The following is a 72,089-nucleotide window of genomic DNA, read 5'->3' as shown; positions in this document are numbered from 1 at the left end:
CTGTCTTCAAGGACCAGTCAGTAAGTACATTGCTCCATAATTCCTTCCTACAGGACAGAAGTATGTCCTATTCCCATCATTTGTTCACACTGGGAATGGGAAGATCACTGTCGGGTCACTTCACTACTTCTGTGTGCCCAACTCTGGTGCCCATGTTTTTCTTTTAATGATGGTCCTTAAGCTACAGAGCCATTTTTTCCCCAAAATAAAAAGATCAGAGAGGCACAAGGAGATGTCTGAGTGGTTGGAATTTTCCACATTACTATTCTCCTTCTCACATACACTCCCTGAAATGGAGCAAGCTAAGAGGCATAACTAAGCTTGAAAGCTCCCTTCTGGACTGCAGTGGGGCTGAAACTGGGACTTTGTCAAAATTACTTGACCTCTTGGGAGCATTTCCTTAATCAATTGCATGCATGTGAATATAAATATGTTCTATTTCAGAGAAACCAGACATTGGCATTTTTCTATATCCTCTATAAAGTTTGGGAGACTACTAAAGATGAGGCAAAATATTTATTCAGCAATTCTTTGCAACACATTCATCCCTAAAAGGTGAACTCCAGCTATAAAAAACAATTCAATTCACCTTTCGCAATAAAGTAAATATATCTAGATCTAGTTTACACTTCTGTACCTGCTGCTGCTGCTGTCGCATCAGTCGTGTCTGACTCTGTGCAACCCCACAGACGGCAGCCCACCAGGCTCCTCCGTCCCTGGGATTTTCCAGGCAAGAGTGATGGAGTGCAGTGCCATTGCCTTCTCCGACTTCTATACCTATAAGCATCTTATCTACAAGGTGGGAAGTTTTGTTATTTTTCTTTTCAATTCAGAGATGATTATCACATGACCTTGAGGTGGGTAAGCCCAAAAGACCTTGGTCTGGGACCCTCCTCCTGGTGCTAGTAGCAGAAAGTTAGATTTTATGAATGAAAAGTTTTATAGAATGGTTTCACTGACCACATTTTAAAAAAATCACTTTTTGTCTAAATTTTTATTGTTCTTATTTTTCTAGAAAAATAACTTATTCAGGAGATAGCCAGATAAAATGATTTTTTTTAATCTCTAAAGTTTTATACCTTGTAATATTCTAGAATAGTTTAAGTGTGATTCTGATTAACTTTGTCCCCATCTCTCCAAATTGTAGGTTCAATCCCTGGGCCAGTAAGATAGTCTGTAGAAGGAAATGACAACCCACTCCAGTATTCTAACCTGGGAAATTCCATGGACAGAGGAGCCTGGCAAAGTGCAGTCCATGGGGTCACAAAGAGTCAGACACTACTTAACTATAGACTTTAACTTTTTATCAAGTATCAGTTCAGTTCAGTTCAGTCGCTCAGTCGTGTCCGACTCTTTGCGACCTCATGAATCGCAGCATGCCAGGCCTCCCTGTCCATCACCATGTCCCGGAGTTCACTCAGACTCACGTCCATCGAGTTTGTGATGCCATCCAGCCATCTCATCCTGGGTCATCCCCTTCTCCTCTTGCCCCCAATCTCTCCCAGCATCAGAGTCTTTTCCAATGAGTCAATTCTTCTCATGAGGTATCCAAAGTACTGGAGCTTCAGCTTTAGCATCATTCCTTCCAAAGAACACCCAGGGCTGATCTTCTTCAGAATGGACTGGTTGGATCTCCTTGCAGTCCAAGGGACCCTCAAGAGTCTTCAACACCACAGTTCAAACACATCAATTCTTCGGCGCTCAGCCTTCTTCACAGTCCAACTCTCACATCCATACATGACCATATTGCTTATAAACAAACCATATTGCTTATAAACAAACAAATGAAACAAAGGTGGGGTCTTCTGAAATAAATGGATAAATTGTATGAGTTTCTTTTAAAGTTGTATAAAAGCATAAGATAGTGTTTCATTCTATATGATCAATATACAACATTTTGAGAGTTTCTTTTTTATTGAAGTTGATTTACAATAATGTGTTACTTTCAAGTGTACAATGAAGTAGACAGAGGAGCTTGATGGGCCATAGTCCACGGAATTTGCAAAGACCTGGACATGCTTGAGCACGCATGCGTGCATGCATCATGTACAGTAAAGTGTAGAGTAAAGTGAATTATATACTTTTTCAGACTATTTTCCAATGCAGATTATTAGAAGATACTGAATATAGTTCTCTATGATATACAGTGAATCATTGTGGCTTATTGCTGTATATACAGTAGTTTGTATCTATGAATCCTATACTTCTAATATCTCTCTCCAGCCTCCAGCACTTTCCCATTTGGCAATTATAAGGTTGTTTTCTACATCTGTGAGTCTGTTTTGTATAGATTCATTTGCATTAATTTTTAGATTCTACATATATATGATACAATATGAATTTGTCTTTCTCTGACTGACATTATTTAGTATGATATTCTATGGGTTCATCCATGCTCCTACAATATGTAATTCTGTTAAATGAAATGGCAAAATCTCATTCTTTTCTATGGTTTAATATTCCATTATGTATATGACTTCTTAGGCCAATCATCTGTTGATAGGCACTTGGGTTTTTTCCATGTCTTGGCTATAATAAGCAGTACTGCAATAAATATTGGGGTTCACATATCGTTTCAAATTAGAGTTTTCTTCTTTTCTAGACATTCAGGTGAATCTAATGGTAAAGAACCTGCCTGTCAATGGAGGAGACATAAGAGACACGGGTTTGATTTCTGGGTCAGGAAAATCCCCTGGAGGAGGGGATGGTGACCCACTCCAGTAATCTTGCCTAGAGAATCCCATGGGCAGAGGAATATGCGGGCTACAGTTCATGGAGCTGCAGAATCAGGCAAGACTGGAGCAACTTAGCATGCACACACGCATCTCTTGCCATATAAATTTTGTGTTATTTAATATAGCTGTTCCAACATGTTTCATCTAGTACACTATATGTTTAAGTTGATATAAATAATCAATTTACTTTTCTACATGAAATTTCTGTGCCACTTTTATGTATTAAGTTATAGTTTGATCAGTAATTTCTTGAGAATATAAAAGCTATGAGCACACAGAACCTTAAAAATGCAACTGGTTATTTCACTTCTTGAATAATTGTATAGTAAAGAAGTTTTGCTTTTATTTCATTTATTTTACAATTGTAATCTCATCACTAAAGACCAGAATTTGTATGTAAATACGGCGATTATTCACTGAAATTAGTACAAAAAACAGAAAAACAAAAATAATTCCTCTCCATATCTTCCAGAGAAACAGCTACTGTTGCTGCTGCTGCTGCTGCTGCTAAGTCACTTCAGTCGTGTCCAACTCTTCGTGACCCCATGGACGGCAGCCCACCAGGCTCCTCCATCCATGGGATTTTCCAGGCAAGAGTACTGGAGTGGGGTGCCATTGCCTTCTCTGTCCAAAGAAACTACCAAATTTCATATAGGACACTGTACCTTAACATTTATGTAATCTTCATTAAGAAATATTTTAAGTGAAAACAGAGACTCCATTTTCTTTTTTCATTTATCTTATAATTCATCTCATAGGGATAAAAAGGGGGAATGGAAGATAAAACAGTTTAGCATATTCTAAAATGTTTTCTAGCTTAATATGTTGAATTTTAGAGTAAAAATTAGATACTAGTCTACAGATTTCACAAATAGATTTGTGGGAAAGAAAAATAGATTAAAATCTTTAAACCTGTGTTTGGCAGGTCACACAAATCCTAGTTAAAACTGATAGAGTCACAGAAAATGGATGTATATTATATGTAAACTTACATGACAAATAGGAAACTCAACCATAAAACCCATAGCAGGGATTGCCAGCACCCATCAATAATGGTTCTTAGAGCTAATCTTGGTGCTTAGCTGGAAAGTAGTGCATCTCTAACTTTCTAGATGTAGCTATGTGACTCAATTTTTGTCAATTGTCAATAGAATATATGAGTAAATTTAATGGCATTCCTTTCAGAACCACCTCATACACACTTTCCTTCCATTTTTGGCTCTCTTTCTCTATTGGCTGACTAAATACAGAGGACACTAAACACACCTAGAGGGGTGGAGATACAAGATGGGAAAAAAAAAAAAAAAAAAAAAACTTGCCCATACATAGAGCAGAGGCTGGCCCCTGAATACTTCTTTCTACTTACAATCAGTTCAGATCAGTTCAGTCGCTCAGTCGTGTCCGACTCTTTGCAACCCCATGAACTGCAGCACGCCAGGCTTCCCTGTCCATCACCAACTCCCGGAGTTCACTCAGACTCGCGTCCATCGAGTCAGTGGTGCCATACTTACATTAGGTTGTGTATTAAATTAGAAGTACATCTTCATGGCAATAAGCCAGGGAAATACCAGAATATTTGTTACTGCAAATAACTCTGTTAAAAGTTACCACCAATCCCTGACAAAAATGCTCTTAGATTTCCGCCTGGTAGAATGTACATGTGGGTAATATAAATTCATGAAAATGAGCCTAAAGTCCCAAATTCCAACCTCTTATCACTCCAAATAGGCTCCTTTAATCCATCTTCCACAGATGGTCTACAGAGAGATTCAACAAGATGGGTATCAGCAAAATCATGACCATACAAATTCTTTTCCACCCTTCCTTTTTAAATAAGACAAAGGCAATGGAAGACAAATATGAAGAAAAGTATGCTCAAATGACCTTTTGCTCGGAGGTACTAAGTGGAGAATATCCCATGTAATCACACAGGCAAGTCAAAAGATAAATCTTTTTAAATTTGGATTTTTAAATTTGGGTTTCAACAGTACAGATGCCCTGAACAATTATGCCTTAAACATAAAGATGTTTAAGGTTTGAGATATTGTTCCCTATAAGGATGTATTTGGTCTCTATAAGGTTTTTCGAATAAGCTGAGCAGGAAGTGTTTGCTATCATAGAAGGCTACCTTGGCTCATAAAACCTTTTTAGGCATCTGGGTTTAGTAGGTTTAAATCATTGAATGATAGCTATAGTCTAGCTGGCAACAACATTGCAGATTTGCCAAACTTGAAAGGAGAAGTATTAACATATAGAAGAAATCATACCATAAAATATAAAATCCCTGAGGAACCATAAGATGCTTACCTTAAGCTTTCGGAGAAAGAAAGGACAGTGAATTCAAGAGAATTAACTCAGGTTTAACTCAACCTAAATTAACTCAAACTTTAAAACTAGGAAATCTTTTGAAAAAGAGTTTGGTATCAGATTCTGTACCAACTGGCAGAAATTAAGTTTTTAAAGATATCATCACTAAATTCTAATTTTAAAAATGAAATATAATGAGTTTTCAAAATAGAAACATTTATTTGATGTCGCCTGATGTAAATGTGTCAGAAACTAAGTGTATATTTTTACAAGGTTTATATTTTAAAATGCCATCTTTTTATGATCAGAGCTTATAAAACCCATGTACCCTAAATTCAGAAAATCAAATTGAATTAGATGAGCCAAGATACAAAGACCTAAAGGTTGCAAGTAAAATTGGTGTTCAAGAAGTAAATATATTTAACATTTTGTTTGTAAAATAATAATTTTACTAATGTTATCTAACCAGATAAAATTAAAGCTAAAATTTGAATTCACAAAATAATGTATGGTAGCATGGAAAAACTGGATATTTTTCAGCACTTGGTATCCAGTAAAATATATGCTACAACAAAAAAGATGTAAAGATCTGAAAAGAAGATAAAAGAAGAAAGATATATGAGGGTAATTTTAAATAGGAAAAATGTCATAGTTCCAAGGCAATCACTCTTTATTCAATTGTAAAAACTGACCACGACCATGATCATTTATCATGTAAACTTTAATATCATTCACTGTCTTTATGCTACATAATTATATTTTCTACCAAGGAGAGAAATTGGTTAAACATATTGTTGCAAAGATATTTAATAGTATTACTCTTTTAAAATGAGGCTTTTAGTGTTCCATAAGTAGCAATGATAAAAACTATTACACATTTTCTATGCCACATTATTTTGGAAAAGGCAATGGCAACCTGCTCCAGTATTTTTGCCTGGAAAATTCCATGGACAGAAGTGCCTGGTGAGCTACAGCCCATGGAGTTGCAAAGAGTTGGATAGAATTCAGTGACTGAGAACATGCCACGTTATTTATCAAATGAAGAAATTATAATAAGCTATTTTTTTAATGTCTTGCTACTTTGCAATTTTACTTTTGCAAGATTTATAATGAAAAAATTATTGCAAAAAAGTTGCATTCCATTATGGTAATATGATTTGGTAGTGATTGGTTTATTCAATCTGATTATAATAAAAGATCTATGCATTGGGCCCAAATGAAGAAAGTCTGCTAATACACACACACACATATATATATATTGCTTTCTTATTACCTGTAAGCCAGCTACATTTTTCTTTTTAAAGGTCAATCAATGACAGCATGAACTTTTTCTTTTCCAATACTGAAAAGCAGCAATAAATTGCTTTTACTATCCATAGTGGAACTGTATACTCTTGGATAAGTTTTAATTCCAAAAATCACAGCAAGTGACCTTCTTTATAATATCACTATTGTTTGTCTAGTTTCAACGATAGTCTTGTGACAATATCCTCAAGTTTTCACAATTCTGGTATTTCTTGTCAAATTGTCAGTCACAACGTGAGTTTACATTAAAGCAGATTTTTCTTCAAAAACTTTGAGTTAAAAGTTCAAATACAATCTAATATGACAGAACTCTATAAAATGCAAGATGTGTCACACAGATTTTTTTTTTAATTTAGATAGGTAAACACTTGAAGAAATTGAATAGAACAAATACATACTTAATCCATTTGAACTTTTCTAAATAGACTTTGGAATATTCTATTTCCAATGTGCAGACTCATTCTTCTTCTTCCTTGGTCACATCACATAGCCTGTCAAATAGCATGTATGCTGAATGCAATTTGTAAGACTGATACTGTCCAATCAGTATGAACTATCTGAAAACACTCTGCAAAGGAAATTGCCTACTACCTAGGTCAGAGTTGATAAAGAGTTTACAAAGATAATTTAGCTTATTTATTTATTGGCCAATGCATTGTCCTTAAAAGAAAAAGATGTGAGCGAGAATTCCAACTAATCTTATCTAAGTTACTTTCACCTAAGGTGAAATTGCTTTAGGATGATTTTGATCAGACCCTTTAAAAATGTAGCCCAGTGATTGTTAGATATGACATTTATCGGAATTGCTTACAAAACTTTTGGTTATAAAATGGATACCTGAGCTTCCAAACTGAATTTAATGAATTTAAAACAATAAGGTTGGGGGGTGGGGAGTGACATAAGGGTTAAAAGAAATCCTCACAGTTTATTCTTTTTTTTTTTTTTTAATCTAAGGGCTAACATTGCTGATTTAAAATGACAATATAGTCAGATGACAATATAGTCTGCACATAAGCCATTTATTCAACTCTGGAAACAATTTGTTTAGTGAAAGTCATTCAGTCCTGTCTGACTCTTTGAGACCCCATGGACTATACCCACGGAATTCTCCAGGACAGAATACTGGAGTGGGCAGCCTTTCCCTTTTCCAGGGGATATTCTCAACCCAGAGATAGAATCCAGATCTCCCACCTTGCAGGCAGATTCTTTACCAGCTGAACCATCAGGAAAGCCCAAGAATACTGGAGTGGGCAGCTTATCCTTTCTACAGTGGATCTTCCTGAACCAGGAAGCCAACTGGGGTCTCCTGCATTGCAGGTGGATTTTTTATTAACTGAGCTATCAGGGAAAAAAGTTAAGTTTCTAATAATTTTTTCCTGAGTCAGTACTATAATCATACTTTTCAACTTATTAAGAAATTAGACTCTGTGCTTGTCTGCAAATTAAATCTGATCCTAGTTATGAGGAGTTTATAGCCAGAAAAGTAGAGAAAATATCATGAGCTTTTGAAACAGATGGACTTGGCATTTAAATTTTGATTCCTGTATATTAATGTTAAGCTATAGGAAATCTGAAGTGTTATCCAACTTCTCTGAGACTCAGTTGCCTCAAAGTAATGTTTATCCATGGCTTCCCTTATGGCTCAGTTGGTAAAGAATCCACCTGCAAAGTGGGAGATGTGGGTTTGATCCCCGGGTTGGGAAGAACCTCTGAAGAAGGGAAAGGCTACCCGTTCCAGTACTCTGGTCTGGAAAATTCCATGGATTCACAGAGTCTGGACATGACTGAGTGACTTTCACTAAACTAATGTTTACCCAGTAGAGCTGCAATAGTAATTAAAGGAGATAATACATACAAACAAATTATCATAATAACTGAATAACAGTCATTTGAAGGATGGTAATTTCTGCTAATATATTATTCTTTACCTGTCTTAGGAAGTAAAGCTAACCAAGCATTCTAGGCTTAATATAAAATATATAATCACAAAAGTTATTTAATTTTTCCCTTCCAAATATCCATTTAACTTGCTACCTCACTTTTTACTGGAATTTATTAAAATACTAACCTTTTAGTAAGAACTTCCTTAGTCATCCTATCTGAAATTATACTTCACCACCTCCCTCTCCTTTTCTCTAAACTATTTTACTCCATGTTTTTATCATTGCCTAGCATTCTAAATGGGCTCCCCAATTGGTTCTAGTGGTAAAGAACCATTTGCCAGTGTAGGAGACGTGAGGATCCTTAGGTCAGGAAGATCCCTTGGAAGAGGTAATGGCAGCCCACTCCAGTATTCCTGCCTAGAGAATCACATGGTCAGAGAAGCGTGACAGGCTACAGTGCATAGCAAAGAGCTGGAAATGACTGAGTGACTAACAATTTCACTTTTCTTTCTTGAGGTCCTAGAAGTTATAGTTTACATTGATATACCAAGAATAACATAAACATGTGGTTTCTCAACTTTATGTGCTCATGAATTATTGGGATATCTTTTTAAAAGTGAAGACTCTTATCCAATGAGTTTCATGTAGCAGTTAAGATTCTGCATGTCTGTGAAATCTAATCAATGCCACTATTACTGGCCCTTAGATCTCAGTCCAAGTAGCATGATTACAAAATATTGCAGATTGGTTAGAAGAAAGGTATGTGAAGGGTACCTTTTGAACAGCCATTAATTTTTAAGTTAGAAAAATTATCCAGTAATAATTAAGTCTAATCTTTTTATTTTTTCCTTCGTTTTGATTTCCTTCAGTATTGATGTGTTTTACCTAATAAAGTAAGTCGTTTGAGCTGTTATTAGGTCAATAGGGTAAGTCCATAGCTAACCTTTAAAGATCAAGGTTAGCTATGGACTTTGTATATCTACAACCCTCCTAGTATTTTAAGTAGAAGGCTTTTAATTCAACAAGGCTGAGAAGACAAGGATATATAGGCAATGCTAAAAGTTAATATGCTTAAATTTCCAGTGGAGTACTATAGCAAAAGGAAGTTGGAAATTATATCACAGCTGCAGGATAATGTGGAAGTAGAAATAAGAAAATGTATCTGTTCCTGGTAAACTATTACAAAACAAGCACATATTAAATTGTCTATTTTTGTTTTAAAGAAATATGGTATGGTGCCCAATTTCTCTGAGATTCTTTAGAGCAAACAGATAAGATGTTCTATGCCACATCCCTAATAAAATGAATCTATATGTATCTGTGCATTTGTGCTAAGACACTTCAGTTGTGTCAGACTCTGTGACATAACTATGAACTGTAGCCCATCTGGCTGCTCTGTCCATGGAACTCTTTAGGCAAGGATACTGGCGTGTGTTGTCATGCTCTCCTCCAGGGGATTTTCCTTACCCAGGGATCAAACCCACCTTTCTTAACTCTCCTGCACTGGCAATCAGGTTCTTTACTATTAGGGCTTCTTATCTCGGTTTGTAACAGGATGGTTCCAGAGGGAACAGGATATTTCCCTTGCTCCTACCTTTGTATTCCCACCTTCCAGCAGATGACTAAGATTACGTAGTCCAGAGTTATGTGGCAATGACTTTATTGTCTCTTTACCACTATGAAGTTTTCTTTGCTTTATTCTCCAAACTCTAAGTAAAATTGATGTTATTGTTGTTCAGATGGTAACTCGTGTCCGACTGTTTGTGACCCCAAGGACTGTGGCCTACCAAGCTCCTCTGTCTTCCACAATCTCCCAGAGTTTGCTCAAATTCATGTTCATTGAGTCAGTGATGCTATCTAACCATCTCAACCTCTCTTGCCCTCTTCTCCTTCTCAATCTTTCTCAGTATCAGGGTCTTTTCCAATGATGCATTTTTCCTTTTTCGCAGCCAATTTTACAGTTCTTTTTCCTTCTGAATCTTAACTTTCCAAGTGCTATTTCTATAAGTAGTAATTAGGAGAGATGAGTTATGATTCTCAAACTCAAGCATATAGCCTATCTTCAGATTCCATGCTTCCTTTTTGATTTTCTGGAAGAATCCTTGATCCCTTTCTGTTATCTTCTATGGCTATGATTGTGCCACAGTTCTGTGATCGTAGTGCCAAAACCTAGATGGGTAGAGGTCATGAAAGCACTAGTTCCTCCCTGGGGCTCACTTTCTACACAGACTGCTTTTGGTACCTTTTATGTCCATTCCACATAGCACTTAAAAGTTCATTTATTTTTATTTTTATTAAAAAATATTTTTCACCTGTTCTCAGTTTTTACTCTAGCTTCCTTAAATACCCTGAATTTCAAGTATACTTCATAATGGAACTTGGTACAGCACCAGGTTTTAAGTTGATAATACAAATTTTTAAAACTTTAAATGTGTAGAAATAGTCCTCTTTAATTATTAAATATATATTTTATGTAAATTTTATTAAAGAAATATAATGACATTTGGATGTTGAATAAAATACATCACCAATATAAGTATCTCTACTTAATTTCAAATCCTTAATTATTTAACATTAAATATGAACAACCATCTTTTTGAAAGCAATATAATTAATTTTGCATGCTAATATGACATAAAATTATATTTCTTTTGAATTAGAAGGTAAAAGAACAATAAAAATTGGCAATTATTTCTTTGGGATTTATAAAATAAAACTAATTAAGTAGTTGGACTTAACTGTGTACAATATATTAAAACAATTGATTCAAAATGTCTGCATCACAGACATTCATATAAATAGAAATCTGGTTTTTGACAAGCAGCTTAACAATGGCAAAGGAAATCAAATTTCTAACAATTATAGTGTCTTATATTGTAGTATTAGACGTTTGAGTACATCCATTGATTTTCTTTTAAGGCACTGACAGTCACAGAAGAGCAAAGAAATTGCAGGTGAAATCTAGCTCCTTAAAATTGTTCAAGGTCATCTCTGAAAATGGAGAAGCTGAGTAGTAAGTTCAGAGGGCTGAAGCAAATTTTTAGAATGGTCTGGCCATTTTGTCTTTTGAATAGGATAGCCAGAATAAGATATTAAAAATTATCTTCTCTTCATATTTTATTTGCATATTTAGTTTATTTATTATTACTTTATCCTTAGTTTAATTTTGCTAGAAACAATTTACCTAATGCCATCAGGTTATTTGCTCTTGGATTTATCTGATGCAGAGTTTAAAATGTCTGTGAATAAACATATGTTAAGTTCTTAGTGCAGTATCTGGTATTTAATAAATAACTATTATGCCAAATAAAATAAAATAAAATAAAATGTCTGTGAAATAGGGTGAGAGATGGGTTTAAGACACATTCTTATTCTGAAGGATCTGAGTCTAGTGTATATCATTTATTATTCCCCATCCTGTTGTGGTTGTGGTGATACACTTGCAACATTTATAAGGCTCAAATCAGCAATGGAATAGATATGAGAGAATGGCTTTCTGACCCCTTCATTTGCCTCCTTGATTCTTCCCAATTTCATAGGAGCAAAAAAGATTTCCTCCTCCTCCCCACTTCCCTCTTGTTCTGGGTAAGTTAGTAGGAATTAAACATAGACTGAATATCAATGCTAATTTTGTTAACATGGGAATTAAATTTAAAATTAACCTTCTGTTTTATTCTTGTATAAAATGTCCCAACAATAATCCTTTGTTCCCAGGGGCAGTTGAGTTCCTTCAAGAACAGGAAAATGTTTTCATGAGGACAAGGATTTTGTCTTGGTCATTGATTTAAATGCTTTCTTGGTCACCCAAGTAGGGTAGAGACCCCTATTGCTCACATATATCCTTTTCTCCTCCTGGGCATATCAGTAGCCCCTGATCCCAACCCATGACCACATTCAAACCAGTTGGTGTAGGCAAAAGTGATATGTGTCCTTTCTAGGAGAAAAATACGTACTGGTTTATAAGATCAGTGCTTTTTACCTTGCATTGGCAATCTTGGAGAGAGGTTTTGCTGAGATGATGAAGTTACAAGATTAACAATGCATCATTACACACTGGAGTTGCTGCATCGTTGCACAATCTACAGTTGCCTTAGAGATTTGCATAAGTAAAAACAAACTGTTGCAGTGTTAAATCACAATAGTTGGAGTTTTGCTGTTGTTTTTCTTGTTTTCTTTTTTTTTTTTTTTTTCCCCATAAGATAAGATAGCATATTCTGACTCTCATTCAGTTCAATTCAGTCTTTCAGTTATGTCTAACTCCTTGTGACCCCATGGACTATTACACGCCAGGCCTTCCTGTCCTTCATCAACTCCTGGAGTTTACTCAAACTCATGTCCATTGAGTCATTGATGTCATCCAACTATCTCATCCTCTGACATCCCCTTCTTCTCCTGCCTTCAATTTTTACCAGCATCAGGGTCTTTTCAAATGAATCAGTTCTTCATATCAGGTGGCCAAAGTATTGGAGTTTCAGCTTCATCATCAGGCCTTCCAATGAATATTCAGGACTGATTTTCTTTAGGATGGGCTAGTTGGATCTACTTTCAGTTTAAGGGACTCTTGAGAGTCTTCTCCAACACCACAGTTCAAAAGCATCAATTCTCTGGCACTCAGCTTTCTTTATAGTCAAACTCTCACATCCATAAATGACTACTGGGAAAACCATACCTTTGACTAGAGGGACCTTTGTTGACAAAGTAATGTCTCTGCTTTTGAATATGCTATCTAGGTTGATCATAACTTTTCTTCCAAGGAGTATGCATCTTTTAATTTCATGGCTGCAGTCACCATCTTCAGTGATTTTTGGAGCCCCCCAAAATAAAGTCTGTCACTGTTTTCACGGTTTACCCATCTATTTGCCATGAGGTGATGGGACCAGATGCCATGATCTTCGTTTTCTGAGTGTTGAGTTTTAACCCAATTTTGTCACTCTCCTCTTTCACTTTCATCAAGAGGCTATTTAGTTCTTCTTTGCTTTCTGCCATAAGGGTGGTGTCATCTATATATCTGAGGTTATTGATATTTTTCTTGGCAATATTGATTCCAGCCTGTGCTTCATCCAGCCCAGCATTTCTCATGATGCATTCTGCATATAAGTTGAATAAGCAGGGTGACAATATACAGCCTTGACATACTCCTTTCCGGATTTGGGACCAGTCTCTTGTTCCAAACAAATGGCTTTGTTTTTATTTCTAAGTATTTATTTAAATGCTATGAGCCTAATGTCACTTGCATACAGATTTCCTCACTCTTGAATAACAAATAATCTTGTGGTCACTGTATGTCACGAAAGTGAGTGAAGTCGCTCAGTTCTAACTGTTGCTTTCTGACCTGCATACAGATTTCTCAGGAGGCAAGTCAGGTGGTATTGTATTCCTTCTCTTAAAGAATTTTCCAGTTTGTTGTGATCCACACAGTCAAAGGCTTTGGCACAGTCAATAAAGCAGAAGTAGATGATTTTTCTAGAACTCTCTCTCTTTTTCAATGATCCAGCTCTGCCTTTTCTAAATCCAGCTTGAACATGTCTGAGTTCATGATTCACATACTGTTGACTCTTAATTTCAAGAATCTAAAATAGTGCTTGACGCAAGTAAGTATGTGCTAGTTTACTATATCTACATAACAAATTGCCACAAATTTGATGACTTGGAGCAACGTTCACTTATTAGCTCACAGTCTATAGGTCAGTAGTTCAGACTGCCATTAGTAGGTTCTCTGCTCAGAATATTATCAGACTGAAATCAAGATGTTGACCAGGCAGAGTTTTCATCTGGACGTTCTGGGTAAAATTCAATTAGAAGCACGTTCTTGTGGGAGTAATTCAGTTTCTTGTAACATGAAAGTGCCTGTTTCTTTGCTGCTAATCAGGATCACTCTTAGATCGCAGAAGTTACTGCATTCTTATCCATGTGTCCCCTCCCCTCTTCAAATCAGGAATGATGTATCAGGTATTTCTTGTACTTTGCATATCTGAATTCCCTTTTCTTTAGTCTTTAGGTGCATATTTAAATGGCCCATGTAATTAGGTCATATCAGCCTGGATAATCTCCTTTCAATTAGCTCAAGGTCTACAGATTAGTAAACTTCATTACAATCTTTTTTGCCATGTAATGTAATATAACCATAGTAGTTGCTGCTGCTGCTGTAATTCACTAAGCTGTGTCTGACTGTTTGTGACCCCATGGGCTGTAGCTCACCAGGCTGCTCTGTCCATGGGATTTTGTTGGTAAGAATACTAGAGTGGGTTACCATTTCCCTCTGCAGGGTATCTTCCTGACACAGGGATTAAATCCTCTTCTCCTGCTTAACAGGCAGATTCTTTACCACTGAGCCACCTGGGAAGCCCATGACCACAGTAGTTATAACGTATTCAATTCAGTTTCCAACACACTCAAGGGAATAATGACAATATATTAAAGAGAGAGTCTTTAGGGGTCATCTTAGAATATTTCCTACTGCAAAGTACATGGAGATTGTTTTCCTGAAAGAATAAATGAAATGAAAGAATAATGATAGAATAAGTGTATGGCCAAAAAATCAAACAGGGAAAAAATACCTGCAAATGCATATACACACACATGCACACACACATACATGTATACACACACATATAAAATGCCATTAGGATTACTAAAAAAACAATTCTGTGCTAAGAAATACTGCATAGAAACCCCCTACCTATGAATATTTTACTATTAATTTGAAGATTTAAAACATAAATTTTTAATAAAAATTTTCTCTGAAAATCAGAGAATTTCTAAAATAATTTTTAGGAAATCGTCTCTAAAAATTAGCCCTGAATGACCCAGAGAGATGTTGTGGGGAGGGAGGTGGGAGGGGGGTTCATGTTTGGGAACGCATGTAAGAATTAAAGATTTTAAAATTTAAAAAAAATAAAAAATTAAAATAAATAAATAAATAAATAAATAAAATAAAAAATAAATAAAAATTAGCCCTGAAAATCATTTACAAGACTGAATACAAGTTCCAAGGTGATCTTTCCTATTAATAATTCAGATCTTATATAAAAGTCACTTCCACGAGTCCTTCTGAAACCCCCAAAACTCAGATGTTATGAATTTATACCATAGCATTCTGTACAACTAGACTTATAACTAACCCATCAGACTTTGGACATGATTTCTTAATCATCTGCTCACCACTGTATTCCTGAATGCTAGCACATTGTATTTATTGGATACATCATGTTGTGGTTTTCATAAAGCCTTGATTTTTTGCCCTTTTTCTTAACTTCCACAATGTTAGTTCTTAAGTTCTTATTATTAAAGTTTCATATGACACTGCAATTACTTTAAGAGTGCTATTTTTATTCTCTCACATAGATTATATGTTCTTCAAAGACAGATATTATTTCTTTTTTTCTCCCTTCTAGTCTCCACAGCATCCAACATCATCATTAGCAGATATGTTCTGTAAGGATTTGTTGTTTGGTTGATCAATGAACACGAAAGCATTTAACAAAGCAAATTTTATGTGTCAAAATAATTTACAAAATTAGATGTTATATTAGTTGTTAATTATGGAATAGAATGGAAAGTTAGTAAAGAAAGTAGAAAATCTGTATAAGCTTTTAAGGAAAGATATTTTATAAATTTTTATAGCATAAATATCTATAAATCAAACAGATGAACATTCTTTAAAAGTCCTCTACTTAAAGAAAACCTGGTGCCCAAAGCTAGAAAACTTAAAAGATTGAAATAATTAATGTAATATTGGATTCTAACTCAAAGCCTAAGTCAAATATATACGTGCCCATGTTGATATAGGTAAATTATTGATAAAATAAATATATGAGGAGAGGGAAATTTTTTCTTTCAGAGGATATCTAAATAATACTCATAGGTATCTTGCCCCTTCCAGTAAGTGACACCGAATTTCCTCCTTGATTGTGAGCTGGACTTCAGGACTAGTTTCCAGAGAGTATACTATGCATCAAGCATTGTAACAAGCATTTTATGTAAGTACATAGTAACTTCGTAATGAGGAAATCTGGAAGACACTGCCGTAACCAAATAATCACCAGTAGTAAGTCCTATAGATGACATCAGAGTGTGTTGGAAGGGAACTTTAGCTCTGATTTCTGCCCCCAAACATAGAACAGTAGCCTACTTATGAGAAAATAAATGACATTCTGCAAAGTAAATTATCAATATTCTTCAAAATTCTCCAGGTCAGGTCAGGAAAAATGGAAAGACTCCTAAACTGTTTTAGACAGGAGGAGAACATGGAAACATGAAAATGGAATGGAATGTAGTATCCTAATCTAGATGGTGGAACAGTAAAAAGATATTATTGGGAAAATCGCTAACATCTGTTTTAAAATCTGAATAAAATCTGGTGTTTAATTAATACTAATGAAATAGTATTTTTTCCTAGTATTGAAATATGTAGAAGGTTATGTACGATGTTATGTAACAGAGGAAATTTGTCAATGGGCATATAGAACTTTCTCTACTATGCAAATCTTCATAAATCTAAAATTATTACAAAGCAAAGTCAAAAAGTTTACTAAAATTATATATCTATCTCTAGCCATATGTATGTATTATTTTATATATCAGTTCAGTTCAGTCACTCAGTCATGTCTGACTCTTTGCAACCCCATGGACTGCAGCATGCCAGGCTTCCCTGTCCATCACCAACTTCTGGAGCTTGCTCAAATTCATGTCCATTGAGCCGGTGATGCCATCCAACCATCTCATCCTCTGTCTGTCCCTTTTTCCTCCTGCTTTCAACCTTGCCCAGCATAAGGGTCTTTTCTAATGAGTCAGTTCTTTGCATTAGGTGGCCAAAGTAATGGAGTTTCAACTTGAGGATTAGTCCTTCCAGTGAATATTCAGGAATGATTTCCTTGAGGATTGACTGGTTTGATCCTTTAGGATTGACTTCTTTGTCTTGATAATACATATCAAATATCCATAAATATATATTTTATGTAAAATACATTTTAAACATGAATATATATATATATGTATCTATACATATCTAATTTAACTCAGGAAATGTTCATCTTAAACTCAAATTATGGAAGGTGTTTTGTTAGCATTCTTAATCTTTCTCAGGTACTAGAGAACTGTGACTTTAAACATAGATGGAAGCAGACACTCCATAAATGATTTGTGATAATTGTATAGTTTTTTATAGCCTTTTGTTGAAAAAGACTCACTAAAAAGAGCCTTGTAGCAAAAGTACATGACCACACATGTACACACTTGCACATACCTACAGAATTAAATCAATAAAACCTAGGAGACTTACTGAACTAGAATCCCCATTTCTCATAGCAGCAAAGTGCTCATTAAGAAGGTCTTTCTTTAAGCCTCAGGCTCATTATCTTTAAATGGGGACAGGAATATTTCCTACGTCACAATATTACTCTAAGATATAAATGGGATCATACAAGGTGGAGTGTTTAGAATTTTATACATAGGAAGCACTTGTTCAAAGGTTAGATATTAATATAATTATTTTTGGCATCTAATCTGGGTCTACCATGTAATTTTTTTTTCCATTTCATCATAGAATAAGACTGGTAATTAATATGCTCTGAGAAACAACTAAATACCACATATTATGCCAAATAGATTCTTATTTAATTCTCTTCACAAACAAATAAATTGGTATAGCTCCATTACATGCATGAAGAAACAGTGACTTAGAGAATTTAAGTAATGTGCTCAGATTTGGAACAGTAGTAGGGAAAGGAGATGGATGCTTAACTTGGCCTGCTTAACTCCAAAATCCACGTGTACTACAGCAACTTTATTTTACTGATAATATTTCGTTATTTATGGATTCAAGGTAATTAGGCTAAATGAAAACTAAATAGCTAAAACTATGACTGGCATATAGAATACCCTTAATAAAAGTTTGTTATTTTTTTAAATTTATAACAGTTAATATAGCCTAAGTAGAATCAGATTATGTTCATATAAAATGATATTCCCATCTGATAAAATGGTTTTTCAGCTCCATATATTTGTGTCAGAAAGTTTTAGTATTTCTAATTGCCTTCACAGTCTTATTTTGTTGTATGAAAAAATAGCTTTTGGAGCTTGCATTCTTATCATTTACTTAATTTTTCTCCTTTAAAAAATCTAATTATATTATCCATAAAAAATAAATAATATGCAGCAGAAAGCATAAAGACATTTAAATTAAAGGTTGATAAAAACTTTATAACTCTTGAAAAGTAATTTTTTCCTGAAAAATACTTTATCTTAAAGAAAATAGATAAATATGCCATATAATGGATAGTTTGTATAGTATATATCACAACTAGAAAGATTGTTCAGGAAAAAAAAAATGAAGCTTATTTTAAGAATAACACTGGTTTGTTTTAAGAATTCATGCATGCTCTAGAAGTTTTGGCAGAAGTAGCATATAAAACATTAGGGGAGAGGGATCTCTGGATGCCCTTTCCAGCTCCCAAATTTTCAAGTCTGGTAGCTAATGGGTAGCTAATTGAGTAGCTAATGTTCTTTTAAGCACTCTTTTCCAAGGGTTTCATCCAGAACGATTTTCACAATAGGCAAACCCAAATCCTGTGGGATTTCCTTGCAATTTGTTCACAGGGTGTCTCTCCCATGTGTTCGAATGCAAGTCCTTTAACTACTACATAAAAGCTACCATTTTCTTCTTCTCTTCGGGAGAAACTAGATGCTGAAATTTGACTTGCTGATAAGTCCAGCTGGGGGGGCCATGAGAAAACTCTTCAGCATCAGGGCTTCCCTGGTGGCTTAACAGTAAAGAATTGGCATGCCAATGCAGGAGACACAGAGGTGTGGATTTGCTCCCTGGGTCAGGAAGATTCCTTGGAGAAGAAATGGACAACCCACTCCAGTATTCTTGCCTGGGAAATCTCATGGACAGAGGAACCTGGTGGGCTACATGGGATCGCAAAGAGTTGAACATGGTTTAGCAACAAAACGTGAACAACTAAGTCCAGCAGTGGGGGCCTTGTGAGAATTCCTCAGCATCTCTAGGCTGTGGGAAAACACTTTCTATCAGTTTTGTATAAGGCTTCCTCACATGAGAACCATCCTATTTATTTATGTCTCTGATATCACAGAGCTTATTATTTAAACTGTCACTTAGCTTTCAATAAATTTTTTACCTCCTCCCAAACTTTTGTTTCTCCACTTTTCATGATTCAAACATAGCATCATGACTGAAATTTATGAAATTTCATAAATGTATATGTCTCCTGTGCAAACAGGAAGAGCAATTTATATGTCTCCTATGCAAGCACATATGGTCTTTCAAGATGAGAGGCGCTAATAACTGAAAAATGCTTTTCTTATATGCAAGAGCCAAGATGAAGCTAATAGCTTTGTGTAAAAATAAATCAATAAATTTAAAAATTTAAAGTGCTTAAAAAATTCCTAAGTAAAAATTAAAGAGTAGGAGGAGGAAAGAAGAACCAAGGAACATGTAAATGTGGAAAACACAACTAGTTAAATTCTTTCTCTGTTTATTGTCAGGTTTTTAATAGAAACATCCCTTCTCAGTTTCTCAGATAAAAACTACAGAAAATAACCATTATTCAGCTGTGTTTTGGTAAATGGATTTTTTAGGAATACCTGCAAAGGTGCTGAGTTTTACATTTAGGCATATACAAAGGACTCCAGTACATAGAAGCTAAAGAGAGAGGAGAATTGATACATTTTATAAAAATGACAGATATAAGAAATATCCATTTTTTCCAATGAATAGGATTTTTTTTTTTACTTTATTTTACTTTACAATACTGTATTGGTTTTGCCATACATTGACATGAATCCACCACGGGTGTACAGGAGTTCCCAATCCTGAACCCCCCTCCCACCTCCCACCCCATATCATTTCTCTGGATCATCCCTGTGCACCAGCCCCAAGCATCCTGTATCCTGCATTGAACATAGTGATTCGTTTCTTACATGATAGTATACATGTTTCAGTGTCATTCTCCCAAATCATCCCACCCTCTCCCTCTCCCTCAGAGTCCAAAAGTCCGTTCTATACATCTGTATCTCTTTTGCTGTCTCACATACAGGGTTATCATTACCATCTTTCTAAATTCCATAAATATGTGAATAGGATTTTTATAATCAGGTCAGCTGTGTTTTCTTGATCTCTTCATTTTGCTTGTGTCCAATAGCAGGAACTGGAGAAGAGGATGGCTACCCACTCCAGTATTCTCGCATGGAAAACTTTATGGACAGAGGCTACAGTTCATGGCATTGCAAAAACTTGGACATGACTGAGTAACTAACAAATAACAGGAGACTCATTAGTCCCATCTTCAAATAGATTCGTTCATCTACATGTGTTTGAATAGAAGTCATGCATGTAGTCTAAGCTCTAGAGAGTGAATCTTGCTCAAAGAAATGAATATTTGAGCCTTGTTCAAAGAAATAAGTACTATGAACCACGATAGGTGTGAACAGTTTAGTTCACAGACAATATTTCAGGTATTTCTTACATACAATAAATTCTAAAATACCTAAAATATATCTATATGAAACATTTCTGTTAATACTATAGATTTTAAAAATAAGCAATAATAAAGTAATAAAAGAATTAAAAAGCATACACACAAGGTCTGTTTTCACATGAGTACACATACCCTAAATTTAAAAAGTTAATACTATTAGTTTAATTTTATTTTTGCTAGATAAAGTAGTTTTTAAAGTGTTGAGGGATTGTCTCTCCCTCTTATTTTTTTTCAGAATAGACAGCTATATCATGGACTTATGAACAAAGATATGTGCAGTATTGTACATTCTCAACACAATGTGCTTCAGAAAACATTAGAGGAATGAGACTCCCACTCCCCCACTCCATGTATAGCAGCTGCTCTCAAGGCACACCTGTCACCCTAGCTGAGAGGAATATATGCAGGGCTAAGGTAAGAGAATCTGGGCTATGAAATGGTAATGATTCCAGGATGTAGACAAGGAGAATCTACTTAACCTTCAGTGGAGAAATGGAGAGAAAGCAAGCATCCCATTAGGTTCCCCATATTTAAACACCTTCCTATAGAGAACAGGAATAGTTGGATGTGTGCATGTATGGTAAGTCACTTTAGTCATTTGTGACTCTTTGCAATCCTCTGGACTGTAGCCTGTCAGGCTTCTCTGTCCATGAGATTCTCTAGGCAAGAATACTGGAGTGGGTTGCCATGTGCTCCTTCAGGGAAATAGTTGGACATTATACAAAAAATAGTGTCCACCAACAGAGGAAGGGCTAACAAGCTTTATCTGTAAAGTGGCAACACATATCTCATTTCTTTTCTCCCCATTGCAACAAGGTGAAGACACTGAACCTTAAAGAAAGAGATTCTCACCTCAATTCACTAAAGATCCTGGACTTTGAAGAGGAGACAGGAGGCAACTTAGGCAAATCAAAGTTAGACTGAACCCTTCCTGTCCTTTCATTCAATCAGCTATTGCTCTGAAAGATTTCTGTGATTATACAAGATTTAAATCAGTTCAGTGCTCGAATTTAGTAGATAACATGTTAGATATTTCTGTCCTTTTGTCTTCTCATCCCATTGTGTTAGCTTTCTTTATTCTACATTGGAAAATACTTTTGTATTTTTTACTTATGTATAAAGAACCCCTGCTAAATATTCTTTAATAACCTAAATGGGGAAAGAATTTGAAAACAAATAGATCCATGTGTATGTATAACTGAATCACTTTGCTGTACACCTGAAACTATTACAACATTGTTAATCAGTTATATTCTAGTATAAAATTAAAAGTTAAAAATAAAACAAAGTAGATTAAAGCCAAAAAACAAGAAAAGACTTTCTTTCTTTTCTCAGTTATTGTTCAGTACCTTTTGCTTCTACTTGACTCTCTGAATTCTGCCAGGGGCTCCCTCCATGCCAGTCACCTAGTACTCCTGAACACGCACTCTCAGTGAGACACTGCTTCATCCGCACAAACTAGAAGATTGATGCAGGATAGACAAATCACCCTTCTACTCTATTTTCCTATTTCTTTATTCATGACAAGTCCATCAATCAAGAAGCTTTGCCTGTGTTTAAAATTGATTTTTTGAAGGATTAGAGTTGTTTAATGAACTTTTATAAAGAAATAGACACAACTGTAGGCAGTGTGACTTTTTTTATTCTTTTAAAGACAATACTTCAGGAGATTAGAATAGAGGTTTAAGCAGTGAAATAACATGATCAAATTTCACTTAGGAAATACAAACAGTAATATAATAGAGAAATGACTGCATTACCAAGTGTAAGAGTAAACAATGAAAGATAACTTTGTTCATAAAGAAGATGCATATTTGTAAGTAATAAATATGTCAAATCAGTACATTTTAAGAATGTATTACTACCAATAAATGTATTAATATTAACAAATTCTTAAAATGTGATCTTTTTAGTGAATTCTTAAAATGTGATCTTTTTTAAAATCTAAGATCACAAAATCTATTCCCAGAAACATTAACAATTTTACAATTTTAATGTTGTATCCATCTCATTTTCCTTTGGAATCAATGAGGGTAACTTTGGGTGAAAGAAAACATCAAATTTAAATAATTCAAATAAGATTAAAAACTCATTGTCATACGCAACATTAAATTCCAAGGTTGGTGATATGATCTCTCAAGAATATTACAATGGACTTCAGTACTTTTTGTCTTTATTTTCTGCCATCCTTGGCATTCCAGTTTGCATTTGGAATAGTCCTCTTTATGGACACAAGGTAGATGCATCAAATTCCTTAATAGCATTCAGATCTGAAAAGATCCAGCTAAAGAACCATGATGATTTTTCTGTGTGTGTCTTTTCTTTTTTTTTTTTTTTTTTTAACCAGGGGAGAAACATTTTCTAGAACCATTCTTCTCCTTCTCCAGACAAGTAAGCATGTAAGTTACTGTTAGTCACTCAGTTGTGGTCTGACTCTTTGCAACCCTGTGACCTGTAGCCCACCAGGATCCTCTGTCCATGGGATTCTCCAGGCAAGAATACTGGAGTGGGTAACCATCCTCTTCTCTAGGCCAGACAACTTCATCCCACGTTTAAGTGCTAGGATTGGCTCATATACCCGTTTTTCAATCGATCTCTTAGAAGAGGAATTAAATTTTTATTAGGGAGTTAGGATGATTCATATAGAGCTGTGCAAAAATTTAAACAAAATTGAGACACTTCTAGCCAAAAACAAGAATAAATAGTGAGTAAATTGATACTTAATAGTTACCGTTAAGACATGAGAAGACAATATTTTAAGAAATCCCCAGCAGAAATTTTAAAGAAAATCATGGAAATTGTGAAGAAAACCATACGTGTATAACATGCAGAACAAAACTCACATTTAAAGGATAAGCAAAGAATGAGAAATGAGATAGAGAATTATAATAAGAAGAAAAGAGAGCGGTGAATGGAAATCAGATCAAACAAGATCTCTCAACTTCATGGTGAAGAGTGTTTTCAGAGTGGGCATGTGCTTTAAATCCTTTCAATAAAATAATAAATATGAGCAGAAGGAAGCTCTACTAAAATACTGCTGCATAAATACAAATTTTACATTTTTACATTGTTGAAAGTAAAAATATTTTGCCAAAGAAATACTCACTCTGTCTCCAAGAAGTCCATTCTCCCTACTCCTCTACACTTCAGTGTTCGGTGTCACTTACATGGCCAGTTATGTCAGACTTCAAGGTTTATTTACACCATTAGTGAAACCTGGAATACTCCCCTTCCTTTATTACATTTATTTAAGCTCCAGTCCTTTTTTAGTGACAACTGTGAGTTCCAATTCTCTGTACACAAAGTCTAAAATGAGTTGCCATTCCCAGTGAAACTTTCTTTGATCACCACAAACCACATTATTCTCTCCGGGGTAGCACAGAAACTGAGAATTTAAAGAACAGTGACCTGATTTTTGAATTTCACATCTGATGACTGTTCTTACGCTCTTAGTCAGTTCAATGACTTGTCCTGGCCTCAGTTTCTTCATTGGAAAATTAGAGATTCAAAATTCTGCTTTTCTAGAAGAGATGTTTTATAGATTTAAATTGGGTACTGTACATATTAATAAAATGCTTGGTACAATCCCTGACATATAATAAACTTTTGTTAAGTGTTATTAATAAACACAATACTGTGCATTTAAGGACAACTTACTACTTTCCAGTTTTCTACTATTTATCCCTCATTTCTTTCCAGTCCTCCCTAGCAGTTTCACAAATGGAAGTTCATCTCTCTGACTAAGATGAATGGATTAGCACAACTAAGAGAAGTAGTTCTCATGCTTCATTGTGCAGAATAATGGCCTAGAAACTTGGTTAAAATGGAGATTTTCCTGGCTTCCCCCTAGAGATTTTGACAACAGAATAATTATGTTTGTGGCCAAAATATGCATGTTTAACAAATAGTCTGGCTGCTTCCAAACAGGGAATCCATGGACAGCATGCAGAGAAGCACTATCTGGCAATGGGATAAGGAATATGCTTTGATAAAAACTTGCTATGAGGTATAAAACAATAAATTCAAAGTTGTTCATGCATGTCATGTTATAAACCACAGAGTCTTGAAGTTAAAACATGTCAGGAAAATAATACCTCCCTTTTGTATGTGAAATCAAGTTGTGCATGCTAAAATGATGTCCAAGTTTGAATTATCATAATTCTAACCTCTTTGAAGAAAGTCATGGGTTTTTTTTGTGTCACAAAATAGTACTTGAAACCTAGTAGATAATTAATAATAATGTCTTTATCTATTGATTTACCATCACAAATAAAGCAGACAAACTTTACTTAAAAAAAAAAACCCATATTGAAGTGTCAACATATTCCAAAACGAATAACAGAGAATTAAACAAAGATATTGTGTAAATATCCCAGTATAAAATGATTCTTTAGTGTAGTTTTTGGTAGTTTGCTTGGTTCCTTTTGTAAATGCAGAGTAATAGCCTTTCTAACACTTCTCTAAAATATTGAGAACCATATTTATAGGTTTTCGTAACCAAGCATAGAAGCAAAGACAATACAAAGTTAACATAGTGAGTAGGTCATGCATTCCCTCCTGAGACACATTATTCCCTGCATTACATTTGTTTAACTCTCCAGGACTACATTTTTCCAATAATATGCATGGATGGTTCCATTATCATCCAAGGTAGTTGAACATTAATGAATCATTCAGCAAAGGAAGAATAATGTCCCATATCTTTCTGAATTTTCTAGGAATTCATCTAATAGTAGCTGGGTAAGCATAAAATAATCTTCCCTGAATGCTTATTTCTCTTTTTTTTAATGCTCTAGCTCACATATATGCATTAGTGTGCAAAGTACTACTAAATACTTTGGATTTTTTAAGAGAATGTCTTCATCTGAGAAATACGTTTGTTTGTTTCATTTTCTGCCATGCTGTGGAGTACACGGATCTTATTTCCTTGACCAGATATCGAACCCGTGTCCCCTGCAGTTGAAGGACACAATCTGAACTACTGGACCACCTGGTATATGGATTCTTGTTCTAGTATTTTCTTTGAATGTGAACAATTAACAATGATATGTTTTATTTTCTCCTCTGTGCTTTGTGCACAGTCAGATAAAAGGGACATAGGTAAAAATCTCTGGAAATCATGACAAACGTAAGAATGGAGTTTGTTTTTTATTAATCAGGGAGAACTCTTGATTTACAGCACTCAGTTTAGAGAACGCCTACCATTAGAATGTGCCTTTACTTTTGATATACTGTGATCACGAGTTTTTTCATAAAGTACACATCAATATATTTTTCAAAGAAGAATGAGATGTAACATTTGAATGGCTAAAGAAAACGGTTTCCGAATATTTGAGTGTTTGCTTGACGTCTTACAGTGATTGAGATTTCTTACTCACAGAATATTAGGAAAGTTTCCACAGCAAAAAATGAAATTACATTTCCCTTGACTTACTTCAAGGATGGTCTTCAAAGATTTCTGCTTAGTGATATTATTGTTGTTCAGTCACTCAGCCATGTCCAACTCTTTGTGATCATATGTACTGTTCCCTGTCCTTTTTCAAAACCTGGAGCAAGCTAAAACTCACATTTATTGAGTCAGTGATGCCATCCAACCATCTCATCCTCTGTCGTCCTCTTCTCCTGCCTTCAATCTTTTCCAGCATCAGGGTCTTTTCTAATGTGTTGGCTCTTCCCATTAGGTAGCCAAAGTATTAGAGCTTCAGCTTCAGCATCAGTCCTTCCAATGAATATTAAGGATTGATTTCCTTTAGGATTGACCAGTTTGATCCGCTTGCAGTCCAAGGGACTCTCAAGAGTCTTCTCCATCATCATAGTTTAAAAGCATCAATTCTTCAGGCTCAATTTTCTGTATGGTCAAGCTCTCACATCCATACATGACTACTAGAAAAACCATAGCTTTGACTGTATGGATCTTTGTTAGCAAAATAATGTTTCTGCTTTTTAATATGCTGTCTAAGATTTTCATAGTATAATTCCTTCCCTTTCAGTGTGAATTAAATGAGATATCACCTTGCAAAAGTATTCCAACTTCAGTTTCAGCATAAGTCCTTCTAATGTATATTCAGGGTTGATTTCCTTTAGAATTCATTGGTATGATCTTCTTGCTGTCTAAGGGACTCTCAAGAGTCCTCTCCAGCATCACAGTTGAAAAGTATCATTTCTCTGATGCTCAACCTTCTTTATCGTCCAACTCTTACATCCGTATGTGGCTACTGGAAAAATCATACTTTTGACTATACAGACCTTTGTCAGCAAAGTGATGACTCTGTTCTTTAATATGCTGTCTAGGTTTATCATAGCTTTATTTCCAAGAAACAAACATTGAATTTCATGGCTGTGATTACTGCATCATTGCAGTGATTTTGCAGCCCAAGAAAATAAAATCTGTCACTGTTTGCAATTTTTCCCCATCTATTTGCTATGAAGAGATGGGACTGGATGCCAGGATCTTAGTTTTTTTTTTGTTTTTTTTTTTGTTTTTTTTTTTTTTTTTTAAGTTGCATTTTAAACCAGGTTTTCTAGTCTCCTCTTTCACTCTCATCAAGAGGCTGTTTAGTTCCTCTTCACTTTCTGCCATAAGGCTAGTGTCATCCTCATTATAAGGTTGTTGATATTTCCCCCAGCAAACTTGATTCCAGCTTGTGATTCATCCAGCCTGGCATTTCCCATGATGTACTCTGCATATAATTTAAAGGTGTTTTATTAAAGTTAGTTCAGCCAGATGCAATATTATTTCTCTGAATTTCATCCCATAAAAAGTAAAACATGCTTGCATTCTTGTGCTTTAGTTTTTATATTTTTTTTGTTCATAAGTTACCACATTTCTCTACAGTTTTATGATCATCCAAACCTGCATTTTTTCCTAAATTGCCAATCAGAAAAAAATAACGTAACACCTTTATTTCTATCTATATCATTCTAAGTATCCCTTCTATGCTTCCACAAACCTTTCTAGAGAAAGCACCCACATGCATACACACACACACACACATATGCACAGTTCAATGAAAGTGTTTTATTTTAGTAAATACAACATACACACATAAATTCACAGGTGGAAAGAGTCAAAGCATGTGTTAAATAAAGCTGGAAACCTCAGGAAGGAGTACTCATGCATGGAGTGCACAAAGGAAGACTTGATTTTTCCATCACACTTTTATGATAGAATATTGTCTCAAAATTGCTTTTTTTTAAAGAGATTATTTGAGCAAAAGTCATTTTCAGTTGGGCAGCACCAAACTAGAAGTTGTTAGTGCTTCTAGTAGCAGCCAAGTGCTCTACCAGTAGCAGCCAAGTATAATTCTTTATGGAGAGTGTACAGAATGAAAGAAAGGAAATTGATAGACTACTGTTTGAAGCCTAGTTGGCTACTTGTGACTGGTTGCCCTTATCGTTTTGATTTTGTAAACTTGAGAAAATCACAGGCGTGGATTTTGGTTTGTTTATGCAGGCTGCAGGCAGCATGAGAGCAGCCTCATTCTAATGATCTCATTGTTGCTAATTTTAATGAGATCTGCTGATATAGGAACTGTTACAGACATCAGGAACCAGAGATCAAATTGTCAACATCTGCTGGATCATCAAAAAAGCAAGAGAGTTCCAGAAAAACATCTATTTCTGCTTTATTGACTATGCCAAAGCCTTTGACTGTGTGGATCACAGTAAACTGTGGAAATTCTGAAAGAAATGGGAATATCAGAACACCTGACCTGCCTCTTGAGAAACCTATAGCCAGGTCAGGAAGCAACAGTTAGAACTGGACATGGAATAGCAGATTGGTTCCAAATAGGAAAAGGAGTACATCAAGGCTATGTATTTTCACTCTGCTTATTTAACTTCTATGTAGAGTACATCATGAGAAATGCTGGGCTGGAAGAATCCCAAGCTGGAATCAAGATTGCTGGGAGAAATATCAATAACCTCAGATATGCAAACGATACCATCCTTATAGCAGAAAGTGAAGAGGAACTGAAAAGCCTCTTGATAAAAGTGACAGTAGAGAGTGAAAAAAGTTGGCTGAAAGCTCAACATTCAGAAAACAGAGATCCTGGCATCTGGTCCCATCACTTCATGGGAAATAAATGGGGAAACAGTGGAAACAGTATCAGACTTTACTCTTTGGGGCTCCAAAATCACTGCAGATGGTGATTGCAGCCATGAAATTAAAAGACGCTTACTCTTTGGAAGAAAATTATGACCAACCTAGATAACATATTCAAAAGCATAGACATTACTTTGCCAACAAAGGTCCGTCTAGTCAAGGCTATGGTTTCCCAGTGGTCATGTATGGATGTGAGAGTTGGACTGTGAAGAAAGCTGAGTGCCGAAGAATTGATGCTTTTGAACTGTGGTGTTGGAGAAGACTCTTGAGAGTCCCTTGGACTGCAAAGAGATACAACCAGTCCAGTCTAAAAGAGATCAGTCCTTGGTGTTCTTTGGAAGCAGTGATGCTAAAGCTGAAACTCCAGTACTTTGGTCACCTGATGTGAAGAGTTGACTCATTGGAAAAGACCCTGATGCTGAGGGGGTGGAGGCAGAAGGAGAAGGAGACGACAGAAGATGAGATGGCTGGATGGCATCACTGACTCAATGGACGTGAGTTTGAAACTCACGTTCCCATGAATATTCAGGCCTTCCAATGAATATTCAGGATCGATTTCCTTTAGAGTGGACTGGATACATCTCCTTGAAGTTCAAGGAGCTCTGAGCCTTCTCCAACACCACAGTTCAAAAGCATCAATTCTTCTGCACTCAGCCTTCTTCACAGTCCAACTCTCATATCCATACATGATCACTGGAAAAACCATAGCCTTGACAAGAAGGACCTTTGCTGGCAAAGTAATGTCTCTGCTTTTGAATACGGTATTTAGTTTGCTCATAACTTTCCTTCTAAAGAGTAAGTGTCTTTTAATTCCATGGCTGCAATCACCATCTGCAGTGATTTTGGAGCCCCCAAAAATAAAGTCTGACACTGTTTCCACTGTTTCCCCATCTATTTCCCATGAAGTGATGGGACCGGATGCCGTTTTCTGACTGTTGAGCTTTAAGTCAACTTTTTCACTCTTCTCTTTCACTTTCATCAAGAGGCTTTTTAGTTCCTCTTCACTTTCTGCCATAAGGGTGGAGTCATCTGCATATCGGCGGTTATTGATATTTCTCCTGGCAATCTTGATTCCAGCCTGTGCTTCTTCCAGCCCAGCATTTCTCATGATGTACTCTGCATAGAAGTTAAATAAGCAGGGTGACAATATACAGCCTTACAAAGACATAATTCATAGGTTATAGCACTTCCCCATAGGTGCACATACTCAGGAAGAAGACTACAAACTCTTTCATGGTTCTAGGAGTTCAGGCTCAGAGATATAATGGTCATATAATTGCATGATATAAATCACATCGTTGGTGCTTATTGAAAATATTTCCATGGATTCCTGTTGCATTTAAGTTTTAATCTAAGTCATTTAGCATTTTACTTGCCTCCAAGCATGATACCAGTTCATCATTCCCATCTGTGGCAGTTGACTCATCATTTTCTTCTGACTACACATCATTGTGTTCTGACTACACTGTTTTTTTTCTCAGTTTCTTGAAAAAAAAATTATTTCCTTACCATTCCTCGTCTGATATTTTCTGAATATTTAGTCTTCTCAAAATTCTGACTTTTTGTTTATCATAGAAAATCCCTGCTCACTGTTCAGGTTTAAGCATAAATACCAAGTTTTAGAGAAGCATGGAGCTTATTACTCTCCTTAGGTACACAATTGCTTAGCACATTACAGCTGCCTTTCACAGTATTATTAGAAAACTTTTAGGAACTGTTTCCTGAAGCTGATTTTGTACCTCATTTACTCACAGTTTCCTTTTACCCTTATATTTCTATTAGCAGATGCACTTCTATATACCATGTCCTCAGCGTTAAAACTTGAATAAATTGAAAAATACAGTTAAATTTTTCTTTTATGTCAGTGTCTTGCTATTTATAATAAAAGACACATGACTTTTGAATTGCCAGTGCCATATATTTTTGAACAATAAAATGACTTGGAATTTCAAACTTGACTTTAATAATAAGCATTAAGTTGTTGTTGTTCAGTCACTCAGTTGTGTCTGACTGTGTCTCCATAGAGTGCAGCATACCAGGCTTCTCTGCCCTTCATTATCTTCTGAAGTTTGCTCAAACTTATGTCCATTGAGTTGATGATGCCCTCCAAACATCTCATCCTCTGTCGTCCCCTTCTCCTCATGCCCTCAATCTTTCCCAGTATCAATGTCCTTTTCCATTGATCAGTTCTTCATATCAGGTGGCCAAAGCTTTGGAGCTTCAGCTTCAGTCCTACCAATGAATATTCAGGACTGATTTCCGTTAGGCTTGACTGGTTTGATCTCCTTGCTGTCCAAGGGACTCTCAAGAGTCCCAAGACACCACAATTTGAAAGCATCAATTCTTCAGTGCTCAGCCTTCTTAATGGTCCAATTTTCACATCTGTACATGACTATTGGAGAAAATATAGTTTTGACTATACAGATCTTTGCTGGCAAAGTGTCGTCTCTGCTTTTTAATACACAGTCTAGGTTTGTCATAACTTTTCTTCTAAGGAGCAAGAGTCTTTTAATTTCATGGTTGCATTCACCTTCCACAGTGATTTTGGAGCAAAAGAAAATAAAGTCTGTCACTGTTTCCAATTTTTCCCCCCATCTATTTGCCATGAAGTGATGGATTTAGATGCCATGATCTTAGTTTTTTGAAAGCTGAGTTTTAAACCAGCTTTTTTTCACTTTCCTCTTTTGCTTCATCAAGACGTTCTTTAGTTCCTCTTTACTTCCTGTCATTAAAAAACTCTCTCTTAAACAACAGTCTTCAGTTCAGTTCAGTCGCTCAGTCGTGTCCGACTCTTTGCGACTCCATGAATCACAGCATGCCAGGTCTCCCTGTCCATCACCAACTCCCGAAGTTCACTCAGACTCATGTCCATCGAGTCGTGATGCCATCCAGCCATCTCATCCTGGGTCGTCCCCTTCTCCTCCTGCCCTCAATCCCTCTCAGCATCAGAGTCTTTTCCAAAGAGTCAACTCTTCGCATGAGGTGGCCAAAATATTGGAGCTTCAGCTTTAGCATCAGTTCTTCCAAAGAAATCCCAGGATTGATATCCTTCAGAATGGACTGGTTGGATCTCCTTGCAGTCCAAGGGATCCTCAAGAGTTTTCTCCAACACCACGTTCAAACACATCAATTCTTCGGCACTCAGCCTTTTTCACAGTCCAACTCTCACATCCATACATGACCACAGGAAAAACCATAGCCTTGACTAGATGGACCTTAGTCAGCAAAGTAATGTCCCTGCTTTTGAATATGCTATCTAGGTTGGTCATAACTTTTCTTCCAACAACAGTCTTAGTAGAACTTAAAAAATGAAAAATGATATAAAAGAAGTTTCCTACTCCAAATATATATATTCTGTAGTGGGTTGGAGATCATAGAATTGAGGAGTCATATGTTTGGTTCACTGACAATTGGCCATATGCATTGGCCCTGCGTGTGTGTGTGCTCACTTCAGTCATGTTCGATGCTTTGCAGCCTCATGAACTGTAGCCCCCACCAGGCTCCTCTCTCCGTGGAATTTTCCAAGCATGAATACTGGAATGGGTTGCTATGTCCTCCTTTAGGGAATCTTCCCAATTCAGGGATCAAACCCACATCTCATGTCTCCTGAATTGGCAGGTGGATTCTTTACCACCACCTCCACACAGGAAGCCCATACATTGGCCCTATCCAGGACCAAAAACTGTAGATTGAGAGATGACAAGTGCAGTAGTAATTTAAAAAAGCCTTAAGGTACAAGAACCCAAGAGCCCAGAGTGGGACTCAAACTATCACTCCTGGGGAGAATCTCAGCAATTGTGATTATTTTTGTTTGTTGGTCTCATATCCAGGGAATATGGATACTGACCATAGTTTCCCCACATCTCCTTCCCCATATCATTATGTTTCCTTCTATATAACCTTTATAGAGGCAAATTTTTTTTTGGCCAGTGCTCAAGTCATTTTCGTTGATAGTTGCTCTGTAAATAATTCTAATCTTGGTATGTTCATGGGAGGAGGTGAGGTCAGCCAAGTCTTCATATGACTTACTAAAGAACACTGAACCTGACCATATTACTTAGAAAAATCAGGGTGATATAAGTTTTAATATCTTAAAGGAAAATTTGATAGATCCCCCTTTACTTGGACACCCTAAATATAACTCTTTCTTCTTTTGTATATGGAAAGAAAAGAAATGCCCTTAGGGTGTTCACCTAAAAACATGGGGCTCATCATCAAGCAGAATATTGTAGCTAACAAATAGACCCTTTGGCAAAAGAATACTCCCTTGCCTCAGAGATGTTCTTACTGCTGTAATTTTAATGCTGCTGGAGAAATAATAATAGGGTCACCTTTAACCATTTTGTAACCCATGCAGGAAAAGACCTAAATTCTCATCACAGTCAGTGCATTTTGCCAAGTTGCCTTACCTCCTAGGCGATTCTCTTACTAACTGTTCCTCATGTAACTGTTTGCCACCCTAATAACTTTACTCCTGCTGCCTTTCTTCCTTCCCCTACAAAGGAGACTACTCATGACTGCTCAACACTGACAGACCACACTTTGACTACATACAACAACTTACTGGAAAATCCTTTAGACAATGCTGATGTCTCAGGGTTCACTGATGGTTCTCATTTTAAAAATGGAAGTGGCAAATGTTATGCTGACTATGCAGTATCAACTCTTTTAAAATAACTGAAGAGGAACATTGCATTTGGCTACTTTGGTCCAACAAGACAAGCTATGTGCCTTCTCAGTGTCCTGTATTCTGTTGTTGTTCAGTCACCAATTTGTGTCTGACTCTGCAACCTCATGGACTGCAGCACACTAGGCCTCCGTATGTCCCATCATCTCCCGGAGTTTGCCCAAGTTCATGTCCATTGAATGAGTGATCCCTGTATTCTAGCCAAGGGAAAAATAGCCAATATTTACACTGAAATTATATAGGCCTTTGGAGTATCACAAAACTTTAAAATGTTATGAAAACAAGGTGGCTTTTTTACTTCCAACAGGGATAAAATTTTAAATGTCTCCAAAATTCATTAGATGCCATACTCCTACCCTTTGGCTATTGAGAAGCCTAGTGATGCTAATGTTGATTATAGAGGTGAATAGATGTTCAGTTTCTCCCTCTTGAATTATGCTGTAAATTGAAAATCATTATCTAAGAGAGACTATGAGTCTAGTGAATAAATATACCTGTCTCCTTCAGTTCATTTATCCACTATCTTTCTGTGATAGTGGATAAAGCAAGAGAACAAATTTGGCACACATGTCAAATCCTGACTAGATGGGAAAATACCATTCAGATTTTGCAAATTTCCTTCAAACTTCTATGATAAACAAAAATAGAAATACTTTTAAAAACCAAAATGGTGGTTAGAGAAGAAGGATATTTAGCAGCTTTTATTTTGCTTATACATGCACATCTCCCAGAGAAAAAGTATGAAATATGCATCAAATATTTTTATTTTACCTTTTGAATTGCAAAAAATATTCTCAAATCAAAGCTGAAATAGAAGAAATACATGTAGTTTCAGCTAAAAATATCCTTTTTTACCTATCCTCTTATATCAAGATAGCTATAAAAATGACGTTTTTGGAGTTTTATTTATTTAGCTCTTCTAAATTTTATTTTTTCCAACTCTTCCGATCTAAAAATACTGTCTAATTTTAGTCTTAATTCATAGATATATATAAATGCTAGCTAATTGTATATTTATAAACATATATTTTCTCTTAACAATTTTTTTCTTCTCTATCCTAATTAATTTTATCCTGAAATAACCATGGTAGATAGCAAAACTAACCACAGAATCTTCCCTTTTCTTAAATATGTGAAGCTATTTCTATACTCACTCACTTAATCTGGATAGGACTTGTGATGTACTTTGGCCAAAGTATGGTAGAAGGGACAACGTATGAATTTAGAATCTAAGCCTCAGGAGACTTTGTACAGTTGCCTTCTCTTTCTCAAAACTCTAGTAGGAAGCACTAGACAACCTTGCCTGAGGATGATAATTGCGGTTGTGAAAGGCTGCCCCATTGCCTCTCCATAAAACTATAGAAGGTCTCCAAAAATAATCTAGTCCATCTGATCACAGCTAATGTCCAGATGATCATACCTGCATATGAAACTCCGATAATATTGCATCTGAAGAATCATTTAGCTGAGCTCAGCCTTGCAAGTTCATGAGATTTACAATTTGGTTATGACAAGCAGGATTTCTCACTTGTCTGATATACACACACTCTGTCCCTGGGATTTTAAATTTAATGGATTTTCCTTCCATAATTAAGTTTTGCTGTTTGACAGCTAACCTTCAGAAATTATCTGGATAAGCCCTTTAAAAGTTTTCTATGGCTATTCTCAAAAGATAATGCTTAGTAAGATCAAAGCAAGAGAGGATTTTGACTCAGAGAAGTTGCTTTATGATTAAGTCAGAAGGGACTGCAAAGCAAAGAACTGAAAACATCTTCTAGAAACTGAAAGCAGTAACTAATCAATAACTCGTAAGACAATGGGGGCCTTGGTTCTGCACCTACAAGGAATTGATTTCTGCCAACAACCTGAGACATCTTGAAAGTGTATCTTTCCTGAGTCAAACCCCAGGTGAGGACACAATCAGTCAACACTTTGCTTCAGCCTTGTGAGACCTTGATTAGAGATACAACACACTGGACTCCTGACACATAAAAATTATAACAAAATAACATTGTGTTAAGTTGCTAAATTCCTGATAATTTGCTGTATAGCCATAGAATCCTGATTCATGCATTGCTTTAAATTGCTAAATTATATTCTTCAGTGCAAAACAAAATCTAACTGATATACACAGTAGAAATTATAAGCTTGGAATAGTTGGAGGCTAAGCTTTGTATTAGCTAGGTGAGAACTACATCTCTGATGTAGGACTATATCTCCCTATAAATAATGAATTCTTAAATGTTCATGAAAAGGTAGTAATTCTTTTCTCCTACTTCTCTTTTAATGAAGCAAATGTTCTCTTCTTGGATATGTTTTTCTCAATCATGAAAAAGACAAAAATAGTTATTAATAACATACTTAATAGTAACAGAAAGGCAAATAGCCTATTTTTTTAAATGTTTTTCATTTTATCCTCAATATTTCCTCTGAAGTTAACCATGGTAACTGTCATTCCAGTGTAATCTGTAAGTCATTTCAAAAGATTTTAGTTGGTCACTCACATATCTGGCTTGTGCCTCCATTAAGATTATTGTTTCTCCTTTGACTTTCAAATATCAGCTTAGGAAAGTAAATTAAAAATAAAGGTAATCAATAAAAATGTTGCAAAATAATTTTAAAATTTTTTTCAAAAAAAAAAAAGAAATAGTAGTTCTTGGCTTTCTGCCAAGAAACAGCAACTAATATATGTAATATTAATATAATAGAAAGGAAATGAAAATCAATGATTTTAGCTTATCCATGTCTTTTGTCTTGGATTACTCTAGATGATTGAGCATAGTAAGACTAAACTACAAACATACGTTTAAAAGGTTTACTAAGGCTATTCTGTGAGACATCCTCATAATAAATAATTTTTCCTTAGTGTGTCCATCTTTGCCCATTAACCTCCACAGAAACTAACGTTGGGAGCACTAAGAATAAAAACAGTGAGAAGTTCTTAAAAATTTTTTATGCCATACAATTTAGAAGTGAGTCCCAGAGTAAATTAGCACAGGTAAATTGGGGTTATAGGAAATTCTGAGAAAATATGAAATGTTACTTATTATTTTAGGGGGAACGATGATTTACATATATATCTATATCTATATATATTATATATGTGTACGTATATATCCTGTGTTACCTGAGTCTGAAAAATTTCCTCTTCTAATCTCTGTTATTATACCCTAGAAATATGCCTATTTTATTACTGCTTAATTACTCTTGCCTGAAAACATGCCTTTAACCCCAGCTTACAGCCTGATACAAGATTTCAAATTTATGAACTTAAAGTTCATAAACATAGGAGAATTTCTTTTGTCAGCCTAATTATAACTCTGAATATTCTGTTAAAAATGCTCAGAATAATAAAATGAGAGTTAGAATAAGCCAAATGAATACTTCTTTTTGGTAGACAATCTATTATTACAAACAAGTTTTAAGTGTATTTTTAACTTGCAGTGAATACAACCATCTATGGCCCGGTAGGCAAAAACTAAAACAGGTTATATGTTTTACTTGTTAGGGTTATGCCTTAATAATTTGTGTCATTATATTTCCAGATGCATATAATTTTATGGCTTTTTTATTTTCAAAACTGACCACAAAAAATGTTGTAACATATACAAGAGAAATGCTCATTCAAATCTAAGAAAAAAGTAAACTCAAATGTAACTCAGAATTTTTTTCCAATGATATGTTGAAATAATTAAAGAAAATGAATCATTAGAAGACAAGAGAGCATATGTCATAGTCTTCAAAATTTGTGTGGGAGAGAAGTAAACTAAGGACAATTAAAAAATGTTTCACTATTTATAAAATTATTTTCTTAAAATATCATATTAAATAAAGAGCATAGTTTCTGTCATATTAAGGAGACTGACCACAACTGACCTTTTCTACAACACATGAAAATATTCCAAATAAAAAGTCAGTAATTTAGAAAAGTGCTTAAAAAGAATTGAAGATAGAATTATCATTCTGAAAATGGCTAGAGTGGGCTCTGGGAAGAAGATATCAAAGAGTTCTGTATAGAAATGAGACAGAAATATTTCACATTGTTGGTAAGCATATCATTTACATTTTAATAATAAAGATGATGATGGCAGTGTTTAGAATTGCCAGCCACCATTTCAAAATCCACACATATGGATTATCTTTAAGCAAACAAACAAAAATCAGAGTACCTAGCCACATCGATCGGTAGCATTCTCAGATGACACAAGTAAACATATTGAAGAGCTGCTTTGCCTTTATTTATTTTTTTTTAATTTTTATTTTTACTTTATTTTACTTTAAAATACTATATTGGTCTTGCCATACAACATGAATCCACCACAGGTGTACATGCGTTCCCAAACATGAACCCCCCTCCCACCTCCCCCCCCACAACATCCCTCTGGGTCATCCCCGTGCAACAGCCCCAAGCATGCTGTATCCTGCATCGGACATAGACTGGCGATTCGATTCTTACATGATAGTATACATGTTTCAATGCCACTCTGCCAAATCATCCCACCCTCACCCTCTCCCTCTGAGTCCAAAAGTCTGCTATACACATCTGTGTGTTTTTTGCTGTCTTACATACAGGGTCATCATTGCCATCTTTCTAAATTCCATATATATGTGTTAGTATACTGTATTGGTGTTTTTCTTTCTGGCTTACTTCACTCTGTATAATCGGCTCCAGTTTCATCCACCTCATCAGAACTGATTCAAATGTATTCTTTTTAATGGCTGAGTAATACTCCATTGTGTATATGTACCACAGCTTTCTTATCCATTCATCTGCTCATGAACATCTAGGTTGTTTCCATGTCCTGGCTATTATAAACAGCTTTGCCTTTAAAGAGGGCATGCTCACACTCATTAGAGCCCTCAAACTTCCTTTTGAATTATTTAGGTAATTTTTATTTTGGCTTGTCCCAGATCCATTTGAGCATGTCATTCTTAAAGGAAAATACTTGGGCTAAGAGTAAAGATATGTGATTTCTAGTCTAGTCTTTCTATCTTTTCACCATCTGATCTTACCTTAATTTCTTTAAAAAATAGCTAATTTATGTAATTCATTCATTCGTTTATTTTTATTTTTGGCTGTTCTGGGTCTTCATTACTTTCTCTAGGTGTAGTGAGCTGAGGCACTCTCTGGTTGTAGCACACAGCCTTCTCATTGCAGTGGCTTCTCATTGCAGAGCACTCTCTTTAGGGCACGTGGGCTTCAGTAGTTACGGTGCACAGGCTTAGTTGCCTCATAGTATGTGGGGTCTTCCAGGATCGGGGATTGAACTGGTGTTCCCTGCATTTCAAGGTAGATTCATAACCACTAGGTCACCAGGGAAGCTCTAATCATGCCTTTATTTCTTCTTTCCTCTTTCTATTCCATTATTCAGGAAAAATGAATCAAGCTTCTCTTGTGTGTTAGCCATTGCACTTGGTGGTATGTATACAGCAGTGGACAATATATAGTATTTGTCCTCAATCAGACTACAGTTTAGTCAGGAATAAAGACTGATACAAAACATTAATAACACAAAGTGATGCTTACCATGTCACTGTCCTGTGTTAAACTTTCAAACAAGGGACAAAAGTCAGTATTTTGGCTTAGATTTAGTTGTATCCAAAACTAAGAAATAGATGCATAGGTGAGGAACAAGACTTAGCCAGATGAAGATTTGAGATTTCAATAAAAAAATAATGGTGTATAAAGGTATAATGATAAGAGAAGAGAAGGAATTTTCAGAATGTATGTATTCAGTGAAAGATGAGCACAGGACAAAAAGAGGAATAAGTCATAAAGAATTGAGATCTTACCCAGAGGGTATATAGAAATGAACCAAGGACCTTAAGTAGTGGAACGTCATGTCAGCTCATTAATAATTGTGTTCATAAAATTCCTAATGGACAAGTCTTCACTTGCTTCATATATAATCTGTTTTCTATTGAACAATAGCTTTATACTATTCTCCATAGAATACTATGAATGCCAACATTTTAGAAAATTCTTTGGTTAAAAAAAAATTATTTCAATTGTCTGATTTATCTCTTAATCACTTGCTAAGGTCCTTCCTGTTAGAATCTGAATAGTGCTGATCTTTGGAAGATCATCTATCACTTAATATGTGCTTAAATGGGTGTTGAACTACTACAATGTACTGTGGTGTTTACATTCTAGGATCTAAATTGGGAGGCTGCTCTACTCGTAATGATTTATTTCTCCCAATGTCTGCCTTAGTTACTTCTACTGATACTTAGAGGTATTTTTTAATTTGTTTATTGTTGTAAAGTTGTCACAGTTCAGTTCAGTTCAGTCACTCAGTCACGTCCGACTCCTTTTGACCCCATGGAGTGCAGCATGCCAGGCTTCACTGTCCATCACCAACTCCTGCAGTTTACTCAAACTCATGTCCGTTGAGTCAGTGACGTAATCCAACAATCTCATCCTCTGTTGTCCCCTTCTCCTCCTGCCTTCACTCTTTCCCAGCATCAGGGTCTTATCAAATGAGTCAGCTCTTCACATCAGGTAGCCAAAGTATTGGAGTTTCAGCTTCAACATCAGTCCTTCCAATGAATATTCGGGACTGATTTCCTTTGGATGGACAGGCTGGATCTCCTTGCAGTCCAAGGGACTCTCAAGAGTCTTCTCCAACACCACAGTTCAAAAGCCTCCAATTAAAATAAATAAATTTTAAAAAATCATCAATTCTTCAGTGCTCAGCTTTCATTATTGTCCAACTCTCACGTCCATACAAGGTTACTGGGAAAAACATGAAGTGAAGAAGTGAAGTCACTCAGTCACGTCCGACTCTGTGACCCCATGGACTGTTGCCTATCAGGATCCTGCATCCAGGGGATTTTACAAGCAAGAATACTGGACTGGGTTGCATTTCCTTCTCCAGGTCTTCCCGACCCAGTCTGCCGCATTGTAGGCAAACACTTTAATGTCTGAGCCACTTTTAAGACTCATAAAAACCATAGCCTTGACTAGAGGGACCTTTGCTGGCAAAGTAATGTCTCTGCTTCTTAATATGCTGTCTAGATTGGACATAACTTTTCTTCCCAAGGAGTTGCTGCTACTGCTGCTAAGTGGCTTCAGTCATGTGCGACCAAATAGATGGCAGCCCACCAGGCTCCCCTGTCCCCGGGATTCTCTAGGCAAGGACACTGGAGTGGTTGCCATTTCCTTCTCCAATGCATGAAAGTGAAAGTGAAAGTGAAGTCGCTCAGTCCTGTCTGACTCTCTGTGACCCCATGGACTGCAGCCTACCAGGCTCCGCTGTCCATGGGATCCACCAGTCAAGAGTACTGGAGTGGGTTGCCATGGCCCAAGGAGTAAGAGTCTTTTAATTTCATGGCTGCAGTCACCATCTGCAGTGATTTTGGAGCCCCCAAAATAAAGGCTCTCACTGTTTCCACTGTTTCCCTATCTATTTGCCATGAAGTGATGGGGACCAGATGCCATGATCTTAGTTTTCTGAATGTTGAGCTTTAAGTCAACTTTTTCACTCTCCTTTTTCACTCTCCTCTTTCATTTAATCAAGAGAATTTTTAGTTCTTTACTTTCTGCCATAAGGGTGGTGTCATCTGCATATCTGAGGTTATTGATATTTGTCCTGGCAATCTTGATTCCAGCTTGTGCTTCCTCCAGCCCAGCATTTCACATGATGTACTCTGCATATATGTTAAGTAAGCAGGATGACAATATATAGCCTTGATGTACTCCTTTCCTGATTTGGAACCAGCCTGTTGTTCCATGTCTGATTCTAACTGTTGCTTCTTGACCTGCATACAGATTTCTCAAAAGGGAAGGTCAGGTGGTCTGGTATTCCCATCTCTTTCAGAATTTTTGACAGTTTGTTGTGATCCACACAGTCAAAGGCTGTGGCATAGTCAATAAAACAGAAATAGATGTTTTTCTGGAACTCTCTTGCTTTTTCCATGTCCAGCAGATTTTGGCAATTTGATCTCTGGTTCCTCTGCCTTTTTTAAAACCAGTTGAACATGTGGAAGTTCATGGTTCACATACTGTTGAGGCCTGGCTTGCAGAATTTTGAGCATTACTTTACTAGCATTTTAGATGAGTGCAATTGTATGGTAGTTTGAGCATTCTTTGGTATTGCCTTTCTTTGGGATTGGAACGAAAACTGACCTTTTCCAGTCCCATGGCCACTGCTGCATATTCCAAATTTGCTGGCATATTGAATGCAGCATTTTCACACCATCGTCTTTTAAAATTTGAGATAGCTCAACTGGAATTCCATCATCTCCATGAGCTTTGTTCACAGTGATGCTTCTTAAGTCTCATTTGACTTTACATTCCAGGATCTGGCTCTAGGTGAATGATCACACCATTATGATTATCTGGGTCTTGAAGATCTTTTTTGTACAGTTCTTCTGTATTTTCTTGCCATCTCTTCTTAATATCTTCTGCTTCTGTTGTCACAAAAGAGAACATTATTACAGCTCAATGAATTTTTACATAAGAAATATTCCGTGTTCAGAAACTGAAATACTCTAAACTTCTTAGAAGTTTACTCCTTTATCCTACAATAAATTATTGTTTTAACACCATCAATTATTTTGTCCATTTTTGAGCTACTTACAAATGTAATCAGGATAGTAATTTGTCTTGTTAAACATTAGATTTAAGTGACTCATCCATATGGTTTATATACTGTGTTGTGCATGTTTTGTCACCATGGCCTTAATTATTTTTTCCACAAAGAAAATCCCTTAATATTATATTTATAGCCATTTATATTTTTATTTGTTGATTATTTACACCCATCACTAGAATATATATGTTTTGAGGACAAAAGATTTTTTTAATTTTTCTGGCTATATGGCCTTCCTAAAGATCATTTCCATACCCACTGAGATCCATGTCCATGTAAATGAATGAACATATAAATGGTGTAGTTCCAAAATTTTTACATCCCTTTCTTTATCAAAATCCCACTCTCATAGGTGGAATCTCCTAGTGTTGGAGAACAGGTCAATGAATGTTCATGATTATAATGCTCAAAAAGTTAGAAGGCTGGTTTTAGAGTGCAGAGAACCAGAAATCAGAAGGTACAGCAGTAAACAGTCGTGGCTAATGGAATATAAGTATGCATAGGTGAGAAAAGGCAACATAGAGTGATAATAGCACAGAGACAACAGAAGACACTGAATCGGTCCCTATTAGAGTAAAATTTTTTGACAACTGATACAATCCCTTAAAAATTATATTTTATAAATTGAAAAGTGTTCATTGCTCAGTCATGTTTTTCTCTCCATGGAATTCTCCAGGCAAGAATATTGGAGTGGGTTGCTATTTCCTTCTCCAAGGGATGTTCCTGACCCAGGGATTGAACCTGGGTGTCCTGAATTGCAGGCATGTTCATTACTGTCTGAGCCACCAGAGAAGCCCTCTTGTAAGTTGTTGTAAGAACAAATACCCAGAGGAAGAGGGGAAAGGCTGAAAAGGATGCAGAGATCCAGGAGGTGGTAGAGTGACCAAAATGTAAAGGCCAAGAAAAAAATGCTGTCAGCATCATGCAGCTTCGTCATGTTGTTGTTTTTTGGTTGCTCAGTCTTGCCTGACTCTTTATGATCCCATGGATTGTAGCCTGCCAGCCTCCTCTATCCATGGGATTTCCCAGGCAAGGATTTTGGAAAGGGGTTGCCATTTCCTTCTCCAGGGTATCTTCTCAACTCAGGGATGGACTCTGTGTCTCCTACCTTGGCAGGTGGATTATTTACCACTGAGCCACAGGGGTTTCCCTGAACTGAATCATGGTACTATTATAACATTCAGTTCAGTTCAGTTCAGTTGCTCAGTCATGTCCAACTCTTTGCAATCCCATGAATCGCAGCACACCAGGCCTCCCTGTCCATCACCAACTCCCAGAGTTTATCCAAACTCATGTCCATCGAGTCTGTGATGCCATCCAGCTATCTCTTCCTCTGTCGTCCCCTTCTCCTCCTTCCCCCAATCCCTCCCAGCATCAGGGTCTTTTCCAATGAGTCAAGTCTTCGCATGAGGTGACCAAAATATTGCAGTTTCAGCTTCAGCATCAGTCCTTTCAATGAACACCCAGGACTGATCTCCTTTAGGATAGACTGGTTGGATCTCCTTGCAGTCCAAAGGACTCTCAAGAGTCTTCTTCAACACCACAGTTCAAAAGCATCAATTAAAAAAAAAAAAAACAAAAGCATCAATTCTTCAGCACTCAGCTTCCTTCACAGTCCAACTCTCACATCCATACATGACCACTGGAAAAGCCATAGCCTTGACTAGATGGAACTATGTTGGCAAACTTTTTAATATGCTATCTAAGTTGGTCCTCCTTCCGAGGAGTACGTGTCTTTTAATTTCCTGGCTGCAATCACCATCTGCAGTGATTTTGGAGCCCCCCAAAATAAAGTCTAACACTGTTTCCACTGTTTCCCCATCTATTTCCCATGAAGTGATTATAACATTAGAGCTATAAATTCTCTTATGGGCTGGGGTGAAAGGTATTTATAATGTTTAATAAATGGCACAGCAAGTGAAAGTGAAGTCGCTCAGTTGTGTCTGACTCTTTGCAACCCCATGGACTATAGCCCACCAGGCTCCTCCATCCATGGAATTTTCCAGGCAAGAGTACTGGAGTGGGTTGCCATTTCCTTCTCCAGAAAGGGCTCAAACCCTGCTTTCAAACTAGAAAATGTAGGTTTGGATCTTTTATCTAATTGGTTTGGTGGTCAAAGCCAAATAATATTTCCTCCTTGAGCTTCAATTTTATCTCCGAATTTTTTTTTAACAATAAGTTGAGATCCTTTTCAAATTTAACTGTCTAAAATTCCTGTATGAATAGTCAAAGTCAATGCATATCTTCTCTTCTAGTAATTCTTAGGTGCAACATATTATGTGATATCAAACTTAATATCTTCCATATAAGCCTGAAATATTAGAGTTTCTACAGGGGAATCAATAGGCAATGACAGATAGAGCAGGATGTCACTGGCATAACAGTGATGAGTCAGGCTGTTCTGTTGGAAAATTGAAGTCCATGATAGATAGACATTGAGGAATTTCTTTGGTGAGCAGGCAATATCTCATGAAAAACAGATATCCCAGTCAGATACACTAATATTCTATATTCTAAAACCTTAAAACCTTATATTTTTCTGGCCACTTATCCCTAAGCTAATTAATATGTATATAAATAGAATGTATGAAAATTGGTTAAAATATGGTCTTAAAAAAGACTGCAATTATTTGGCCAATCTATTTACAATTTGTCAGTTTAAATTCTTCATTTAAAAGGTCAATATCAGAAAAAAAAATAGACACTTGGCTTTGTTAAATTCTTAGTAATTAATAGTCTTTTACTCTGTTGGTTAAATAGACCCATGTCCACTGTGAAATATATAGATAGTGATAGAAATGCAATTAAATAAATTAGACTAAAAATCCACCAAGAAGAGTTATAAACTTCATCAGTAAAATTTTCTCAATCTTTCCTTTGTGGCAGAAGAATATCAGTTATACATACACACCCACATGTAATCCTCTTGCCTTGAGTGTGAGGACTTGTAATTTGTTTTCAATCTACTAAAGATGGAAAAGGTGATGGAATGTCATTCCCTTTAGGTTCTATCATATTGTACCAGTGTTAGGATTTTACTTCCATGGTCAAATTATAACAAATGCAGCAATGTTAAGAAAAATAGATCCTCTTGGCCTTGAAGAAATAAACTGCCATATTGTGAGAAGGCCATGTGGCAAGGAGCTGTGGGTAGCCTCTAGAGATTGAGAGTGGCCTTCAAATAACAGCCAGCAAGAAAACAGGATCTGCATTTCCCTAGGCCCAAAGAAACAGATGTTGCCAACAACATGACTGAGCTTGGAAGCAGATTCTTCCCCAACCAAGCATCCCAATAATCTTGCTCACCTGGTTAACATCCTGATTGCTGCCTTGTAAGATACAGAGCAGAGCATTCAGCTGTCATGCCCAGTATTCTCTCCCACAGAAACTGTGAAATAGTGTGTAGTTTTTAGCTCTGTTTGTTGTCATTATTTATGCACCAATAGAAAATTAACACATCCACGTCAGTAAATGTTATTTAAATATATCCCATTGTCAGGGTGTAAGGTAAAAGGGTTGTATAGAAACAGGATATACATGATGGTGACAAGTTGTTTACATCTGCATCTGAAACTATTTCATTAATTCACCCAATCTTATTGTCTGCTGCTGGTCCAAAATCACTGTGTATCAAACAGATGATGAGGTGTGTCCAAGTAGAAGGTATTTGTTCATTGTTTCAAAGATTTTACAGTGTCGTGAGAGGATAAACTTCCAATTATGGAAGAAAAGGTAATATACCAAAGAGGAAATATGGATAAATGATAAAGTATATTTGAGGTTGGGTTGTCATTTACATACAAATATGTTATTAGTCTGCCACCATTGGTTGTAAAATGTCACAGAATCTATTTAACAGGATATTTATTGAAAGTGATTATCTTAAACTCATGAACTCAGGTAAAAATGTCTGTTGCATGCAATCAAAATTCGGTTTAAGTATTTTGCCTTTTTTTTTTTTTCATTTTTAAGGTGAAATTCCAAGTTAAATATGACAGGAATTCCTAATAGTGTAGATTAGATATGAGGCTGATCAGTCTAAATATTCCATCTGTAACATGTTCATACATAATGAAAACAAATCATTCTCCACTTAGGTTCAGTACACTTCAGTCGCTCACTCATGTCCGACTCTTTGTGACCCCATGGACTGCAGCACACCATGCTTCCCTGTCCATCACCAATGTCCAGAGCTGCTCAAACTCATGTCCATCTAGTTGGTGATGCCATGTAACCATCTCAAACCTCTGTTGTCCCCTTCTCCTCTGCCTTCAGTCTTTCTCAGCATCAGGATCTTTTCCAACGAGTCAGTTCTTCACATCATGTAGCCAAAGTATTGAAGTTTCAGCTTCAGCATCAGGCCTTCCAATGAATATTCAAGACTGATTTCCTTTAAGATTGACTGATTGGATCTCCTTGCAGTCCAAGAGACCCTTAAGAGTCTAGCTTGGTCATAACTTTCTTTCCAAGGAGTAACCATAGTTCAAAAACATCAATTCTTCAGCATTCAGCTTCCTTTATACTCCAGCTCTCACATCCATACATGACTGCTGGAAAAACCATAGATTTGACTAGACAGACTTTTGTTGGCAAAGTACTAACCCTCTTTTTAATATGCTGCCTAGGTTGGTCATACTTTTCTTCCAAGGAGCAAGTGCCTTTTAATTTCATGGCTGCAGTCACCATCTGCCGTAATTTTGGAACCCTAGAAAGTAAAGTCTGTCACACTTTCCATGGTTTCCCCATCTATTTGCCCTGAAGTGATGGGACCAGATGCCATGATCTTAGTTTTCTGAATGTTGAGTTTTAAGCCAACTTTTTCATCTTTCACTTTCAAGAGGCTCTTTAGTTCTTCTTCTCTTTTTGCCATAAGGGTGGTATCATCTGTGTATATGAGGTTATTGATATTTCTCCCGGCAATCTTGATCACATCTTGTGCTTCATCCAGCCTGGCATTTCACATGATGTACTCTACATATAAGTTAAATAAGCAGGGTGACAATATACAGCCTTGACGTACTCCTTTCCAGATTTGGAACCAGTCTGTTGTTCCATGTCTGGTTCTAACTGTTGCTTCGTGACCTGCACACAGATTTCTCAAGAGGCAGATCAGGTGGTCTGGTACTCCCATCTCTTGTAGAATATTCCACAGTTTGTTGTGATCTACAGAGTCAAAGGCTTTGATGTAATCAGTAAAGCAGAAGTAGATATTTTTCTGGAAATCCCTTGCTTTTTTGATGATCCAACAGATGTTGGCAATTTGATCTCTACCTTTCCTAAATCCAGCTTGAACATCAGGAAATTCACAGTTGACATACTGTTGATGCATCCCTTCATGAATTTTGAGCATTAAATTGTGCTCAAAAGATTGTTTGAACATTCTTTGATATTGCCCTTCTTTGGGATTGGAATGAAAACTGACGTTTTCTAGTCCTGCGGCCACTGCTGAGTTTTCCAAATTTGCTGGCATATTGAGTGCAGCACTTTCAAATCATCTTTTAGGATTTGAAATAGCTCAACTGTAATCCCATCACCTCCACTAGCTTTGTTAGTAGTGATGCTTCTTAAGGCCCACTTGACTTCACATTCCAAGATTTCTGGCTCTAGGTGAGTGATCACACCATTGTGGTTACCTGGGTCATGAAGATCTTTTTTGTACAGTTTTTCTGTGTATTCTTGCCACCTCTCCTTAATATCTTTTGCTTCTGTTAGGTCCATACCATTTCTGTCCTGCATTGTGCCTATCTTTGCATGAAATGTTCCCTTGATATGTCTAATTTTCTTGAAGAGATCTCTAGTCTTTCCCACTCTATTGTTTTCCTCTATTTCCTTGCATTGATCACTGAGGAAGGCTTCCTAATCTTCTTGCTATTCTTTGGAACTTTGCATTGAAATGGATATATCTTTCCTTTTCACCTTTGCCTTTTGTTTCTCTTCTTTTCTCAGCTATTTGTAAGGGCTCCTCAGAAAGCCATTTTGCCTTTTTGCATTTCATTTTATTGGAGATTTTCTTGATCACTGCCTCCTGTACAATGTCACAAACCTCTATCCATAGTTTTTCAGGCACCCTATCTATCAGATCTAATTCCTTGAATCCATTTGTCACCACCACTATATAATTGTAAGGGATTTGATTTAGGTCATACCTGAATGATCTAGTGCTTTTCCCTGTTTTCTTCAATTTAAGCCTGAATTTGGCAATGACAAGTTCATGATCTGAACCACAGTCACCTCTTGGTCTTGTTTTTGCTGACTGTATAGAGTTTCTCCATCTTTGGCTGCAAAGAATATAATCAGTCTGATTTCAGTGTTGACCATCTCATGATGTCCATGTGTAGAGTCTTCTCTTGTGTTGGAAGAAGGTGTTTGCTATGACCAGTGCATTCTCTTGGGAGAACTCTGTTAGCCTTTGCCCTACTTCATTTTATACTCCAAATTTGCCTGTTACTCCAGGTTTCTTTTGACTTCCTACTTCCAGTCCCTTATGATGAAAAAAGAACACTCAGAGGGATCAAACAAAACCTTGTGTGTACCAGGACCAAGATACTCGACAGACACTGAGCCAGATCTTGTTTGAGTCTCCTGTAGAGATAAGGGTCAGCATTGGCCAGTTGAAAGGGGCAGGGGCTCTGGGTGCAGCTACCTGGGTTACACGGCCTGTAGCATAAGCTCTCTAGGAGGAGATTGCCATTAACCCCACCATAGACCCAACCAAGCAGACAACCCACAAACTGCAGAACAATTATATCAAAGAAATTCTCACACGATTAAGAAAGTTCTAGGACCCACAACAGATTTCCCAACCTGGGGATCTGGCAAAGAGGCTGAGACCCCCAGAGAATTTGACTTTGTAGGGCAGTGGGATTTGATTACAGAACTTACACAGGACTGCGGAAACAGACTCTTGGAGGGAACAGACAAAATCTCGTGCACACCAGGACCCAGGAGAAAGGAGCAGTGACCCCAGAGGAGACTGACCCAGACTTGCCTGTGAGTGTCCAGGAATCCCTGGAGGAGGCATGGGTCAGCAGGGGCCTGCTTCAGGGTGGGGGGCACTGAGTGTGGCAGTGCGAGATGGGAACACAGCCCTGCCAAACAACAGAAAATTGGATTAAAGATTTACTGAGCATGGCCCAGCCCATCAGAATAAGATCTAGTTTCCTCCCCAGTCAGTCTCCCCTATCAGGAAGCATCCATAAGCTTCAATAGTCTTCTGTCAGAGGACAGACAGAATGAAAACCACTTAAGTTAATTCACTTATTTTAAAAATATTTTTTCTCATACTGTATAATAAGGAAAATCATGCATACAGCCATTTGACCTGTGCAAACAATCCCTTACCGAGAGATAAAGAGACCACACAGCCTGTGCTGGGGTTAGCAACTTTGTGCCTTGTTTTATAGTCAGTGGGTGTACCTTTGTTCTGCTTACTCATATGCCTCAGTGGCTCTCTGACTTTCAACATTGAAGACTTCATGGGGAAGGAAGAGGGGTCCCCCTTTTGCAGGACTAAGGAATGCCTATAGACCAATTGCCCTGCATCAGCTTGGAGGGGTACTGGGACAACTGTTGTATATTTGGGTGTTGCTAGTCATGAGGACCAATGAACCCTATCAGAGTTGATCTTACTTTTTCACTTCCCTGTGAGTAAAGGCATTGTTCCATCCAGTGCTTGACCGTGTTGTGTTTTCCTCGGATATTGTGATGCCAAGATGTAATGGGTAGGCATAGTTGGACTTCTAATCCTGCAGGGTGCTACTGTGATGATGTTTGCTATACTTCATGTAGTTGAAGTCCTTTCCTGGCATTGGTAATCAGTCCACGTCTTCTGCTTGGTTAAAAAAAAAAATCAGGAAAATTGTAACAAATCTATTTGAGATACAGCTTGATCCACCAATCTGTGAAAAGCAATAGCACATCCATGCGAAGAAGAGTTACATGAAAACAATATTATTGAATGAACAATGTACTTATGAGATAATCTGGATTGGAATCCAAGCTCTTTCATTGTCTTGCTGTAACCACTGTGTACTTTAAAATATGTTCACTCATAAAATTAGATTATTTTTAATAAGCTCAATACTTAGTAAGGGCTCCACAATTATAAACTCTTTTGTTTTTTCCAAAAGTAAATAACCTGAATGCATGTAATAAAATATATCATATACAATATAAATTATAAACAATTACATTGTTTTTCCAAAAGTAATCTAAATATATAGTATTACATATGTACACATGGGTTTCTCTGGTGGCTCAGTCAGAAAATAATCTGCCGGCTATGCAGAAGACCTGAGTTTGATCTTGGGTCAGGATGATACCCTGGTGAAGGGAATGGAAACACACTCTAATATTCTTGCCTGGAGAATTCCATGGACAGAGGTACTGATGGCCTACAGTCCATGAAGCTGCAAAGAGTTGGACACGACTCAGCGACTAACACAGACACACATGTACACACAGTTATTTTTTAAGAATAGCATTTTCTTGATTTTATACTCTTTTTAAAGCTTCTTCTAACCTTTCTAATTTATAAACATTTATGAGGAGAAAAACAAGTTATATAAAAAAGTATTATTCTAATAGCTGGGTAGATTCTATTGGAATATGTTAGTAGCTTTAAACAATCTCTGAGGTTATTCTAATTCACACTAAATAAGTGGCATCTTCCAATGTGTGAGTTGGCCTAAAATCATAAGTTTCAGTAATTTTTTTGTCAGAAAAATGAATTGAACATTCACATCCTCTCTCTTTTTAAATCATTTCCAAAAGGTGAATGTGTATAACAGAAACATTACATCTCTGATGATATCATTTAGATTTTACAAATATGCAGAAAGGAACATGCATCTTTTTTTAATTCAGGCACTCTGCCTTAGCTCTTGAAACCTGTTGAGTGTAGCCATGCACCAATTCTAAAACCATTGCCTTTGGTAGGAAAGTAAGTCATTGCCTTCATATATGTGCAAATACCAGAAACTGAATCTTCAAGCCATTGACTTCTGAATTAAAAAGGATTGTGGATCACAGACTTGGAATGGTCTGCCTGGCTTTAAGCTCCAATTGCACCATAGGAACCAAATATTTCTTTTGCTGTGTTGAAAATTGTGAGCTATGCTCTATGACAAATATCATTTTGATTAAACACCCACTCACATTTGTCAAGGTTCTGTCAAGTGAAAATTTCAGATTCTAAGGGGCCTCTTATCCTCCAATTATTTTGTTCAGAACATTTGGTGTTTTGATTTCTGGGAAAGTTTGCTTTCCTGCAGTATGAATGAGTCTTGCCAAGTACTGAGATGATTAGTACCAACAATAATAATTGAACCATCATGAAAGGGGAATATTTGATTATGGATGGATTCTCAGTCCTTGCATTATTAAAAAAAAAAAAAAAAACCTCTTCTATGGAAACCAAGGAACCATCACAGCTGTTAAACTGAAAATTCTGTTTTATTATTAGAAATCTCAAGAAAATAAAATTCTGACATTATAATCTAGGGCTTCTTAAAAATGTAAGGAAAATCATATCATGATTCTGGACTTGCCCACTTAAAGTGAACAATTAATTTCATAAGATAAAGCTTCCATTAAGTATTTCTTGAATTAGTGTTAACATAGACATAGATGCATAAAATAGGGAACAATGTTCAACTTCACAACAAGGTGAACAGTTTAGTGTTAATTTCTAATGGATTTATTGGTATTTGGCAACCATTTCAAGTTATGCTATGATGATTAGAAATTGAAAGAATTCTTTTGTTTATGTTATAGTCATCTGCAATTTCTTGAGTTCATTTCCAGGATTTCTTTTTCCCTTTTTAATTCCACCAATTATTTAAATAGAATAATGTTTTCTTGTTATGTTTTCAGGGAAGAATACATCCACAAAGACCAAAAATATATTCATTTATATTCATTCATTAACTCAATAAATACTGTCATGACTATATGCAAAGACTGTGTTAGGTAAAATAAATATATTGTGACTCTGGCCTCTATGAAAGTTTATACTCTGATGGGGGCATATAAATAACAACAAATGTATGGAGTGGAAGTATAAGGGATCATGAGAGTCTATGATACAAAATCTTGGTATAATCTTGGGGTTCAGCAAAAGATTATTCAAGGAAATAGGGCTTGACTTTTTTTTTTTTTTTTGGTGTAGGGTAACAGAAAATTATCTGCATGGCAGGATACAAAGTTCTTTCAAAGAGCCTGAATCAAGTAGAGATATGGTCAAGTCAAGGAATTATTGATTCATTGACTTGACATCCAGAAAATGACGCGAGAACTTCACGTTAAAACATAGAGGAAAAGATTTTCTGTCAAATTTCCATCTTTCAATGATACTGTCATCTATGGTTCCAGCAATTTCTATTCTAAACAACCGAGAGTCCCTCTTGGTATCTGCTTCCTTTGGATGTAGCTGTTGTGGCTGGTTACAATAACCCTAGGAGAAGGCAATGGCACTCCACTGCCCGTACTCTTGCCTGGAGAATCCCAAGAACAGGGGAGCCTGGTGCGCCGCCGTCTATGGGGTCGCACAGAGTCGGACACGACTGAAGCGACTTAGCAGCCGCAGCAGCAGGAAGCACAGTCTCTGCTTCTTTTTCAGTAAACATAGACTCTTATCATGAAGTCTTGCCCACTAGGACAAATCTTAAATGATCAGTTCTGTTCTAATCCTTCTAAATAGCAGGGTTTTTTTTTTTTTTCTTTTTTAAAGTATAGAAAGAGTTTATTGATATCCACAAGAAGAATTGCTGAGCTTTTGGTGGGGATTGCATTGATCCATTTAGTATTAGGATAAATAGTTTTTACAGGTTTCTCAGTGTTATTTCTTTTTATAAAAATATAAATTTATTTATTTTAATTGGAGGTTAATTTGAAGATAATTCAAATTTTCTTCTTGTCCAACCATAGTAGTAAATTATTTAGAAATTTTTCAAGACACTATATTGATATATTGGGGCAGGCTTTACACATTCACAATCTGTGGGCTAAAAACAGTTTGCAAAAATGTTTAATATGGACTATATGGTGTTGAGATACACAATATTAAAAATAATTACTTTCAAAATATGTGAAAGCAGATTGATTTGGCAAAAGACAACAACATTTCCTTCTCCTTAAAAAATGTGCTTCTTGATATTTACACAAAGGAGTTGAAAACGTTTTCTACACTAAAACCTGCACACGTTTGCTGTAGTTTTATGTATAATTTCCAAAATTTGGAAGCAACCCGCATGCCCTGCAGTAAATGAAAGGCCAAACAAATATGCAGATAAAGAAATATTCAGTCAGTTCAGTCCCTCAATCATGTCAGACTCTTTGCAACCCCGTGAACTGCAGCACGCCAGGCCTCCCTGTCCATCACCAACACCCAGAGTTCACTCAAACTCATGTCCATCGAATCAGTGATTCCATCCAGCCATCTCATCCTCTGTCATCCCCTTCTCCGCCTGCCCCAATCCCTCCCAGCATCAGAGTATTTTCCAATGAGTCAACTCTTCACATCAGGTGTCCAAAGTACTGGAGTTTCAGCTTTAGCATCACAGGTTCCAAAGAAAACCAAGGACTGATTTGCTTTAGAATGGACTGGTTGCATCTCCTTGCAGTCCAAGAGACTCTCAAGAGTCTTCTCCAACACCACAACTCAAAAGCATCAATTCTTCGGCACTCAGCCTTCTTCACAATCCAACTCTCACATCCATACATGACCACAGGAAAAACCTTAGCTTGACTAGACGGACCTTTATTGGCAAAGTAATGTCTCTGCCTTTGAATATGCTATCTTGATTGGTCATAATTTCCTTCCAAGGAGTAAGCATCTTAATTCCATGGCTGCAATCACCATCTGCAGTGATTTTGGAGCCCCAAAAATAAAGTCTGACACTGTTTCCACTATTTCCCATCTATTTCCCATGAAGTGATGGGACTAGAAGCCATGATCTTAGTTTTCTGGATGTTGAGCTTTAAACCAACTTTTTCACTCTCCACTTTCACTTTCATCAAGAGGCTCTTTAGTTCTTCTTCACTTTCTGCCATAAGGGTGGTGTCATCTGCATATCTGAGGTTATTGATATTTCTCTCAGCAATCTTGATTCCAGCTTGTGCTTCTTCCAGGCCAACGTTTCTCATGATGGACTCTGTATATGAGTTAAACAAAAAGGGTGACAATAAACAGCCTTGACATACTCCTTTTCCTATTTGGACCAATCTGTTGTTCCATGTCCAGTTCTAACTGTTGCTTCCTGACCTGCATATAGGTTTCTCAAGAGGCAGGTCAGGTGGTCTGGTATTCCCATCTCTCTCAGAATTTTCCACAGTTTATTGTGAGCCACACAGTCAAAGGCTTTGGCATAGTCAACAAAACAGAAATAGATGTTTTTCTGGAACTCTCTTGCTTTTTCCATGATCCAGCGGATGTTGGCAGTTTGATCTCTGGTTCCTCTGCCTTTTCTAAAACCAGCTTGAACGTCTGGAAGTTCATGGTTCACATACTGCTGAAGCCTGGCTTGGAGAATTTTGAGCATTACTTTACTAGCATGTGAGATGAATGCAGTTGTGCAGTAGTTTGAGCATTCTTTGGCATTGCCTTTCTCTGGGATTGGAATGAAAACTCACCTTTTCCAGTCCTGTGGCCACTGTTGAGTTTTCCAGATTTGCTGGCATATTGAGTGCAGCACTTTCACAGCATCATCTTTCAGGATTTGAAATAGCTCAACTGGAATTCCATCACCTCCACTAGCTTTGTTCGTAGTGATGCTTTCTAAGGCCCTCTTGACTTCACATTCCAGGATGTCTGGCTCTAGGTGAGTGATCACACCATTGTGATTATCTTGGTCATGAAGATCTCTTTTGTACAGTTCTTCTGTGTATTCTTGCCACCTCTTCTCAATATCTTCTGCTACTGTTAGGTCCATACCATTTCTGTCCTTTATTGAGCCCATCTTTGCATGAAATGTTCCCTTGGTATCTAATTTTCTTGAAGAGATCTCTAACATTTCCCATTCTGTTGTTTTCCTCTATTTCTTTGAATTGGTTGCTGAGGAAGGCTTTCTTATCTCTCCTTGTTATTCTTTGGAACTCTGCATTCAGATGGGAATATCTTTCCTTTTCTCCTTTGCTTTTCACTTCTCTTCTTTTCACAGCTGTTTGTAAGGCCTTCTCAGAAAGCCATTTTGCTTTTTTGCATTTCTTTTCCTTGGGGATGGTCTTGATTCTTGTCTCCTGTACAATGGCACGAACCTCAGTCCATAGTTCATCAGGCACTCTATCTATCAGATCTAGTCCCTTAAATCTATTTCTCATTTCTACTATATAATCATAAGGGATTTGATTTAGGTCATACCTGAATGGTCTCTGATTTTCCTTATTTTCTTAAATTTAAGTCTGAATTTGGCAATAAGGAGTTCATGATCTGAGCCACGGTCAGCTCCCGGTCTTGTTTTTGATGACTATATAGAGCTTCTCCATCTTTGGCTGCAAAGAATATAATCAGTCTGATTTTGGGGTTGATCATCTGGTGATGTTCATGTATAGAATCTTCTCCTGTGTTGTTGGAAGAGGGTTTTTGCTATGACCAGTGCATTCTTTTGGCAAAACTCTATTAGTCTTTGCCCTGCTTCATTCCATATTCCCAGTTCAAATTTGCCTGTTCCTCCAGGTGTTTCTTGAGTTCCTACTTTTACATTTCAGTCCCCTATAATGAAAAGGACCTCTTTTTTGGGTGCTAGTTCTAAATATTATTCAGTACCAAAAAATAAGTGAGCTGTCAAATCATAATAATATATGGAGGAAATTCTGATGCCTATTACTAAGTGAATGAAGCAAAGTAAAAGACTACATACTGCTTCATTCTAACTTATACAACTGGCATTCTTGAAAAGGCAAAATCTGTAGTTTCTGGGATTAAGTAAACAGAATGGATGATGAGGCAAAACACTGAGGATTTTTAGGGAATTTAAATTTATTCTGTATATTATAATAATGGATACATGCCATCATACATTTGTTCAAACCCATAGACAATCAAGACCAAGAGTGAAAGCTAATATAAGATATGGACTCAGGTTAATACTTAATGGTTTACCAATTGACTTTCTATTCACTTATATTATTGTTGCAGCCGTTTAGCTGCTATGTCATGTCCGACTCCCGGATCCCTTAGACTGTAGCCCACCAGGCTCCTCTATCCATGGGATGCCCCAGAAAAAGAATACTGGAATGAGCTGCCATTTCCTTCTCCAAGGGATCTTCCCGACCCAAAGGTCAAACCCGCATCACCTACACTGCAGGCAGATTTTTCAACCCTGAGCCACCAAGGAAGTCCTTTCCATCACATTAAGTGATCCTAATATTATTCTATTTGTGCCTATAGTTCACGTTTACATTATGGCTTATATTTATTTATGACCTGCAATGTTTCACCTCTTCATGTAAGTGCTTGAGCACTGATTTTATTGATTTTAATCAAATATTTAATTTCTTTCCACATTTTCCCCACCCAATCACTTGCTTCATAAATGAAGGTTTCTAAGGCATATGCACCACAGCATAGTGTTTGATATATTAGAGTCTTCCAAGATAGATGCATATGTTAAGATTAAAAGTAACATTGGACTATACTATCTTCTTTATTTTTTATTTTGTCACTTACCATATAAGAAAATACAAATATATCTACTAATGAATATTTAAATTATATTTTGACAGGTAGGAGTGCTACCTTTCTTATATATATGAAGAAACCTAGAAATGCAGTAGATGCATTACTGAGGATTAAAGTGTTAGTTGTTCAGTTGTGTCCAACTCTTTGTAACCCCATGGGTTGTAGCACATCAGGCTTCTCTCTCCATGGGATTCTCCAAGCAAGAATACTGGAGTGGGTTGCCATGCCTTTCTCCAGGGGATATTCCTGACCCAGGGATTGAACTTGTGTCTCTTGCATTGCAGAGGGATCCCTTACTGTCTGAGCCACCAGGGAATCTCCACTGAGGGTTAACAAATTGGTAACTGACAAATTGGTAACCATGATCAAAGATCTGGTATCAGACTTGAAACTCTGAGTCAGAATTTTGTAATGGAAGGTGAAGTAAGGATCACTGCATCACAAGAGAACAACCTGTTCTTTTCAGTTTTCTCTAATGGATTGAATAATTAACCATATGTTGTTTCATATTATGAAGGTTATTATGAAATAGTTCCTTTTTTCTATGAGAGAGAAAAAAGAAAAATCCTTAAAAATATGAATATAATTAAGATGAAGCACATTGCTACATTTTTGCATTTGTTTATAATTCTATGTATGTCAGTTAAACATTAACCTAACACATAAAATAGCTTTGTCTTAATAAGCAAATGGCTATAATTATAATAACACAATTTGCAAACAAACATGAATTACAGAATAGAAACAACAAATCTAATCTTCTCATTAGTGACTCTGATAATTGCTGATGTCAAATGTTATTAAAATATTTTAAACTAGCTTTTAAAAAATAAATTTTCTAAAATTATTATTATTGCTACTTCACTACTACCACCCTGATTTCTATTTTACACCATTAAACATGTTAAGGTATGTTTCAAGATTGATGTGAAGAGGTTTATGAGTATCATCTTATTTACCTTCAAACTGTAATGATGAGGAGGCATTTTGAAAATCATTGTGTATAGTCTCAAATAGGGATAAAGCTAAAATTTGATATGGGTTTCATTGCATGATTTCTGTAGTGACTTTACAGATATCTTCGGATATTTTAAGCTCTAATATTCTTCTATTGAGGTCACTAAAATTAAACTTGTTTTGCAATGTATTCTAAGCATGGGATCATAACTATAACACAAGAGAAAAACCTAACTCATAATTAATTTTTTTAAACTGTGGATTGCATAGTCTTAACAATCATTTTTATTGTGTCACGGTTTGTTGAAATGTTTATTCCCAATTGCAATTTTATGAGCACTTTTGCAAAGTAATCAGATCAATAAAGGTAGTTTTCTGCTTATTTTCAAGGATTAAACCCTCAAGATTTATCCTTTAGATCAAAAGTTTCCAAGGAAAACTTTGTTGCATATGCAAAACTGTTTTCTTATGGAAAATAAAAAGAAAGTGACAAAAATAAGATCTCTTTGAAAATTTCACCTGCATGTGAAACTTGTAGTTGAGTTCTTACATCCTTTACAAGTCTCAAAGTTTATAGGAACCTATATATTATGAAACAATCCTTTTGGGACATAAGTAAATCCTCTAACTCAGCACAACCCCACTGAAAATTCTGGACTGTTAGATATGTGCAATTCTTTTGTTCTTTCTTCTCAGCAGTTATCCCCACTGATACAGTCAGTGTTTCATCTCAGCGTGAAATAACATCTGAAATAACATCAGATAATACTGCACTCTGAAAAGTAGATAAAATGAGGACTCTCAAATGAGAATGAATTAGAAAATTCCCAACAGTAGCAGTCAGAAGTTAAAAACCTGAAACTGACAAATGTACTGCAGAGGGGGTTTACAAAGGGTTTTCCACTCCAGCTTCTTATTCATCACATATTATTAGTACTGGAAAGCGTCAATCAGACAGCAAAAGATAAAGCTGGCCATAACAGGTTTATTATTTGAAGGAAAATTAACTGTGTAGTAGATATCCATCTGATGATAGCTTTTAAATATAAAAACAAATAAACAAGGCATTTTCTCAAATTGTCTGAAAAGTTTCTGCCCCATTAGGTGGATGGAGGTGGGAGGAGGTCTTCTTTTATTTCCCTATGATACTGAGAATTTTCAGAGAATTTTTTTTTTAATACCTGGGGAAGAAGTTGCGAGAATATTTTGTAATATATACAACCTTCCTGTTTAATATTTATCCATATAATATGCTAAAATATTTTCCTGGAGGATATATAATTAATTATGGGATTATCTTTTTTACCAACTTTATTGAGATATAATTGACATATAACAATGTATACATTAAGGTGTACATGCTATGGGATTCTTTTAAAAACTTTAACAAAATTCCTCTTAAACTGTGATTTATGTATCTTAACCTTTGGTATAAAGGGAATAATAGTTGAAAACCAAAGAAAATTTGCCCTGTGTATTTAATTTACAACTTCCCAGGTAAAGAATCCACCTGCCAATGCAGGAGACTCAAGAGACAAGACTTCGATCACTGGGTCAAGAAGATCCCATGAAGCAGGAAATGGTAGCACTGCAGTACTCATGTCTAGAAAATTCCTTGGGCAGAGAATCGTGGCAGGCTATAGTCCATGTGGTCACAAAGAATCAACCACAACTGAGCAGCTGAGCGCATTTGCTTCATAGTTGACTTTTTCCCCTGAAAGCACCATTATTGATTCATGTCTGTTTCAACAGTTTGAGGAGAGGCAAACATGTACATATCAGCAGGATCCAACCATTTAGTACAAAATATTTTATCCACAAAACATGAACAAGCATAATTCGCCTTCATTTTATAATGAGTTGAAATTTTTTGGTTTATCACTATAAGTGTGGTTGAATAGCCCAACACTGAGATATCTCAGTTCAGACAGTGCCTTTTCCGGAGTTCCTTCTCTTGATCAGACACTGTAAGAGTAGCACACACACAGAAGATTTATGCCATCAGTTCAGTTCAGTTGCTCAGTCATGTCTGGCTCTTTGCAACCCCATAGACTATAGCACACCAGGCATCCCTGTCCATCACCAACTCTCAGAGCTGGCTCAAACTCATGTTCATCAAGTCGGTGGTACCATCCAACCATCTCATCATCTGTCATCCTCTTCTGCCTTTAATATTTCTCAGCATCAGGGTCTTTTCTAATGAGTGAGTTCTTCACATCAGGTAGCCAAAATATTGGAATTTCACTTCAGCATCAGTCCTTCCAATGAATATTCAGGACTGATTTTCTTTAGGATTGACTGGTTTGGACTCCTTGCAGTCCAAAAGACTCTCAAGAGTCTTTTCCAACACCACAATTCAAAAGCATCAATTTTTCAGCACTCAGCTTTCCTTATAGTCTAACTCTTACATCCATACATGACTACTGGAAAAACCATAGCTTTGATTAGATGGATTTTTGTTGGCAAAGTAATGTCTCTGCTTTTTAGTATGTTTTCTGCTCACAGCTTTTCTTCCAAAGAGCAAGCATCTTTTAATTTCATGGCTGCAGTCACCATATGCAGTGATTTTGCAGCCCAAAAAAATAAAGTCAGTCACTGTTTCCATTGCTTCCCCATCTATTTGCCATGAAGTGATGGGACCAGATCCCATGATCTTTGTTTTTTGAATGTTGACTTTTAAGCCAGCTTTTCCACTCTCCTCTTTAACTTTCATCAAGAGACTCTTTAGTTACCCTTTACTTTCTGCCATACAAGTGGTGTCAACTGCATTTCTGAGGTTATTGATATTTCTCCTGGCAATCTTGATGCTAGCTTGTTTGAAGCCATCTTGTGCTTTATGCCATTTGCCACATTAAAAAAAATGAATTTTACATAATTAAGCCAGATTACAATTAAATGTAAAATGTAACATGATTTAAAATGCTCACAGTATTCTGGGAGCCTAGAGTATTAGTCAATATTCTAGTGCAAAACAGATGAGAGAGAGAATTCTATAGAATGTGAAGAATAAGACAACACATAAATTATATATCAAATTATTTAACAAAATGTAAGTTCGGTGAACTCCCCTGGTAGCACACTGGATAGGAATCTGCTTGTCAGTGCAGGGGATATGGGTTCAATCGCTGGTCTCGAAGGATTCTGCGTGCCTCATAGCTGCTAAGCCATGTGCCACAGCTACTGAGCCTATGCTCTATAGCTCGCATGCTGCAATTACTGAAGCCCACATGCCTCGAGCCTGTGCTTCAAAACCAGAGATATCACTTCAATGAGAAACCTGTGCACCCACAATGAAGAGTAGCCCCTGATTTCTGCAACTAGAGAAAGCCTGTGTGTAGAAATTAGGTAGATACCTTAAATAAAGATACATGAAAATTATATAATATACATATAAGATAAAATATATTGCCATATTTTAATATTATGTATCATCTGTAATGCTTCTCTAAACAGTTAAGCCAAATAATCTATGTGTCCTAAGTCATTGTATCACCATGATTTATTTAACAACTACCTCAAGCATCATATTGCATTATATATTCACATTGTTTATTTAGGCCTCATGGCAAATATATGAAACAGATGCTTTCTTCACTCTTTAGAAGACAAAACTGAAGATGCTCAGTGAGATTAAAGTCAAATGTCCTCTGAAAAGCAGAGCCAGAACCCTCTCTAGATTTGTCTAACTTCGAAACTCAGGACACTATCTAACACTTTATTGCCTTTTACTTTCACTGTGTAGATACATAGAACCAAAGATTTCCTAGTTCTTAACAATTGTAAATGTACTTGATAGATCTTTACACCTGCTAAATCTACCTGGAGCACATATAAATGGACTTGTTTCCCCAGCAATACTTCTACTGCTTCAGGACTCTCATAGCTTATACTTAAGTTAATATATTGTTTTAATTCCAAGGGTTTATATCTAAGAGTATTCAGTTTAGTAGTTCATGGAATGTCTTCATATTCTGACAAATGCAAGTAAAACTATTCTTTATTCTTATTACACCTGTAAACTATGAAAGATAAGCTTCTGTTGATTTTAAAGTTAATATTTAATGTGGGCTAACTGAATTTGGAAGAAGGATGGAGAAAGTAAACAAAACAGTGTATTGTCACCCTATCATTTTCAGGAGATTATGCTTTCTGCTTACTCCCTGGTGGTGTGCTGCAGTCCATAGAGTCACTAAGAATCGAGCACGACTGAGCAACTGAGCAATTCTCAAGGATCTTAAAAAACATTATTTTTTTTTTTTAATGAGAAGACTATAGATAACACAGGTTAAATTACCTTAGGTCATAAGTGGTACCCAACTAAGTCTCAAAATGACCTGAAAACTTAGCTGATTTAATTGATAAATAATTTAGAAGCACAATAGAAAATAGAATACTATACACTTTTTGGAATTCTTACTGTATTTGTACATACATGACAGACCAGCTTGATAAAAGGTTGTTCAAAACTCACAGATATTTGATAATAAATATTTTCTTTGAGGGTTCAATGCAAATACCACCCTCTGCCAGCAGATTCCTTTGCTAAAGCTCAAAGGCTCAAATCTAGATTTTACTGTTTTTAAGATTTCTACCTCTTCATCCAAACACAATATTTCTAAGGCTTGTAGACAGGCCTATAAAAGTGAACAAGAAAAGGGGATTATTATTTTATAGCAGTTATAAATAGAGCTTGGAGGAATGGTGAATAGCTGCCTCAAGAAATCTTATAGATTTTGACCATTTTTTAAAAGATTGATTCTCTCTTTCTGTCTATCTCTTTTCTCCTTTTTCTCAGGTACACACACTGACTTTGCTGACAATATTTTCTGTGGTGACTGAAAGTAGTTTTTGAAAGATCTAAAACAAAAAGAAGACTATAATTACTTTTAAAATGAGACTTAGAAATAATTATAAACTAATTTCCAAGTAAGACAACAAGACACTATTGCTCCTTTCCTTAAAATGGAAATTAAAGATGCTTTTACATGTTTTGTAGATGATAGTAATGTCACCCTTTCCTCCTTCCAGCTCCAGCTCTGCTCTCTATATTCTACAAGATATCTTTTCCAGATATGGCCCACATCTTCTCAGGAACCAATTAGATCCCTTCCAGAGAACATTTTAAATAGCTTACCCTTTTAAACTAAAATAGAGTTGTCATTGTCTTGTATATCAAACAAAAACAACAAATCATAAATATACCCCAAAAAAAGGCAGACTATTAAATGTTTGCTCCATTGTCTACATGAATTGGACTAATAAGCTTTCTTATCTAATGGAAGGTTAAATGTGATCCTTGGTGGATTTCTTCCTGAGTCACTTGAGGAATCTTCTTTTGTATTGCATTTGGGTAAACCATGCTGTCTGAGTAATGATTTTCTTCTTGCTTTTATTCTTTATCTCTGAATTTTATTCATCTCAACTTTTATTAATGCTTGTATCCTCCAAATGTTTATTAAATCATCACCTGTCCTACGTATTCTGGTTGTAACTGAACATTGTCCCCACTCTTTGGGAACTCAGTGTCAACCCATAGTAGATGTGGTTTCCAAGAACTATACTTGACTTATGAACATGTTCTCCAGGGACTAGTATTTTCTTTTATTTTTGCCCATGAACTAGTGTAATCATTTTCCAATGTCAATGATAACAGAAAGGCAAAATGAAATGTAAAGATTAAAACTTTTTTTAGAAAGTTATTTGACAGTAATTATAGAATCTTAATTCTAGAATCTGGAATTATAGAAGCAAAAAGCAAAAAAGAAAAGGAAAGATATACTCATTTGAATGCAGAGTTCCAAAGAACAGCTAGGAGAGATAAGAAAACTTTCTTCCATGATCAATGCAAAGAAATAGAGGGAAAAAAATAGAATGGGAAAGACTAGAGATCTCTTCAAGAAAACTAGAGATACCAAGGGATCATTTCATCCAAAGATGGGTTCAATAAAGGACAGAAATGGTATGGACTTAACAGAAATACAAGCTATTAAGAAGAGGTGGCAGAATACACAGAAGAACTATACAGAAAAGAGCTTCATGACCCAGATAACTATGGTTAACACTGAACTAAAGGTAATCCCTCAACTAGAGCCAAACATCCTTGAATGTGAAGTCAAATAGACCTTAGGAAACATCACAACAAAGCTGGTGGAAGTGATGGAATTCCAGTTATTTCATATCCTAAAAGATGATGTGGTGAAAGTGTTGCACTCAATATGCCAGCAAATTTGGAATATACAGCCATAGCCACAGGACTGGAAAATATTTGTTTTCATTCCAATCCCAAAGAAAGGTAGTGACAAAGAATGTCCAAACTACTACACAACTGTAGTCAACTCACATGCTAACAATGTAATGCTCAAAAACCTCTAAGCAAGGTTTCAACAGTATATGAACCATGAAATTCTAGATTTTCAAGCCAGATTTAGAAAAGGCAGAGGAATAAGAGATCAAATTGACATTTGTTGGATCATCAAAAACGCAAGAGAACACCAGAAAAACATCTATTTCTGTTTTATTGAATACACAAATGCCTTTGACTATGTAGATCACAACAAACTGGAAAATTCTGAAAGAGGTGGGAATACCAGACCACCTGAACTGCCTCCTAAGATATCTGTATACAGGTCAAGAGCAATAGTTAGAACCAGACATGGAACAAAAGACTGGTTCCAAATCTGGAAAAGAGTACGTCAAGGCTGTATTTTGTTACCCTGCTTATTTAACATATATGCAGAGTACATGAGAAATGCTGGACTGGATGAAGCACAAGCTGGGATCAAGATTGCCGGGAGAAATATCAATAACTTCAGATATGCAAATGACACCACACTTATGGCAGAAAGTGAAGAACTAAGGAGCCTCTTGATGAAAGTGAAAGAGGAGAGTGAAAAAGTTGGCTTAAAGCTCAACATTCAGAAAACTAAGATCATGGCATCTGATCCCATGACTTCACGGCAAATAGATGTGGAAATAATGGAAACAATGAGAGACTATGTTGGGGCTCCAAAATCACTGCAGATGGTTACTGCAACCATGAAATTATAACAAACTTGCTCCTTGGAAGAAAAGCTATGACCAACCTAGAAAGCATATTAAAAAGCAGAGACAATACTTTGTCAACAAAGGTCCATATAGTCAAAGGTATGGTCTTTCCAGTAGTCATGTATGGATGTGAGAGTTGGACTATAAAGAAAGCTGAGTGCTGAAGAATTGATGCTTTTGAACTGTGGTGTTGGAGGAGACTCTTGAGAGTCCCTTGGACTGCAAGGAGATCAAACCAGTCCATCCTAAAGGAAAGCAGTCTTGAAAATTCATCAGAAGGACAGATGTTGAAGCTGAAACTCCAATACTTTGGCCATCTGATGTGAAAAACTGAGCCATTTGAAAAGACCCGGATGCTGGGAAAGATTGAAGGCAGGAGGAATAAGGGACGACAGCGGATGAGATAGTTGGGTGGCATCACTGACTCAATGGATATGAGTTTGAGCAAGATACAGAAACTGGTGATGGACAGGGAAGCCTAGTGTGCTGCAGTCCATGGGGTTACAAAGAGTCAGAAATGACTGAGTGACTGAACTGAACTGAACTGATAGAATCTTAAAAAGCTTTATATATCTTTTAATATTATTAATTATAAATTAAAAGATAATAATTCAAAATAGAGGAAAAGCATAGTATCTGAAGATATCCATTGCAATTTTATCTTCTGTTTAGAAGCAGCTAGTCCTTGAACAATATTAACATGGTTAAAAAATTACAGTAATAATATCTATTAAGATGATGTAACTGTAAAAACATTTATTCTGTGGCTACTTCCAGATAAACCATAAATTAATGCATATAGACAAAAGCACACTAATATGAACAGTGAAATCTAGAACAGAATATTAGTAAAAGTAAATAGTTGGTATGACAAGGTGCAATTGTGATTAAGTTTTTAGTTTCAATTCTGTTGGTATAATATCATTTATGAATATTAAATGGAAAGATTAATGAATTCAACTGGGTAAGTTACTTTAAGAAATATTCCTTAAGCAAATTTTAACATACAGTGTGTACAAGCTAAACACTGACTACAAAGATTATCATCTAAAATAAAATCATACCAAACATACAAGTAACTAATTCTGAACCACTGCATGAAATACATTTATATTAAAAACATCAGAATCTGTGGTGGTTTATCCATAGTACACACCCTTGAGAAGTTCTTGTTTTTCTTTAATCATGTTATTTGTTTATTTGTAACAACTTAATTCAAAATTGTTTATTTCTGTTGGGTCTATGTCTTTTCAAATTTTGAGGTAACATAACAAGTGTAAGTAGATTTGATTGTGAAATAAGTATAGTACAATTTCTAAATGTCTTTTTACTTCAATAAAAATCACATGTCCACTTACACTGAAAGAAAATGGACATACAATTTTATATATAGGATTTGCTCAGTGTCTTGATTGTTCTATGAATCCTCATGAAGCTACACAGATTCTAACTTAGTCCATAAAAGCAGCTATACCAAAATAACACAGACTGAGTAGTTTAAACAGCAAACTTTTATTTCTCACTGTGTGGAGGCTGGGAAGTCCAAGATCCATCACCAACAGATTTGGTGTCTGATACCTGCTTGCTTACTGGTTTGGAAACAACTATCTTTTTAAGATATCCTCACATGGCAGAAGTAGCAAGGGAGCTTTCTGGGGTCTCTTTTACAAGAACATTAATCCATTTTGAGTATTCTACCCTCATGACTTAATCACCTCTCTAAGGCCCCATTCTTAATACCATCATCTTGGGGTTGAATTTCAGCTTATGACTTTATGGAAAACACAAACACCCTGACCTTATATCAAGTTCACTTACTCTGGGTGTAAAAACTGAAGTACCTATCATCATACTGTTCCCTGAATATCTGTTTGGGGCCAAAAATTATTCCAGATTCTGTTTATTCAATGGTTAATATGACAAACAAAATGATGGCTTTATGAAACTTATACTATACTTATGGGACAGATAATAGAGAAATGCTCAAGTAAATAAACATGACTTCAAAGAGAGGTAACTTCTATGAAAAATAAAACTATACAATATGTGGAATAATTTTCTTTTCATCTTTGAATTAATAGGCTAAAATCACATAAAGTAATGAATTTACACTAGTGTTATTGCAGTCAAAAGGATATGGTAGAAGTTTAGAACACCTTTTTTTCACTTTCAGAAAATTACTTATGTTTGCCTCAGCTTATAGCAAAATTGACAATGAGATACATAAAAAAAGACAAATGCATTTAACGATTACAAACTTAAAAATATCTGTGGAATGAATACAGAGAAAATTCTCAAAGTTGTTTTATATGTCATTAACTTGCAAACATCTTAAGATATTACAACTGAACATTGAAAATCATTAATATCATATTGCAGTTTTGAGTGGACATAATTTGAACCATCCATCATACAGTTTGATTACTGTTTTAATATTTCTCCTTATTCATTAGGCATATTGGTGTATAACAGTCATATCTAACACTATCTCTGAATTTATTAAGTACCACATCGTTCGTTTGACATCAAAAATATATTGTGGTACAGCCGCCCCATTTTAATATATAGAAAAAGGATCCTATCTTCACAGGCTTCATAGAAAGTACTGCCTTATTTTTGTGTAAGTCAAATGAAAACAGAGTTATGAGGTACTGTAGTTGAACTTTTACCATGAATAAAATAAGTTATACACTTCAATGTGGTGTACACTTTAGGTGTACACTCTTGTGGGAACCCAGTAGAAGGACCAGTCTAGCTTGTGATTTCTGAGTATGTATTTTAGGTGCAAACATTCTGAATCTGAATAGCAAGGAGAGATAAGAAAGACTTCCTCAGTTGTCAGTGCAAGGAAATGGAGGATAACAATAGAATGGGAAAGACTAGAGATCTCTTCAAGAAAATTAAACATACCTGTGCATATAAAGGGAACATTTCATGCACATGTTGGCACAATAAAGGACAGAAATGGTATGAACCTAACAGAAGCAGAACATGTTAAGAAGAGGTGGCAAGAATACACAGAAGGACTACACAAAAAAAGATCTTCATCACCCAGATAATCATGACAGTGTGATCACTCACCTAGAGCCACACATCCTGGAATGTGATGTCAAGCTGGCGTTAGGAAGAATCACTATGAACAAAGCTAGTGGAGGTGATGGAATTCCAGTTGAGCTATTTGAAACCCTAAAAGATGATGCTGTAAAAGTGTTGCACTCAATATGCAAACAAATATGGAAAACTCAGCAGTGGCCATGGGACAGGAAAAGGTCAGTTTCATTCCAATCCCAAAGAAAGGTATTGCCAAAGAATGCTCAAACTACCACACAATTGCACTCATCTCACACACTAGTAAAGAAATATTCAAAATTCTCCAAGCCAGGCTTCAACAATACGTGAACCGTGAACTTCCAGATCTTCAAGCTGGTTTTAGAAAAGGCAGAGGAACCAGAGATCAAACTGTCAACATCCGCTGGATCATCGGGAAAGCAAGAAAGTACCGGAAAAACATCTATTTCTCCTTTGTTGAATATGCCAATGCCTTCGACTGTATGGATCACAGTAAACTGTGGAAAATCCTTCAAGCAATGGGAATACCAGACCATCTGACCTGCCTCTTGAGAAACCTATATGCAGGTCAGGAAGCAACAGTTAGAACTGGACTGGAACAACAGACTGGTTCCATATAGGAAAAGGAGTATGTCAAGGCTGTATATTGTCACCATTCTTGTTTAACTTATATGCAGAGTACATAATGAGAAACACTGGGCTGGATGAAGGACAAGCTGGAATCAAGATTGCTGGGAGAAATATCAATAACCTCAGATATGCAGATGAAATCACCCTTATGGCAGAAAGTGAAGAACTAAAGAACCTCTTGATGAAAGTGAAAGAGGAGAGTGAAAATGTTGGCTTAAAGCTCAACATTCAGAAAACGAACATTATGGCATCTGGTCCCACCACTTCAGGACAAATAGATGGGGAAACAGTGTCAGACTTTATTTTTTGGGCTCCAAAATCACTGCAGATGGTGATTGTAGCCATTAAATTAAAAGACAGTTAATTCTTGGAAGAAAAGCTACGGCCAACCTAGACAGCATATTAAAAAGCTGAGACATTACTTTACCAACAAAGGTCCATCTAGTGAAGGCTAAGGTTTTTCCAGTGGTCATGTATGGATATGAGAGTTGGAATATAAAGAAAGCTGAGCTCCGAAGAACTGATGTTTTTGAACTGTGTTGCTGGATAAGACTCTTGAGAGTCCCTTGATCTGCAAGGAGATCCAACAAGTCCATCCTAAAGGAAATCAGTCTTGACTATTCACTGGAAGGACTGATGTTGAAGCTGAAACTTTAATGCCATCTGATGTGAAGAGCTGACTCATTTGAAAAGACCCGGATGCTGGGAAAGATTGAAGGCTGGAGAAGACGGGGACGACAGAGGATGAGATAGTTGGATGGCATCACCAGCTCAATGGACATGAGTTTGAGTAGGCTCTGGGAGTTGATGATGGACAGGGAGGCCTTGCATGCTGCAGTCCATGGGGTTGCACAGAGTCAGACACAACTGAGCAACTGAACTGAACTGATTTTGAATCTGAACCCTGATATTGCTATTCAACTCTTGAAAAAGCTTGAGCAACTTCTTTGTACCTCAGTATTCTCACCTATAATTTGGATAAAATTTTAATATCTGCCTCACAAGTATTGAACCTAAAGCAGTTAGAAAGTTATATGACAAATAGAAAATGCTTTATGTCTTAGTGTGATTGTAATGATTAATTTTGAGTGTTAAGTTGACTAGGCTCTAAGTATGGTCTAAGGAGATGTGTATAAGTATGGAGTTGACTAACAACTCAGTTAATTTTCCTTGTTTTTTTCCAAGTTAATTTTCCAAGGCTCAGGGATCACCAGACAACTGGTAAAATGTTATATGTGGGTGTGTCTGTGAGGATGGTTCTGTAAGAGATTGGCATTTGAATTGGTAGACCTAGTTAAAAAGGTCCACCCTCACCAACATGAGTGAGCATCATCCAATCTTTGAGGGTTCAAATAAAACAAAATGGCAGAGGAATGGAAAATCTATATCTTCTTGAGTTGGGAATCCATCTTTTCCTGCCCTTAGATGTTGCAACTTCTGTCTTCAGAGTCTGAGACTTAAATCAGTCACTCAGCCCCATTTGGTCTTGAACTGGGACACCACTCGTTCCTCTGGTCCTTCAGCCTTTAGAGGACATGACTGAACTACACCACCATTTTTCTGGAGCTTGCAGATTACGCACAGCAGACAATGCGAATTTCTAGTCTTTATAACCACATGAGCCAATTCCTGCAATGTCTCCTCCTATTTATATCTACTGTATCTCTACTATCTCTCTACCTATTTATATCTACCCTAACTACATACATATAGCACATTGTTTCTCTTTTTCTGGAGAACCCTGACTAATATGGTGATTATTATTCTTTAATTCAGTCTGAGTATCTGACCAAACTTCCATGGGTAATTATACATAATACAGTGCCATGGTGATGATGCAGAGTTCTGTGTATACCAGAGAATAATGGAATGAGAAATAAACCTAGAGAAATAAGCTAGGGTCAGATTAAAGCTGTTTAGAATATTTAAAAATTAAATAGTCAAAAATTGAATATGTGATATATTTAAGTTGCTACATAGAAACAACTATAGCTGCTGCTGCTGCTAAGTCACTTCAGTCGTGTCTGACTCTATGTGACCCCATATATGGCAGCCCACCAGGCTCCCTCATCCCTGGGACTCTCCAAGCAGGAACACTGGAGTGAGTTGCCATTTCCTTCTCCAATGCATGAAAGTGAAAAGTGAAAGTGAAGTTAATCAGTCATGTCCGACTCTTAGAGACCCCATGGACTGCAGCCTACCAGGCTCCTCCATCCATGGGATTTTCCAGGCAAGAGTACTGGAGTGGGTTGCCATTGCCTTCTCTCAACTATAGCTACTACTTAGCTATAGAAAGAAAGGATAAATTAACAATCTTAAGGGCTTCCTTGGTGACTCAGACAGTAGATAGTTAGGCTGAAATGAGGGAGACCTAGGTTCAATCCTTGGGTTGGGAAAATCCCCTGGAGGAGGGCATGGCAACCCATTCCAGTATTCTTGCCTGGAGACTCTCCATGGTCAGAGGAGTCTGGCAAGCTACATTCCATGGGGTCACAAAGAATCGGACATGACTGAGTGACAAAGTATGTAAAGTATAGCAAGTTTTATATGGAAAAACTTAGAAAAAAATAATTTGGCCACAGTGTGAAGGTTTAAAGACTGAGAGCTAGAATCTCAAATCACAGCTATTAAAATAATCTAGGCAAATGATAAGAATATGAGCAAGGCACAGGACTGAAGTGATAGAAGTGGTGATAACAGAGACATTTCAAAAGAATGTGGCTAGAGTACAGTATTTTATACTTTATTACATTCTCAGCCCTAAGCATAATACATGTTCACATAATTTTAGTTGTCATGGTGGATTGTGAGCACTATCAGAGATGAGAGAGGAAAAAAAAAAAAAACCTTATAGATAGATCTGCAGTCTCTTCCTAGGAATCACGGAGGCCAGTGGTGTCATTAATATAGATTCTGAGCACAGGCAGAAGAAAAGCCTTTTCAAGAGGAATAAAAAACAAAGCTTTTGAGTTTTAGGCAAGTTTAAAACCAAATAATTTGGTATATCACATGTGACGCATGTACTCTAAGTAGCTCTGTTTAAATAGCTAATTTAATTTACTTCAATGAGCTAAATCAACTTAATTTAGCAATGTGTCAGTGATATAAGTCCTGTAATCTTTGCTCTTTTATGAGAAAAAATGGGCGTATTTATTAACTAATTTTAATTTGGTGAGTACCTGTTTTAATGGAATATATTACAAATTTCTATAAAAACCCACTCTGCTTCTGGCACTAGTGATAAAGAACTTACCTGCAAATGCAGAAGACATAAGAGAGGAGGATTTGATCTGGGTCTGGAAGATCTCCTGGAGGAAGGCATGGCAACCCACTCCAGTATTCTTTCCTGGAGAATCCCATGGACAGAGGAGCCTGGTGGGCTACAATCCGTAGGGTTGCAAAGAGTCCGACACAACTGAAGCGGCTTAGCACACACTCACACTTGCCTGGGAGAAAAAAGTTGGAGAGCAGAGAACATCAGGAAGGACATTTCTGTTTAGAACTGTGCTTTTAGGAATGGCTTGAAGAGTACAAGGTCAGAGGTGGTGGAGGGGAAGAGGACCAGATGAACTTCAAGAAACCTAAGTTTTAAACATAGTG

Source organism: Capra hircus, chromosome 6 (genome assembly GCF_001704415.2).
Source record: "Capra hircus breed San Clemente chromosome 6, ASM170441v1, whole genome shotgun sequence".
Lineage (NCBI taxonomy): Eukaryota > Metazoa > Chordata > Mammalia > Artiodactyla > Bovidae > Capra > Capra hircus.
The sequence above is the reverse complement of the archived record's forward strand: the minus strand, read 5'-3'. Positions refer to the sequence as shown.